This window comes from Magnolia sinica, chromosome 5 (assembly GCF_029962835.1).
Source record: "Magnolia sinica isolate HGM2019 chromosome 5, MsV1, whole genome shotgun sequence".
NCBI lineage: Eukaryota > Viridiplantae > Streptophyta > Magnoliopsida > Magnoliales > Magnoliaceae > Magnolia > Magnolia sinica.
This window is the reverse complement of record NC_080577.1, coordinates 26633806-26705894: the sequence shown is the minus strand read 5'-3', so window position 1 is coordinate 26705894 and position 72089 is coordinate 26633806. Positions and strand designations below refer to the sequence as shown.

At 41.1% G+C, this 72089-nt stretch overlaps 1 protein-coding gene and 3 non-coding genes across 4 annotated transcripts; all 4 read left to right on the top strand.

Annotated features, from left to right (window-relative positions):
- Nucleotides 1–1154: 1154 nt before the first annotated feature.
- Nucleotides 1155–4386, top strand: LOC131247268 (cell number regulator 7-like). The gene is made up of 4 exons (XM_058247667.1): nt 1155–1246; nt 2015–2086; nt 3301–3510; nt 4282–4386. Exons 1-4 carry the CDS (start codon nt 1174–1176, stop codon nt 4335–4337), a joined length of 411 nt encoding a protein of 136 aa, XP_058103650.1. The 5' UTR covers nt 1155–1173; the 3' UTR covers nt 4338–4386.
- Nucleotides 4387–36821: 32435 nt separating this feature from the next.
- LOC131247514 (small nucleolar RNA R71) lies at nt 36822–36928 on the top strand. The gene has a single exon (XR_009171800.1). It is a non-coding gene; the product is annotated as a small nucleolar RNA R71 (small nucleolar RNA).
- An 8614-nt stretch (nt 36929–45542) lies between these two features.
- Nucleotides 45543–45649, top strand: LOC131247684 (small nucleolar RNA R71). The gene has a single exon (XR_009171957.1). It is a non-coding gene; the product is annotated as a small nucleolar RNA R71 (small nucleolar RNA).
- Nucleotides 45650–54950: 9301 nt separating this feature from the next.
- On the top strand, nt 54951–55057 carry LOC131247683 (small nucleolar RNA R71). The gene has a single exon (XR_009171956.1). It is a non-coding gene; the product is annotated as a small nucleolar RNA R71 (small nucleolar RNA).
- The last annotated feature ends 17032 nt before the right edge of the window (nt 55058–72089 follow it).

Here is a 72089-nt window from a genome sequence, read left to right as displayed (position 1 = left end):
GTTGTCTACTTGAGCCTTTTATCTGCTCCTTTTTGGGGTCATCACCTAAAATGATCTTTCAAAATGAATGGACGGTTTGGATTAAAAAATACATCATGGTGGACCCCACAGAGGCCCTTCCAGGACCCTCAGTCTCTAGTTAGGTAATGGTGGGGCAGTAGTACCCAATCCTCGTCCTCGGTCGAGTCTCCAGGGTCCTGCTATTCATCGCCTCTAGAAGCCGGCCAGCACATAAATAATATCGAGTTATTTGGTACTCTGGTAAGTGTGACGCTAGATACTCATGCACTCAGAAAGTACACACGTGGCATGCGTTAACACAAATGAACCCAACCAAAACTGTGGAACCCACTTTATCTAAGTACAGATCCCACAATCAGATCGGTTGAACTATTCTAAATCTCTGATACATGGACACTTGTTTATTTAAACAGGACCATCCAATAAATCCGATGGTCAGATAATCAAGTGATCATAATTTTTGGTTCTTTATACATGTAAACTAAAACCCATAATTTGGACAGTTTAATTAATTTATTTGTACGGCATGTTTACAATTTCTAAGTGCCTGTGTATCATCAATCACACTACCAGAGTATCATTGTTTTTCAAATTCCGCGCGTCCTAATCTAAAATAATTACAATGGAAGCTTCCTCTTGTAAAATATATTAAGTCGACCATGGCTATTATCGTGTAAGCTTATAGATGCGGAGAAGGTCTCAAGTCCGACACGTTGGACCACAAATTACCGTCCATCCAATGAATAATTTGCAATCTGTCATCTATGTTCTACATCTAATCTGTTCAATATATTTTACTCACCACGACGCTCAACTTATCCAAAAATCATCCACACCCACTCAATAGGTAGACCGTACTTTAATTTTCTTATTATCACTGGGTAGATATTGTTTTCAATGATGTGTCCCACATGATGATTTTATTAGACATATTTTTAAGATGTTGATTCTTAATGGTAGGCCCAACCTATTAGACGGGTTGGATTTGTCATGCACGTGAAAGGTTGAAAGTGATCCGTTGGGTGGAAAGTATCTCATGGTACAACCGGTTGGACATGAGACATCCCCAGAGATGTGTGCGTCTATATATATCGGACGTAGATCTTAGGTTGGTATACTTGAAATATAACAAACTTCGTGTGATTATCAACCATGAATATTGCTACGAACCGTCAGCAATCAAAGTGGTCTGTGGGCCTTTGTGGGAGCGGAGAAGGGAGTACTTGTAAGATCTTTGTTTTTTCATGTTTCGCCCACTTCAGTTTCTAGTACAAGTGGGTCCCATGGTTCAGCGATCTAAAACGTTGATCTCATGGGACTTCGGTGGTTGGCCCACCCCAAAAAATCCCAAGATTTCAGGAGCTTAGATTTGTATTTTATTGGTTGAATGGGAACCGTTGCCGCATTTTCTCTGTTAGCACCAACGTAGACCTACGGTGGTACTGGGCAGATGGGGACCCCACTTGACGTGTGAACACCATCCAATCCGTCCATTGGATGCGTCACCTGAAGTTACATAAAGGGCCCATAAATCAGCCCGGTACAAAGATCAGGTTTGCCACAGAAAGGGTAATGGGTACGTGGTAACGCCCATCTATTTTCGTTGAGACCCACCTGAATTAAGAAACCATTTGATTTTGGTCTGACCCTTAATCCGTTCAAGATGAAGAGACTGAACGGCCTGGATTATAACATTTTTTTTGGAACATGTTTTTCCTTTACTTCCAGTTGAAAGGTTTGGGACATTTACATCTGGGAGATATTTGGTGCCTGGTCCATTGGGCCTAACTATTTTCTTTCTTAGCCGTCTATTGGGTGGACACCAATTGAACGGTCATGGTAGACCGTCCACACCATCGTCCATCATACAGCGTAGTATGGATCACCTAACCATGGGCCCGACCCGTAAAGACTTAAACCGGATGAACTTGTACATATTCGACATTCAATTGTATAATACTGTTTTTGGTGCGTAACGTTGGATGGATTGCAGGTTGCATTGCATGCATTCTCCCGTGTGTCACTTTCGGACAGATAGCAGAAGTGGTAGATGAAGGGCGGAGTTGTAAGTATGCCATTTTTATTTTTATTTTAAAAGAAGTATATAATCCTTGAACAACATGGTTTGGGTCTGTTTGGATGCAAAATCAGATTGAATTGCAACTTCAATATCCTGATTTATTGCAATATGAAACACTATAACTATAGTGTTGAGTTTGCATTTTTTTTTTTGGAAAGACTTGAACCGTTTATAAATGATAGTTTTACCATTGGATGGGGTATGTTAAAAGAAAAAAAAAAAACCGCTTGAATTGAATATTTCAACATTTCGATTACAAGTGCAATATCCTAGCGACCCACTAAATGGGTCTAACCATGTAGATGTTCTCACCCAAAAATAAAGCTGGTCTACCTAGCAAATCTACTATGATTTCAAATACAAGGGAATAGGGTAAAACCTTTAATTTTTATTTTATTTTTTACAATTGTACATTTATTTTGTAAATTATGGCCCACCTGACTAATGGATTGAATTGATTATTGGGCTGTCAGGGCATCTACATAGTGGTACCCCTTATGGATGATTTAGGTCATGCCCCTATATGTTATTATAGTACATGGTGGTGGCATGCTCCCCTTAAGTTTGTCATTTTTTCTTCATTAAACTGAACGTTCGCAATTCAATTTTATTGTGCATCCAAACACATTATCTATAACTTAGGGTCCATTTGGGTAGAAGATCTTAGATGGGCCTTACCCTTTACATAAGATTAACTTCACTAAAGTAGCATTTTCCTATCACAAGCTTAATTAGCAGCATTTGTGTGGAGAGTATGGGCCTGCCAAATGAGGATTAGACTTAATACCAACCGTATATGATCCCCTACCTGAATGGAACCTTACATATTTGTTACATTTATGAAGGGCTTATGAACTGGAACATATCCAGTTTAGTTATCAATCACTCCCCATTCATCTGTTGGGCTCTACTGAGGATGGGCCATACCCCAAAAACCAAGAAGGTCAGATGATCCTAGTGAACTTTTGCCAATTGAATGTTGACCGTGGGTTGAACTTTCTTTCTCCTGACCAACCATCTTGGTAACAATCCAACCTTTGGCTAGGATCATTTGGGGTGTTGCCAATTTTGGAGTAGACCCCATCTGCAGTAGGGCTCACGGGATGAACGGTCTGGATCTGGTGCATAAAAGCCACATGAAGAAGGATGGCTTGATGGATAACTAACTTTAATACTAATGCCTAGAGCTTGTATTTCAGCTTGCATCGGACAAGGTATTGTGTATGGGTTCTTGATGTTGTTTCAATGTCACTGGCTGTACGGATGCGTGTATAGAGAGAAACTGAGGGAAAAATACGGTTTACCACCTGAGCCTTGTAATGACTGTTGCGTTCATTGCTGCTGCGGACCTTGTGCCTTGTGTCAAGAGCATGACGAGCTCACTGCCAGGGGCTTGGACCCTTCTAAAGGTCATGAGCTACTCATTTGGGTTTTTTCATATATTCTTTTTAAATTTCCTCACACATAAATCAGGTTGGTCTACTCAGCATGTGGACCACAATATTAGAAAGAAGCAGAGGAATTAGAAAACTATATATGGCTGTCTTTGTCAGCCATATATGTTTTTTTTTTTTTTTGGCCTACCTGATTAGTGGACCAACCTGATTCTTGGACCAGGTCCTCTAACATATGATGGCATTTGCATGAGCCTTGCTCAGCAAAATTCCCAAGCCATTGTTAGTTAAATGTATTATAAGATTATTTGTTATGAACTAAGGCCTTAGTAAGGCCCAGATGAAGAGCGGTCCAGATGTGTCCCCAGCTAAGCTGGGTAGCTGATTGCAATTGGTAGCATTCCTCTGCTAACTATGAATTTTGGCCCTCTACCTTTTTCATATTGATAGGTCCATTTTCATTTTTGCGTTTTAAAATTGTAACAAAATGAAAAGGTGGGTGCAAATATCAATTCTGCAAAGAAATAAAATATTTATGGTACCACTAACAATAATTTCATAGCAATCTAGCCACTTGTGCCGACTCGTCTAGTATCAAGTTGAGTCATGACTCACCCAAGTCCGGGCTTGAATGGCCTATGTGACTCAAGGTTTACGCACAGTGTCAAACTAGATTGGTTGGACTGAATCTGATTCGACTCAGATGAGTCACATCTGACAACTTTCCGAATGCTCATTCCATGGTGGTACATGATAACTGATGTTTAATTTATGTGCAAAAACCAGGTTGGATTGGTCCTCCGAACGCTCCTCCTCAAATGCCTCCTTCCATGCATAGATAAGACCTTATCGTTACATCTGATCCAGTTCGCAGGCTTGGCCCACTCTAAGCTATCACAGAGAAGACAAATAGATGAAGGGATATTATTATTTCATGTTTCCTTTGTATTACTTATTATTGTTATTTACATTTGTGAAGCACTTTCTTCTATTAGTTTCCGCCGGCCTCACGAGAATATTATTGAGTTTGAAAATGAGGCAGAAAGCTTTGTGTATTTAGCTTAATGTACAAAATGCATTTAACTCGGTTTTAAGTGTCTAAGTTCATGGAAGTGCTATGTACTTAGGCTAGGGGAGGCAATGGAGTGGACCGAGGTAGCTCAAGGCCGGCCAAACACTCAAGGTCCAAGGCCTGAGTTTAACATGGGTACTAGCTCAATATGCTTAAGCTTGAGGCTAAAAATATTTGGTTGGGCCTGAGCCTGACCTGCCAAGCCAAGTCCTATCTAACGCAATGAAAAGCTCGGGCCAGTCCAAAGCTAAGTGGGGCTTGTAAATTGGCTGGTAAGTTGCCTTGGCAAGGGCCTACAAGAATCTTCGTGTCTATCATATGCCGCCATGCCATGTGTGCTGGTAAGAATATTTGCTTTTTATAGAAGGGCTTGTATCTGATAAGTGCACATGACGCTTTTCATTAGCCATATCAAATAGGAGTATTAATTAATAAGTTAAGTTCGAGCCAAGTAAACAATACCTATATACATTTTCATACATATGTCGAACCTGAAATGGGCATTCATATGTGTAACCTCTAGGGTGTTGGTGTACCCACGGGGACATTAGATGCACACTTATGATTACATTATCCTCATCTAACCCTTATCCTAACTAATTGAAGTCAACTATTTAAATTCATTTCCCTATTTCACTCTATTAAAGGCTATAACTTCATTTAAACCATAGCTCATCGAATATTTTTGTTACTTCCTCCACCCATATTCTTTTAAGCCTTCCCCTTGGCCTTATAAAGCCCTTTTGATACATATAAAATCTTATGTTCACATAGCATAAGTGGTGTAAGCTAAGTGAATGCATATAGTGTTGCGCAGCATGCCAACAACGCAGTAAACCAAGATCCAATCTCCGGTCTCACCCACAAACGATAAACAACAAGAAATATAATCTAGAAGAAGAACCAAAGCATTCCAAACAAACCACAAGATAAGATATACGTAGAAAAATCGCAACAAGGGTAAAAAACCACGGATGCAAACTTCCACTATGAAGAAAAACGAAGATTACAAGCAATATACTAACCTCTTGATACTCCCATGCACAAAGATAACCCTTAGCCTAGCTTAGAAAACCCTTTCTCATTTCCTAGAATAGACTTAGGAACCCCTATTTATAGTTTAGGTCCTATTTATAGTTTAGGTAACTTCCCTTCCGCACCCTTGTGAAATCGCCTAAAAAATATGCAGTCCGTGCAAAATCAGTAAACGAATCTACATAACCTCGACTGGTCGAGCATGGGCCTCGACCGCTCGAGCACCTCGGACCAAAAATCAATTTTGTTTGCTGGACTTTGAGTTAAGCGAACCCTCGACTAGTCGAGCAAGCTCCTCGACCGTTCGAGCGGTTCTGTCCAGATGTGGCTCCGCATCTCAAAAATCTTCCACTTGGATATACATCACTATAAACTTTCGTCTTCTATATCCGAAGTGCACCACCTCCCCTTCTTCAAGCCTGAAGACCAATCAAAGCTGAACATAGCTTCAGCTTCTCTTGTGTGACTGCCTTAGTTAGCATATATACAGGATTCTCACTTGTATGAATCTTCTCCAGAGCAATCGATCCATCTTCCAATAATGAACGTATGAAGTGATATCTGATGTCATTATGCTTAGTCCTTAAATGAAAGGTTGAATTCTTAGCTAAGTGTATTGCACTCTAACTGTCACTATACAGCTTACAATCTGCTTGCTTCTTACCCAACTCTTTCATGAAACCTTGCATCCATACCGTCTCATTGCACGCTTCTGTAGTTGGAACATATTCTGCTTCTGTTGTACTGATAGATACTATCTTCTATAACTGAGAGACCCAACTGACTGCAGCATTACCTAGAGTAAAGACATATCCTATAGTACTTCTTCTCCCGTCGATATATCCTGCCAAATCTGAATCTACATAACCTTGTAGCTTGATTTTTGATCCACCATAACATAGCCCTATATCCTTAGTACCTACCAGGTATCTAAGGATCTACTTCACAGCTTCCCAATGTTCCTTCCCAGGGTTGTTCATAAACCTATTAACAACTCTCACTACTTAAGTAATATCTAGCCTCGTGCTCACCATAGCATACATGAGACTCACAATAGCTGACGTGTATGGGACTTTAGACATGTTGTCTCATTCCTCCTACGTCTTCACACCTTGCTCCTTAGAAATCTTGAAGTGATTGGCTAATAGAGTGCTAACCGGCTTAGCACCTCTCATACTGAATCGATCAAGTACCTTAGCTATGTACTCAACCTATGACAAAACTAGTTTCTTGTTTTTCCTGTCACACTTTATCCTTATGCTTAGGACTTGTTTTATAGCTCTTAAATCCTTCATGACAAATTCTCTAGACAGTTGTCTTTTGAGATCTGAGATGTCCTTCATGCTTGATTCGGCCATAAGCATATCATCAACGTCCAGAAGAAAAATGATGTACGACGTATCAAACTTCTTCAAAAAACAACAGTGGTCTGCATGACATCTCCTAAAACCATTTCTCGACATGAAACTGTCAAACTTTTTGTACCACTGCCTCGGGACTTGCTTCAGGCCATATAGACTATTCTTCAGTCTACACACCTTGTTTTTCTTTCCTGGTACCACGTATCCTATCGGCTGATGCATGTATATCTCTTCTTCAAGGTCCCTATGAAGAAAAGATGTCTTAACATCTAGCTACTCTAGATATAAGTTCTCTGTGGCTACTATACTCAAGACCATGCAAATCGTAGACATTTTCACCATTGGTGAAAATATTTCAGTGAAGTCGATACTTGCCTTTTGTTGGAACTCTTTCACAATCAATCTAGTCTTGTACCATTTCGAACCATCATGCTCCTCTTTCAGTCTGTAAACCCACTTGTTATGAAGAGCTTTCTTACTCTTAAGTAAAGTAAATAGGTCTCATGTACGATTAGACTCAAGAAAGTCCATCTTATCATCCATGGCTTGCTCCCACTTAATCTGTGTATCTAACTGTAATGCCTCTTCAAAACACTCTGGTTCATCATTATCTATCAGCAGTAGATAATGTAAGGAGGGTGAGTATCAGACCGTAGGTCTCCTCTCCTAAGTAGACCTCCTCACAATCGGTGTCTGTGGCTTTACCTCATAATGCTCCTATACATGATCATCCTGTGGCACTGTTACACCCGTGTCCAGTAACTCTTCCAACTCTACGAATTCTTTCGCATTGGCCTTAATTTGCTGCACATTGCATGTCCTTATGTATCACCTTTTCATTGAAGACTACATCTTTACTTCTAATGATTTTCATGTTTTCTGTATCCCAAAAACGGTAGTCAAAATCATGCTGCTCGTAGCCTATAAACGTACACCTCTTGGACTTCGCATACAACTTGTTTACTTGCTCTGCATCAATGTGAACATATGAAGTGCAACCGAACACTTTGAGATATGTTAATGTTCACTAGTTTCTCAGTCCACGTTTCTTCTGGTAGCCCACCATCTAATGGTGCTGAGGGACTTCTATTAATGAGATATGTGGCAGTATTCACAGTATCTGCCCAAAATGTCTACGACAACTCTGCATGTAACCTCATGCTCCTGGCGCGCTCAAAGATAGTCCTATTAATGCGCTCAACTACACCATTCTACTGCGGTGTCCCGGGAATCGTTTTCTAATGTTTGATTTCATTTTATCAAACCTCTTATCATAGTACTCTCCCCCATTATCATATCTAAGACATTTTACTGTTTTACCTGTCTCATTTTCTGTCATTATTTTTCACTTCTTAAATACATCAAATACATCAGATTTGTACTTTAAGAAATAAACCTATAGTTTTCTACTAGCACCATCAATAAAGGAAACAAAATAACGTGAACCACCAAGAGATGATACCGTGTCGGTCCCCACACATCAGTGTGTACAAACTCTAACAAATGCTTCTTTAGAGCGTGTCTTGTTTTCTTGAAACTTACCCTCTTCTATTTGTCATACACGCAGTTCTCACAGAATTCCAAGTCAATAGACTTCAGCCCTGGTAGCTTCCCTTTTGACAATAGTACTTTTATCCATTTCTTACTCATATGTCCCAACCTCTGATGCCATAACTATTCATTCACTTCAGTTGATGCGACTGTGAGAGAACTATACGATCCTAAAGTCACGTACAAAGTACCTTCCTTCTTGCCACGAGATATCACCAAAACACCTTTTGTAATCTTTTAGGAATCACTAGTGAATGTCGTTACATATCCAGTATTGACCAACTGCCCCACTGAGATTAAATTTCGCTTTAAACTCGGTACATGTCTGACATCCTTCAATTTCAAAGTCGTTCCGTCTTTCTGACTTATATAAACGTCTCCCTTTTCAACAATACTACACGGATCATCATCACCCAAGTAAATTCTCCCGAAGTCACCTGACATATAATCACGCAGAACTTCCTTACACGAAGTGACATGAAATGAAGCACCCGAGTCTATGACCCAAGACTTATTCCTCACATCAAGAGACAAGATCAACGCCTCTGTGTCACTCTCTTCAGATAGATTCATTGAATCCCTTGAGAGCTTCCTTCTTGTTTCTTAAGTGCCCTGCAATCACGTTTCATGTGCCCCTTCTTCCAGCAATGACAACACCTGTCTTTGTCTTTCGGTCCGTTGGAATTCTTCCTCGACTTAGAATGTTCATATTTATTGCCTTCTTTGTTCAGTAATTTTCCTCTTCCTTCAATGTTTAGAGCATTCCCTGAATCCCCTAAAACTCCCGATGCCTTTCTTTTAGATTATTCGCCGAGAATTAGACCAGCCACATCATCTAATTTCAGCTTTGTCTACCCTGAAGAATTGCTCATAGCAATCACCAAACCATCCCAGCTGTCTAGAAAATTGGACAAGATCAATAACGCTCTGACCTCATCTTCAAAAGCAATGCCAACGGATTCCAATTGGCTCGTGACTGTATTGAACTCGTTTAGATGTTCAGTCAGGCTCCCACCATCTGACATCTTCATGTTGAATAGCTGTTTCATAAGATAAACCTTGTTGGACGCTGAGGGTTTTTCATACATCGTAGATAGAGCTTCCATTAATTCTTTTGTGGTCTTCACCTTAAATATATTGAAAGCGACGCTCTTAGACAAAGAGAGTCGGATCGTTCCTAAAACCTTTCGATTCAATAAAAACCATTCATCATCTATTATCTTCTCTGGTTTCTTCTCTTTTCTTCCTAGAGGAATATAGAGGTCCTTCTGATACAGATAATCCTCCATCTGCATCTTCCAGAAAGTAAAGTTTGAACCATCAAATTTTTCAATTCTAGTCCTCCCTTCTTCCTTCATCACTCACAATTGAACTAAACCAATAGCTCTGATACAAGTTGTTGCGCAGCACGCCAACAACACAGTGAACCGAGATCCAATCTCCGATCTCACCCACAAATGATAAATAAGAAGAAATATAATCTAGAAGAATAATCAAAGTATTCCAAACAAACCACAAGACAAGATATACATGGAAAACCTCCAATAAGGGTAAAAAATCACGGATGCAATCTTCCACTTCGAAGAAAAACAAAGATTACAAGCAATATACTAACCTCTTAATGCTCACATGCACAAAGATAACCTTAGCCTAGCTTAGAAAACCCTTTTCTCATTTCCTAGAATAGACCTAGAAACCCCTATTTATAGTTTAGGTAACTTCCCTTCCGCGCCCTTGCGAAATCGCCTCAAAAATACGCAGTCCGTGTAAAATCCACAAACAAATCTGCGTAACCTTGACTGGTCGAGCAAGCTCCTCAACTGGTCGAGCGGACCCTCGACTAGTCTAGCGGCCCTGTCCAGATGTGGCTCCACATCTCAACACATAGCTATGAATGTTTTCTTACATGGAAAGCGCTCTTAGACCACGAGATACCATCCACTGAATGAATGACTTCCAACTTGTCAAATGCGTGCCACGCCCAATCTGTCACATCCGCTCAATAGGTGGATTGCACTTTAATTTTGTTATTTATCAGTGGTTAGACATTTTATTCTATGGTGTAGCCAATGTGATGTGTATTAAGCTTATTTTCGTAATAGGTGATGAGGCCAACCAATTAGACGGATTGGATGTTTCATGCACATGAAAGATTGTATGTTATGTAAGAATCCTATAAGGTGGGCCTTATTGGTCAACGGTCTAGATTAACGTAAAGGTTGATTGGGTGCATTAGTGGGCCCCACTAAGTTGTGATACATCCACAAATTCATAAGGAATGGTGTGCTACCACTTTAATAAGCACACGGTATCACTAGGGAACTAGGATTCCCAATTTCGTGGGGAGCCTTTTAGGAAGAAGTGTTTTAATGGGTTTCAAACTCCTCTGCCTTGTCGAATATAAATAAGAGCTGAGTCCCCAATCCCACCACCAATAGAAGCTCAGTCTCATCATAACTTTTCTAGCTAAAGGGTGTAAGAAAAGGAAGACATCGGCATTCCCATGTTGATCTCCATATCCAATGCACAGGTCCTATTAGCATTCCGCAAATCAGCACTAATAGGTTATCCATAGGGCGGAAGGTCCTATTAGCATTCCGCAAATCAGCACTAATAGGTTATCCATAGGGCGGAAGGTAATTTATGGTACAACTTGTTAGACTTAAAGACCGACTCATAGATGTATTTGTTGCACATGGACAACAATTGTGAATCGAGGGACACCATTATACAAAAGAATCAAGGAGCCAAAACACAGACCTAACAACCCAGTTAAATTAATAAACCACATAAAAAGAAAGACGAGCCATTTCACTTGATTTTATGATTATAATGGTATACATACGCATGCAATCTCGAGCAAGCACACAAACAAGCTCTTTTTTATTTATCTTCGTGACAATGCGCACATACGATGTATACACACGTGTACGCATCGTATGCACACCTTCCTTTCTCCTTCCTTTTATTTTTTCTCCTCTCTCAGATCTCTCTCTTCTTTCTCTCTCCTCTCCTCTCTCTTTTTCTCCGCCTTGTTTCTGATGTACATTACCTCACACACCTCTCGTGTCTGAAAATAGAGAAAAGGACGACAGACTGCAGATCACAAGCCGTGAAGGCTGTCAGTTTTACTTCTGGCACGTGGTAAGTGGGGTCCACTAGGGGTTGCCCTAACAACACGTGTTTAACATGTATGTGTAGAGAATGCATGTGTCACACGTGTCGAACAAGATGTGTGAGTCTATATATATTAGATGTAGATGTTAAGTTGGTATATATACTTGAATGATAACAAACTCGTGTGAAAATCAACCATGAATATTGCTACGCAGGGTCAGAAATCAAAGTGGTCTGCGGACCTTTGTGGGTGCGGAGGAGAATGTAGTACTTGTAAGATCTTTGCTTTTCCTGTCATGCCTTCTTCAGTTAATTTCTACAATTGGGTCACATGGTTCACGGATCTAAAACGTTGGTATTATAGGACTCGCGGTGGATGGATGGCCCATCACGAAAAAAAAAAAAAGCAGATTTGCTATAGGAAGGGAATAGGGAGGAGGTAACACACCCACCCTTTATTTTCACTGAGGCCCACCTGAGTTTAGAAATCGTGACCCTTCATCTAGTCAAGATGAAGAGCCTGAACGGTTTGGGACATTTACATCTGGGAGATATGTGGTGCCTAGGCCATTCACAGTGTGGCCCGTACTATCAACAGTTCCGCAGTCTCTTTCGTAGATGGGTTTTGCACTATCTTCAAATATTGGAACATTGTAGCCGTCAACCATGTGTTCTTTCTGGAAGTCTTTGCTGAAGAGTGAGCCCTCAAGATCTACATCCGATGGTCTACACGATATGGAACCTCTGTAAAGTTGAGGATGAACAGTATAGATCTAGTAATCCACCTAACCACTATTAGAACGGATGGGTCTAATCACCCCTTTGATCTATAGTATAGATGGCCTGGGATTGCAATATATGGTTTAAATCATTCAAAGGAAAAGGTAGATGGGCAAATATCAATATCTCAATAATTTCTTTTTAATCCTCATGTGACCTACCCAATAGTGATTACCCACAAGTGGGCCCCAGTTTCCAATGTCCAAAACTTTCTTCAATTGAATACTTGACAATGACTCTATTTTCTTTCTTAGTAGTATTTTTCATGGTCACCAATCGAGTGGTGATAGACCATCTAGGTTATTTTAACTTTATGGGCCATCCACAGCATGGATGGCCCATCATTTAACCAGTTTGGATGACTGCACCATGGACCCCACCGATACAGACTTAAACAAGGCGAACCTGTACATATATTCAACATCCGATCGAGGGTTGTGTAATACCTTTTTTCGTGTGTTAACGTTGGATGGATTGCAGGTTTCATTACATACTGCTTCCCATGTATCACTTTTGGACGGATAGCAGAAGTGTTGGATGAAGGGCGGAGTTGTAAGTATGCCGTTTCTTTTTCTTTTTGTTTTTTAATAAGAAAGATATAATCGTTGAACAACATGATTTGGGTATGTTTGGATGCAAAATCAGGTTGAATTGTAATCCTAATTTATTACAATAAGACACGCCAGAAATCAAGTGTTGAATTTGCTTCTGTATTTTTTATTATTATTATTTTTTTTTTTTCAAGATAGTTTAATTTATAGGGTTTGCCCCTAGATGGGAGATGCCCAGGAAAAATTCTTGGATCGAATATTTCAACCTTTTGATTATACAAAGGTTACAATGACTGGTAAAAGAGCATAATTATAAAAAGGTTAAAACAATTCATTCGGGATCTTCCGGTTGTTGAGTTTCCAACAATCAAAGCGATAGCAACATACAAACGGCTTAAGGGGACTTAGCAAAAGTCCCTGTGTAGACTCGGCATAGCTGGAGTGTAACCTAGATTCAAAGGCTAAAGTCCTGATACATCATACTACAAGATATCAGGATGTATATTCGAGCAAGCCTCAAATAAAATTACGTTGCTTAAAAAGTTAGGGACCTGAAAGGTTTGTAGTTGCCAGTTGCTGCCTGCGTTGTTATTTCAACCTAAATTGGTAGGCATACTGCATGTACCATGTGAATCTCGATCCTTTGTTTGGGACTGCTTGTTGCAATGATTGGGCCATATCATCAGAGACTGCATTTAATGCAGCAATGCTGATAACGGCAGTAAGGATGTGGACTATCAATGATGCAGAAAACAAGAAATTCTGCTTATCATCACAGACTGCATTTAATGCAGCAATGCTGATAACGGTAGTGAGGATGTGGACTATCAATGGTGCAGAAAGGAAGAAATTCTGTTTGTGACAAGTGGAGGATCCAGATTGGTACCACATATGCCAGCATGGCAGGAAAGTGCAATATCCTAGCAATATATTAGGTGGTTCTGACCGTGCTAGACATTCTCACCCAAAAAAAACTCAGCTGATGCAAGGAAGAGAATGAAATGTGTTTTTTTTTTCCTTTAAGATCAATGTCTTTTTCAAGTAGTAAATAACTTAAATTCATGAGGAAATAAAAAAAAAAAAGGAAGAAAGAAGAAAGAAACTCAACTATTTTTAGTAAATAATAATTTAAGATTGCTCGATTACATCATTTATACGGAAGACTCAAAATCCTAATTTGAAATTATCCAAAACAACAAAAAAAAAAAAAAAAAAAAAATCTTTTCAAAAATTATATTTGTTAAAAATAAAAACATCAAATAAACATTACCAGAACGTTCCCATCATTATTACGAGCAACTTTTAAAAATATATAATAATAAAAATAAATAAATAATCAAACTATAAAAATAAGGTGATATGATGAAAATAAAAATTTTCAAAAAATAAGTAAATTTTTTCTAATATTTTGATTTTGACTCTCAAAACAAGCGTTTCTCACGAAACAGACGTTTGTGACTAGCTACACAAGTCGTTTAACCCCATAAGCACTGTTACATAAAGATTGATAGGTCGTGCGTTTCGTAACAGTGCCCAAATTAAAAGTTATGGCTGTTTTATAGTCAACGCTTTAAATAACAATTTCTCAATATTTGGAATGAATCTCTTCGAACTGGACACGCTTAGGGCCCAGTTGCGTTATGCCTTACGTATGACTAAGCCCAATTTTGACAAATTACTTTCATTTGCATTCGGGCTTCTTTTGATCCAATTGTGCTAAGAATGAATATACGACGTGTTTTACATCAATCTCCACTTGTAAAGAACACATCCACAAGTTATTCAATGGACTTGATTCATGATACTCATACAGATCTACTACATTGAAAGTCTGTGAGATTTCTAAGCCCTTGGAAAGATCAATAACATATGCATTATCATTGATTTTATTGAGTATCGAAACAGGGCCTATCTTTTTATTCCCCGGGCTTATAATATATTATAGTTGAAAACTTCTTCTTGCACAAGTGAACTAGCACATTATCACATACTCCAAATATCTTTTATCACTAATGTTTATCAATTGTGTCCTTATACTTGGCATTAAATTCTTGTAAATTCTTTAAAATGTTTGTGGGTTCTTCTTTTTCCTCTTTACGATCAATGCATAGATCTCTCCCACCTCCTTAGATTCTTTAACGAAGTCTTATATGGTTAGGAGAGATCGCTCATCAACTTTAGAAGCCTTAGATTGATTTTCTGTTCTCGTAAGGATGAGGATAATCTTTCTACCATCTTTAACAAAAATGAATATATTATCACAACCTCTATGTGTGGTGGACTAAGTAACATGCGACAAGCCTCCATATCAACTATGTTATACATTACTTCATCTTTATAATATTTAGCAATGGAGATGGGAATACGATATTGTTCAGTTACCTTTATTTCACCGGCCTTCTTGATCCACATTAAGGAAGAGTCGTGCGCCGTTACTAACAGGGCACTCGTGCTACTCTAACTCGTTTCTCTTTTCAAGTATAAGGAGGGGTAGGGGTGTACATGAACCGAGTTAGCTTGGTTAGCTCGCTCGACTCGACTCGAAAAAGCTCAATTCGACTCAGTTAGAAACTAAGTTCGAGCCGAGTCAAGCTAACTTTTTGAGCTCAAAAAATTTTTTAGCCGAGTTCGAGCTTGCCCGAGCTCAACTCGACTCAGATCAAACCCTAACTTGAATCGAATCGAACCAGCTCAATGACTCGATTATTTTGAATCTTTGATATTGATGTTGCTCAGCAAGTGTTTGATGAAATGACTCGATGAAGTGTTAGCTGGTGGCGAGGAAGGTATGGATATGAAACAAATACCCTCGTATCTTGATTTTTATGTTGCATGCTAAGTATTTGATGAAATACCTTTAAACCAAAGTTGTTGCTTTACATTTCGTGAGAAATTGAAAGTGCACTCATTTGAGAAAACGCTGCAAAGGCTCAATCTTGGCTCGAACTGGCCCGAGCTGCTAACCGAACTGAGTCGAGCTGGCCAGTCAGGCTCGAGGACCAAGTCGAGCCGAGTTTGAGCTGGGGTCAACTAGTGGCTGAGCCGAGTTGAGCTGTGCTAAGCTATACTCGTGTACACCCCTAGGGAGGGGGGCTTCTCTGCCTTCAATTGTAACTTTTCCATCATGGTCTTAGGCACGATATTCTCATTTTTCTTGCCATCAATGATCAAAACACGAATCTTTTGGTTCACAGTGCACTTTATTTGAAAAATGTTGTGTCGTTGTGAATCTATTTCTTTTTTAGCATGTACAATAACTTCCTCACGATCAGAGACTTGTTGTGATCTTCGTTAGTCCATTTGTCCTCTTCATAATCATCCTCGGCATGTTCAACATCTTCGACTTTCAGATTGTCCTCTCCATCTTTTGCCTCCCCATCATTAATGGCCAGATTAGTCATCCGCCTCTGATGACACATATTGGATCGGTGACTAGGTTGACCACATCAATAGTACTCATTTAGTTGAGATGAAGCATAGGGGTTAAGGTTTTTATTTGAACCAATAACATTGGTTGTTTCCCTTTAAGGTCTAACTTAGCCACACTTTGAATCTCAATTTGCGGCTAAGGAGGTCAAGGACGCCCCCACAGGATCCTTTCCCATGACTATGTTGCAACGCATGAAGGTTTAATAATAGTCACCCTTTTTACAACATAGTCTCATACATTGGGATGCTCAATTATATCTCTACTCAAGTGGTCAACTTGACGGCCTTCTTCATAATCAAGATGGGTTGCATTTGGAGTCGATCTTGAATCGTCATACGAAAACCATCAGTGAATCCGGAAACATTCTGCAACTCAGTCTTGACCAAATCGTTTCTTATAGACATTCACTAGAATTCCTTTGTATAATCTCTCACTGATTGGCAACCTTGCCGACAATTGTGGCATTGTGGGAATAATACATGGTCATAATCAATTGACAAAAATCGTGTCCGCATCAATTGCTTCATTCGCTACCGTGTTGGGATCACCACTTTCATCTGCCTAATATGTCAATTTTCGAGTGATTCCCACCAAGTCGAGGCTCCGCACTTCAGCTTGTAGGCCATGAGTTTGACATTTTTCTCCTCAGAAACCTCTATATAGTCAAAAAATCGATCCACTTCAAGAAACCAATCATGGAAGTCCTCTATTTTAAGTTGACCAATGAGGCTAGGTGTCACGCCCTAAACTCGAAAACTGGGCTAACAAAATTCCCGATTGCCGAATCCAGTGCCAACAACTTCTGTAGTACCCCATTCTCGGCTCTCGGCGTCCATATGCCAGATTCCGATCCTGGGATCGAACAATGAGGATTTTCCAATGTATATTTTACTCGTAAGAAGTATAACCACAATTATACCCAAATCACAAAGGCAACATCATCATCACATATCCACTAATATAAACATTTGAATACATTACTGAAAGGAAAATACATATATCAAAAATAAAAGCTCCAGAAGACGGCTGCACACTCCAAGCTTGACGCTGCTGCAACCATATGCCACCTGCACGCATCTATCATGCATAAGCTTATAGAAAGCTTAGAGGGTGGTGAAAGTCTATGCACAAGGTAAGTGCCAAGTATATACAATGTTATAAATCATATAATATCAGGGTAAGCGAAAATACTAGCAATCCATAAATCGTACAATAACAGAGTAATGCAGAAACATACTAGTAAGTCCACGAATGCTATCAGTCATATCATGGATATGCAATGTAAAAACATAATAAGCCAGTATGATATACTGAGGAGAGTCATAAAGAGTTATATATCAGATGTCAAGGATTCAATGCAATATGCAATTCCTGATGAGTTCACAAATATCGTCAGTCGTATTTAGGCCATACAGAAACATAGTAACCCAAAATGCTATATGCCACGGATGTAATGCAATATGCGGTGCGAATGAAATAACCATGCTAGAGTGTGAAGTCGGGATGATAGTACGTAGTATCGCAGGCTACGGGATCTACCAAAAGGGACTTCTATCCAAACTAGTCTCATACCTAAATTTGTATAGTCAGACTCAATGTGGTAAATTGCTGATCTCAGGTTAATCGCAAGGCCCAACAGAAATCTTGACCATTGCGAAGGTACACGTAACAAATAGTCGCGCACCACCAACTCGAGTGGATAGTGAATGAATGAGTATGCAACTCCTACTCAATAGGTCCACGTATCAGTACTGTACATCTCTAGGATCATCACCAGGGTCTAATACAGTCTACGTCAGCTTACCGCCCCATCAAGCGCACAATACAACTGGGTAAGTGGAAGAGACCTCACTACCCGCCTATCAATATCAGCCCAGCTCGTCGATAGCGGACCCATTTAAGAGCTGGTTAGACTCAACCCAGCTATACTTACTCCCTCAAGCGGGTAAGGCCACACTCCCTCCTAACCGACCATGACACAGTGGGAGACGCGACCTACTGGTATACGGCCCTCACGCGCTCTTATATATCCACTCGGCCTCGACGTTGGGGCATCCTCTAGTACCAAGAGGGTTTGGGAATTTTCACCCAGAGCCATCTATGGCAGCCTGATGCTAATAACAGATTTTCGGTGTCCCATTTAGCCATTCACGACATGAATGTGGAGGTTATGGCCCTGATGTCGCTAGGGCGTACAGTAATCACCATCACACAATGCGAGATGCAGGAATCATGTAGTCCAATCATGCATCAATCCTACGCATACCATGCGCTCATGTGGGATAACTCCACCTATCAGGGAGTCTCATAAACCACCTGCACTATGGCATATGTAATGGTCAATCACATCTCAAAACAAACATGCAGATGATGCGTATGGGCATGTATCATGATGCTATGCTGTCACATACTCATATTCGGTATCAATAACCGGCCTCGATAATGTGCATTGATGATCGACCTTGACAATGTGGACATTTAACCAACATTGCCCCAAGGAGTGGCCCACATAGAGCCTAACGTATAGTGGACCCATGGCCTCACAAAGGACCTAATATACAACACCATGGGCCCCACTCAAGGGCTTAATACACATCACAATAGGCCTCTCCCATGGGCCTAATATACATCACAATGGACTCCATCGCCTGGCCCTCAAATGCATCGCAATGGGCCTCATCACATAGGCCTAATATACATTACAATGGGCCTTTAACACGGGCTTGAATACACATCACAATGGGCCTCAAATACAGGCTGCATATACATCACATTAGGTCTCGTCAATTGGCCTTGGCAATCAGAATCGGCCTTAGTGGTCGGCCTCGACAGTCGGAATCGGCCTCGATAATCGGAATCGGCCTCGACAATTAGAATCGGACTCGATAATCAGAATCAACCTCGATAATCGGAATCAGCCTCGATAATAGGCCTCAACAATCAAAATCGGTCTCGATAATCAGAATTGGCTTCGATAATTAGAATCAACCTCGATAATCACAATCGACCTCGATGATAGGTCTCAACAATCAGAATCGCCCTCGATAATTATAATCGGCCTTAATGATAGGTCTCAAAAATTGAAATCGGCCTCGATAATCAGAATCGGTCTCGATAATCAGAATTGGCCTCGACAATTGGAATCAGTAACCAGCCTCTACGCAAGGCAGGATCCATGGATGGACAGTCAATGATGGACCAAGCAATATCAATGGGGCCCAATCGTTTGGGGTAACCCACTAGAGAATGACAAGAATGGGCCTAACCAGGCCTAAGGGAAGGTCACAATGTGGACGTTTAACCATCATTACCCATTAATGTGGACCTTTAACCAACATTGCTCCCAAGGAGTGGCCCACATAGGGCCAGACATATAGTGGGCCCATGGCCTCACACAAGGGCCTAACACACATCGCGATGGGTCACATCCATGGGCCTTATACATTAGGTGGGCCGCATCCTATGGGCCACATATACATCATAATGGGCCTCTGGCACAAGCCTTCTATACAACACTAAGGGCCACATCCCATGGGTCTCAAATATATCACAATGGGCATCTACCCATGGGCTCCAAATACATCACAATGGGCCTTAACCCATGGGCCCCAAATACATCACAATGGGCTTCAACAAGGGTCTCATATACATCATAAAGGGGGCCTCTCATATGGGTCCAACATACATCACATCAAGGTGGGGCCCACACATCAATTAGAGGTCATTATAGACCATTTCCCAAAAAAATAAATCCCATCAAAGATCGTTTGGACCATACCACAAATAACAATGGAGATGATGATTTTCACCGTTAGAACACACAGGGCCCACCACAGAAAATCGTGGGAGCAGCCACACTCACTATTTTCAATGGTGGGGTTCGCTTGAACTTTAAATCTATCTGATTTTCTTTGTGACGCCATAAAATGATCTCTAACAATGGTTGGACAGGATAGGTACAACACATGCATCATGTGGGCCACACATATCCAGATGGATAGTGTGGAATATAAAACATATCACGGTAGGGTTCTACAGATGGATGGATGGCATGATAAACACAAACATCAAGGTGGATACCCAAGGCTCCTGTCCATCCCAGCCAAACGGGATGGACGGTTTAGATAAAACCATACATCACAGCGGTCTCCACATGGCACCGTCCAGATTGGACGGTGTGAGTACAACACTACATCATGGTGGCATTCCACCGTCCAGCTGGACGGTGGGGACACAACACAGACATCATGGTGGGATCCACACATGCCACAAGGCAGGCCCCACCTCTAGCTGACGTTAATAGAACAGCTATTTAGTTGGTGCGTGGTAGCCCAGCCAATCCATCTCCACCGTATGTGGGTCCCACGTGGGGCCCGCCATAACGTTTATTTCCATCCAATCTATTCATAAGGTCACAAAGACCTGAGTTAAGAGGCAAAACAAATTTCATATAGATCCAAAACTTCTAAGACCCAAAAAGAATTTCAATGGTAGGTGTTCAATCTCTTACTATTAGTGGTGTAGACCACCTGAATGCCAAGAACGGCTGATTTTTGGGATGTCCCGATAATTAAAGGAGACCCACCAAGTGCATGGTGTTGATATTCAACATACATCATGATGGGGCCCGTGGTAGGGGCCACAGTCCCACCTTCACACAAGCAGCAAGGACGTTGCTTGACGCTGACAGCAACAGCGTCCTTCATATATAAATATATATATGATTTCTCGTGATTTTTCATAGGTGGGCCCCACATCATGATGATCCAGTCCGCCTGCTAGGTTCTATGGCCCAGGACGCATCTAACAAGCCCAATATTCAGCATGTTTTGATGCATAGAAACATCACAGCAGGCCCTAACAGATTTAACAATATGATTGACTATTTTCTATGATATGGCCCGGCAGAGATTCGGATTGGCTTCATTTTTTGGGCTAAACGCCTAAAATGAGCTGGGAAATAAGGTGGACTGTGTGGATACATTACATATATCAAGGTGGGGTCCACAAGAGTATGACCCATCCACTTTGAGTCAAAGCTGATATCCATGTTTTTCCCTCCAGCAACGTCTTGTGCTAGATGGTGAATAACAACACATGCTATGTGGACTCCACCGTCCCTTACCGATGGACAGCATGGGTGAAACACATATATCATGGTGTGACCCGTCAAACGGACGGCCTGGACCATACATCATGCGGGTCCACAATGCTTAAAAAAAGGGAGAGAGAGAGAGAGAGAGAGAGAGAGAGAGAGAGAGATGAGATGGAGGGACCCCGCCACTATGGGCCCCTCAAGATTACAACACATACATCAAAATGGGTCTCACATACAACTGGGCCCTCAAATGGAAATCAACGGTAGATCACCCACCTATCGGCCTTCTTCTTTAGCTCCTTGGACTCCTATGCTCCTTGCCTTCAATTTTGATGGAGGTTGATGGAGATTGGAAGGTTGAGATGGGAGATGAAAGAGTGGGAAAGTGGGCCACACTTGGCTTTGGGGGAATTTGGAGAGCTTGGACGTTGGGTGCTTCTCTTGGGAGTTTGGAGAGTTGTTGTTTATAGAATGAGAGAGAGAAGAGTGATGGATGAAAAGAGATGGCTATAATGGGTGTTGTAAGGAATGGAGATGGAAAGGTATGAGTTTGGTTGAAATTGAGTAAAGAAGGAATGGGTGGGGAGAGAGAGAGTTGACTTGGAGGAAAATAGGGAATGGATGCTTGTACTTGTGATAGGGTGAGGTATCATGGGATATGGATGATGTACTTGACTTGATTGATGTGACAAATCATAGAGATTCTCTCAGAATTCGCAACGCACGGCATTGTTCGAAATGAACGCGGGCCCACATCTCCTGGCCTGGGTATCGCATCGGCGCGTGAGACGCGGTGTTGGAACTGTGGCGATGACGTGGTCGCTAGGGTACAAGTTTTGGGTCGAGTCGACTCCGGTTTGTAGGACTCAACTTAGGATCACGCGCAAACGTCGGACATATGTCGAGGGTTGCTGAAATTCGACCGGGAGGACCACGGAAGCTTATGAAACGGTATGATCTAAGATACAGGCCTTACAACTCTCTTCTCCTAATAAAAATTTTATCCTCAAAATTTACTAATGTCACAAATAGACATAACTCATAAAAGAGGAAAAATTGTTTCACTATGAAAAATCAGAAACATAACATACGAGTGCAGTCAAACAATAAGGAGATGGGGATAACACTCGCAAATCTCAGTCTCTTGCTTCCAGGATGTCTCTTCCACGAGCAATCTAGCAAGACGATGCATGGGCCAAGTTGCACAAATCATCGACGACTCCTCCTGATGCCTGAGGATCCTACTGCTTTTGTTGCCGCTGTTGGGGTCTCGGCAGCGGATATTGTCATCGTTATTGCTGCTGTTGAGGACGGGGGCACTCGCTCTTACGATGTCCTATCCCACCACATCCAAAGCAAGTACCTGTGAACTGACAGAGAGGAGGTGTTGGAGGTACTACTGGTGCCCTCAGCTGATGCTACTGCAGTCGGGGGCACTCCTACCTACAGTGTCTTATCCCACCTTATCCATAACAAGCACCGGAAAGTTACCTCAAAGGTGGTGCCAAAGGTCCTACTGGTACTCTGGCGGCTTGGTAGGTTGCGCGTCTCCGCTGCTATCGACGTTGTCTGGAGCTAACGGAGGGCGCCCGCCTCTTCCGGCCTTCTCTCTGAAAAATGGCATTTATTGCTTACAATATCAACTGCAGCTGGTCCGCACTCACAGACACGATCGGTGCTGTGAGAAACTCGAACAAGGGTGTAGAAGTCTCGGGTGGGGGAACAGGAATCTCAGGCAGAGAAGCGGAAGTCGCTCGAGTTACTTGCTTGGGTGTCATATCCTACAAGAAGGAACAAGGGCCTATTACCCTTAGGCACTCTCGAATACATACACGATGGGGAGCTATATCAGGAAGTTTCTAAGTTATTCGAACTCGGGGATCTAATCATTCTAAGTTCTTAACAATCATAGAGTGCAGGGTAACTATCAGCAGATACGTGATGTTATCCTCAGGTATTCTCAAGTTATGCTTTGATACCAACTTTTGTCACGTCCCAAACTCGGAAACCAGGCTCACAAAATTTTCGATTGCCGAATCCAGTGCCGACAACCTCCGTATTATCCCATTCTCGGCTCGTCCACATGCCAGATTTTGATCCTGGGATCCTACAAGGAGGATTTTCCAATATACATTTTACTCGTAAGAAGCATAACCACAATTATACCCAAATCAAAAAGGCAACATCATCATCACATATCTACTAATATAAACATTTGAATACAGTGCTGGGAAATACATATATAAAAAATAAAAGCTCCAGAAGACGGCTGCACGCTCCAAGCTCAACGCTGCTGCAACCCTATGCCACCTGCACGCATATATCGTGCATAAGCTTATAGAAAGCTTAGAGGGTGGTGAAAGTGTGTGCACAAGGTAAGTGTCAAGTATGTAATACAATGCCATAAATCATACGATATCAGGGTAAGCGGAAATACTGGCAATCCATAAATCGTACAATAACAGAGTAATGTGGAAACATACTGGAAGTCCATGAATGCTATCAGTCATATCAAGGATATGTGATGCAAAAATATAATAAGCCGGTATGATATACTGAGGAAGCAATGTAGATCAGCTATGCAAATGAGGAGTCATAAAGAACCATATATCAGATGTCAAGGATTCAATACAATATGCAATTCCTGATGAGTTCACGAATATCGTCAGTCGTATCTAGGCCATACAAAAACATAGTAACCCAAAATGCTATATGCCACGGATGTAATGTAATATGCGGTGCGAATGAAATGACCATGCTGGAGTGTGAAATCAGGATGATAGTACGTAGTGTCGCAGGCTACAGGATCTACCACAAGGGACTTCTATCTAAACCAGTCTCATACCTAAATTTGGATAATCAGACTCAATATGGTAAACTTCTGATCTCAGGTTAGTCGCGCGCCCCAACTGAAATCCTGACTATTGCGAAGGTACACGTAACAAATAGTTGCGCACTACCAACCCGAGTGGATAGTTAATGAATGAGCATGCAACTTCTGCTCAATAAGTCCATGTATCAGTACTGTACATCTATGGGGTGATCATCGGGGTTTAGTATACTCTATGCCAGCTTGTAACCCCATCAAGCGCATAATACAACTGGAAAAGTGGAAGAGACCTCACTACCCACCTACCAATATCGGCCCAGTTCATCGATAGCGGACCCATTTAAGAGCTGGTCAGACTCAGCCTATCTATGCATACTCCCTCGGGCGGGTAAGGCTACACCCCCTCCTAACCGACCACGATATAGTGGAAGATACGGCATACTAGTATACGGCCCCCATTCGCTCATATATATCCACTCGGTCTCGACGTTGGAGTGTCCTCTGGTACCAAGAGAGTTTACGAATTTTCATCCAGGGCCATCTATAGCGGCCTGATGGTAGTAACAAATTTACGGTGTCCCATCTGGCCATCCACGACATGAATGTGGAGGCTATGGCCCTGATGTCGCTAGGTCATACAGTACAGTAATCACTATCACACAATGCGAGATGCATGAGTCACGCGGTCCAATCATGCATCAATCCTAAGCATATCGTGCGCTCATGTGGGATAACTCCGCCTATCAGGGAGTCCCATAAACCACTTGCACTATGGCATATACAATGGTCAATCACATCTTTTAACAAACATACAGATGATGCGTATGGGCATATATCATGATGCTATGCTGCCACATACTCATAATTGGTATCAATAACCGGCCTCGATAATTGGCATCGATGATCAGCCTCGACAATATGGACATTTAACCAATATTGCCCCAAGGAGTGGCCCACAGAGCCTAACGTATAGTGGACCCATGGCCTCACAAATGGCCTAATATACAACACCATGGGCCCCACTCAAGGGCTTAATACACATCACAATAGGCCTCTCCCATGGGCCTAATATACATCACAATGGACTCCATCGCCTGGCCCTCAAATGCATCGCAATGGGCCTCATCATATAGGCCTAATATACATCACAATGGGCCTTCAACATGAGCTTGAATACACATCACAATAGGCCTCAAATACGGGCTGCATATATATCACATTAAGTTTCGTCAATCGGCCTCGGCAATTAGAATCGGCCTTGGTCGCCGGCCTCTACATTCGGAATCGGCCTCGACAATCAAAATCGGCCTCAATGATCGGCCTCAACAATCAGAATTGGCCTCGACAATCGGAATCATCCTCAATAATCAAAAACAGCCTCAATAATCAGAATTGGCTTCGATAATCAGATTTGACCTTGATAATCATAATCGGCCTCGATGATAGGCCTCAACAATTGGAATCGGTCTCGATAATCAGAATCGGCCTCAATAATTAGAATCGACCTCGGTAATCATAATTGACCTTGATGATAGGTCTCAACAATCAGAATTGGCCTCGATAATTATAATCGGCCTCAATGATAGGTCTCAACAATCGAAATCGGCCTCGATAATTATAATCAACCTCGATAATCAGAATCGGCCTTGACAATTAGAATCGGTAACTTGCCTCTACGCAAGGCAGGATCCATGGATGGACAGCCGATGATGGACCAAGTAATATCATTAGGGCCCAATCATTTGGGGTAACCCACTAGAGAATCACGAGAATGGGCCTAACCAGGCCTAAGGGAAGGTCATAATGTGGACGTTTAACCATCATTACCCATTAATGTGAACCTTTAACCAACATTGCTCCCAAGGAGTGGCCCACATAGCACCGAACATATAGTGGGCCCATGGCCTCACACAAGGGCCTAACACACATCGCGATGGGTCACATCCATGGGTCTCTCATACATTAGGTGGGCCGCATCATATAGGCCACATATACATCACAATGGGCCTCAAGCACGGGCCTACTATACATCACAAAGGGCCATATCTCATGGGTCTCAAATATATCACAATGTGCCTCTACCCATGGGCTCCAAATACATCACAATGGGCCTTAACCCATGGGCCCCAAATACATCACAATGGGCCTCAACAAGGGTCTTATATACATCATAAAGGGGGCCTCAACAAGGGTCTTATATACATCATAAAGGGGGCCTCTCATATGGGCCCAACATACATCACATCAAGGTGGGGCCCACACATCAATTAGAGGTCATTATAGACCATTTCCCAAAAAAAAATCCCATCAAAAGATCATTTGGACCATACCACAAATAACAGTGGAGATAATGATTTTCACCGTTAGAATGCACAGGGCCCACCACGGAAAATTGTGGGAGCAGCCACACTCACTATTTTCAATGGTAGGGTCCACTTGAACTTTAAATCTATCTGATTTTCTTTGTGATGCCATAAAATGATCTCTAACAACGGTTGGACGGTATAGGTACAACACATGCATCATGTGGGCCACACATATCCAGATGGACGACGTGGAATACAAAACATATCACGGTAGAGTTCTACAGATGGATGGATGGCATGATAAACACAAACATCAAGGTGGATACCTAAGGCTCCTGTCCATCCCAGCCAAACGGGATGGACGGTTTAGATAAAACCATACATCACAGTGGTCTCCACATGGCACCGTCTAGATTGGACGGTGTGAGTACAACACTACATCATGGTGGCATTCCACCGTTACAACACAGACATCATGGTGGTGTCCACACATGCCATCAAGGCAGGCCCCACCTCTAGTTGACGTCAATAGAACAACTATATAGCTGGTGCGTGGTAGCCTAGCCAATCCATCTCCACCGTAAGTGGGTTCCACGTGGGGCCCACCATAACGTTTATTTCCATCTAATCTTTTCATAAGGTCACAAAGATCTGAGTTAAGAGGCAAAACAAATTTCATATAGATCTGAAACTTCTGAGACCCAAAAAGAATTTCAATGGTAGGCTTTCAATCTCTTACTGTTAGTGGTGTGGACCACCTAAATGCTATGAACAGTTGATTTTTGGGATGTCCCAATAATTAAAGGGGACCCATCAAGTGCATGGTGTTAATATTCAACATACATCATGGTGGGGCCCGTGGTGGGGATCACCGGCAGCAAGGACGCTGCTAACAGCGTCCTTCATATTTATATTTTTTTATTTCTTGTGGTTTTTCATAGGTGGGCCTCACATCATGATGATCTAGTCCACCTACTGGGTTCTATGGCCCGGGATGCATCTAACAAGCCCAATATTCAGCATGTTTTGATGCACAGAAATGTCACAACGGACCCTAACAGATTTAACAATATGACACACTATTTTCTATGATATGGCCCACCAAAGATTCAGGTTGGCTTCATTTTTTGGGCTCAACGCCTAAAATGAGCTGGGAAATAAGGTGGACGGTGTGGATACATTACATATATCAAGGTGGGGTCCACATGAGTGTGACCCATCCGCTTTGAGTCAAAGCTGATATCCATGTTTTTCCCTCTAGCAACGTCTTGTGCTGGACGGTGAATAATAACACATATGCTATGTGGACTCTACCATCCCTTACCGGTGGACAGCATGGGTGAAACACATATATCATGGTGTGGCCCGTCAAACGGACGGCCTGGACCATACATCACGCGGGTCCACAATGCTTAAAAAAGGGGGAGAGAGAGAGAGAGAGAGAGAGAGAGAGAGACGAGATGAAGGGACCCTGCCACTATGGGCCCCTCAAGATTCCAACACATACATCAAAATAGGTCCCACATATAAGTGGGCCCTCAAATAGAAATCAACGGTAGATCACCCACCTATTGGCCTTCTTCTTTAGCTCCTTGGACTCATATGCTCCTTGCCTTCAATTTTGATGGAGGTTGATGGAGATTGGAAGGTTGAGATGGGAAATGAGAGAGTGGGAGAGTGGGCCACACTTGGCTTTTGAAGAACTTGGAGAGCTTGGAAGTTGGGTGCTTCTCTTGGTAGTTTGGAGAGTTGTTGTTTAGAGAATGAGAGAGAGAGGAGTGATGGATGAAAAGAGATGGATGGAATGGGTGTTGTAAGGAATGGGGATGGAAAGGTATGAGTTTGGTTGAAATTGAGTAAAGGAGGAATGGGTGGGGAGAGAGAGAGTTGACTTGGGGGAAAATAGGGAATGAGTGCTTGTACTTGTGATAGGGTAAGGTGTGTTCACTCCCCAAGTATAGGGTTGTGATGTAGTAATAAACTCGGTAAGACCGAGGTCGAATCCACAGGGACTGATACCTGTACGTTATCTGAAACCAAGTAGAACTAGAACTAGACTAAGGTGTGATCTAAACCAAATAGAATTTAAGGAATAATTATGGAATAATTATCTAAAACTTAAATAATTCAGAGAAGGGAAACTAGGGATTCAGAGGATCCACTTGTAGGGATCAGGGAGATCTTTTGCCTGCATCAGGAATCATGGAAATCAAACTGAACTTACTTGATCTGGTTTTCAAGAGATGAAAGGTATATGAATTAGAATGGATTCCATCATCTAACCATGCCCATGAGACAAAGCAAATAATAGGATTAAACTAATTACCAACCAATCAAAAGTACGCGAAAGTTAGGAAGGGTACGATCATCCAACCATGCCCAGGAGACGATGGTGAACAACAGGCTTCCTGACTTCATAAACATAAAAAGGGAAGGAAATACTCAAAGCCATTGCAGATCTATTGTAATTTCAGTCACAACACACCATTAAAAACTGAAAGTATTCCTTTAATTAAACGAAAATCAAATTCAGTTCATGAATTAAAATCAAATTAAAGGCAATGAATAAAATCCCCCATCTCACTACAAGCTTCACCTCTTAGCCCTAGCTAAGAGGTTTAGCCACTCATGATTGGCCTAAACCCAAAACAAATAGAAAGAAAAAACAAAATGAAAAAGAGAAGAAAAATAAAGAAAAATTTCTTATCTTTTCTCTCTCATCTTCTCTCTCTGTCTTCTTTTCTTCCGTCCTTCCTCCAATCAGCCGCACAACCTCTCTCACGTGCCAGCCACGTTCCAATCCTCTGCCGATGTCCAGCACGAACACTTCTTCTTTCTCTCTCTCTCTCTCTCTTGCTGCCAGTCCCACGGTCCAGCAACCTTGCTCAAACAGAACTCCACCCAAAACTCTTCCCAGCTGTGCACTCCCCCCTTTCAATCCTTTTTCTCCCCAAAAAAAAACCTCCCTGACCTTCTTCCGCATTCTCTTTTTATCTTCGAGGTATGAAGAGAGTCCCATTCGTGGCCGGAACCCGGACGGTTTACACAGCCAGCTACTCAAATCGCGTTCGTGGAAACGCAAACCGACTTGCGTTTGGAATGTGATTGCACGACCGTAATCAACTTGAGTGAAAATTTCTCCATGGCTAGCGTCAATCCTGGCTTGGGCCGGACGGTTTGGATCACCAATCCGATCCGCAGTGGCTCAAATCGGCGAAAATTCCGGATTTCCGGATCGCGTGAAGGAGGCGCGCACGTCCAGCTATCGTTGGTGGTCCCACTTCACGCGATTCGAGGAATCCACGGCGTCCAATCGTATTCTACTCACAAAATCGTTCGGATATGGTCGGTTTTGGATCGGCCCACCTGATTTTTCATATCACCGTTCAACCTGAGTTTCGACGGTCAAATCCGCTACACGCTGCTTTCTAGAAAAATTCCACCTAGGTGAGGTTAATAACCCTCCTCTGTACATAATGGACGGTCAGATTGACGATTTGGATGATGAATGGGCCCCACTGAGAGGAACCGTTACGCTGTTGCGTAATTGAAGAAATTTGAGTTTGAGTGGTCGGACCCCCATCTTATTATTTTTTTATGTGTCGGGCACTTGTGCACCTTCGCACGTGTCTCTGCATGTGTGGGTCCCATGGTGATGTTTGTAAGAAATCGCTCCATCCATCTGTTTTGACATGTAGTTTGAGGCGTTGAGGCCAAAATTGGAGTATATCCAGATATCGGGGCCCACATAATGATTAAAGGGGCTGATCTGTCCATTGGACCACTTCCACGAAGATCTAGGAGCTGAAATTTTACGTGTACGGTTTATTTATGGTCCTCGTGCCACGTATGAAGTTTCGAATCGATCGGATGGTGGGAACCCTATGATCTTGCATTCGGGACCAATTTCGTGCCACTTGAGCTTCAATTCCTTGATTTTCTTGGGTCCCTGATGTGTAATTCTTTGATCTTGGGTCTCTGGAGTCCGTCCCACGCTTTGGTGTCATCGGAGCGTTAAGTCCATGCTTTAAGCACCCATTTCGGTCCAGGCTCGTACATACACTCTGCATTATAAACACGATTAATCAGGCCTATTAAACGGTATCATGCTTGTAAATCCATGCAATAAATGGGTCCGATATGCAATATTTGACCCTCAACACAACCCCCAACCAGCATTTTGCTAGTCCCGAGCAAAGTATGCGAAAAATGAGTTGAGAATTACAGAACAATTTATAAACTCGAGTGATTTTTGCAGAGTAATCCAGATACTAGAAGTTTAAGATTCATGAATGTTGGATATTACTTTCTCCTAGACTCCAGTACATGGTAAACTTCATAATCAAGTTCAAAGTATTATTCCATTAATTAGAAAAATTCTAACCATTGAGATCCATGAATGTATAATCTAATCTCGACTTATCAACATTAAGATTCACCTTGATATTTAAGGATATCATTGGTAACAATGAGAGAATTCACGATAACTCTTCTTGGCTTACACATTATCTTTTTATTCTTTGAATTTTATTTTTTTTAATTTTTTTGATTTTTTTCATTATAACGCCAAGAAGAGGGATCAGATCCTCACCTATAGGGAGCAAACCTAAGGTAAAGTCTATACACCCAACTTTTTCACATATCATTCATGGGAATTAAATCTACACCTATGGGGAGCAAACCTAAGGTAAAGACCATTTGCCCAATCCTTTCAATTTTCCAAGTTGGTTCCTTTCATGTTTAGTGATTACCAAGTTAATCCTTTAATATCGAATGAAACCTTAATGTGTAAGCGAGATGTGTCCTGCGAATTCATGACTCAACCAATGTGTACAAATTCTAATAATGGATTAACAATTCAAACTTAGCTGTGAAATTCAATAGATAACTGAATCCAAGAGTCATAAAGTACCAACATCACGCATCTTGTAGTTCTAAATCCAAGATGGCCGTCAAAATCGCTTCGAATTCATCAAAATGTCAGAAAATTTTTAAAATTTTCACAACTTTTGTACAAGACCAAGAAAATGCTGATTAGGTGACCTAATCTCCCACCCCCAACCTAAAATCTACATTGTCCTCAATGTAAAAGAAATAAGCATGCGATGCTCATGGGACAAAAAGTAAATGAGAAGTGATGGAAAGATAATACCTGGATGAAAGAATCAAGAGGCTTTCCAAAGATTTCTACGTAGGAGCGGTCAGCACAAGAGAGAAACCAACGGAAGTAAAATAAAATAACAAGAATACAATCCTACCTATACCACTGTGGGAGGTGCGCGCGATTACAGTTAGCGGATGCAGCAAGCCTTTAAACCCCTAGGGTACCCTTAGTGGACGAGGTGTGGTCTCGGGCGGGTTTGCAGTCATGTTGCCCACCAACATTGAACTAATTAATGATAAAAGCGAAATGAAATGAAGAGCTGGGCTGCCTCCCAGGAGCGCTAAGTTTACCTTCTTCAGCCAGACAAATAAAGCAACTACCCTAGTCCTAAGAAAGCAAGGAAAAACTACTGAATCAAGCTACAAGGTTCCTCCTGGTAAACAGGATCGATCGGAGGCATGGACATGTCCTCGAATCAAATTTCTCGACAAATGGTTTCAATCGATGTCCATTGACTTTAAACTCCTTGCCATTGTTGGGATCTCTTATCTCAACGGCCCCATGCGGAAAAACAGTGACAACAATGTAAGGGCCGGTCCAACGAGATCGAAGCTTACCCGGAAAGAGATGTAATCGAGAATTGTACAAAAGGACCTTCTGACCAGGCGTGAATGATTTTCGCAAAATGTGTTGGTCATGAAATGCTTTCATCTTGTCCTTGTAAATTCTCGAATTATCATACGCATCATTCCGGATTTCTTCAAGTTCATTCAATTGAAGTTTGCGTAGCAAGCCAGCATTGTCTAGATTGAAATTAAGATTTTTGATTACCCAGTACGCTTTATGTTCCAGCTCCACAGGCAAGTGACAAGCCTTCCCATAGACAAGTCTAAAGGGAGACATTCCAATAGGAGTTTTAAATGCAGTACGGTATGCCCATAAGGCATCGGTCAATCGGATTGACCAATCCTTACGATCTGGGTTAACCGTTTTCTCCAGAATGTGTTTGATCTCCCTATTGGAAATCTCAGCTTGTCCACTTGTCTGAGGATGGTATGGGGTGCTCACCTTATGAGAGATACCGTATTTCTTCATTAAGCTCTCAAATGGTTTATTACAGAAGTGTGAGCCCCCATCACTAATGATGGCTCGAGGCGTTCCGAATCGAGAAAGGATGTTTTCTTTTAGGAATTTAATGACCGTGCGATGGTCATTCTTTCGACACGGAATCACTTCGACCCATTTAGTGACATAATCTACGGCGAGCAAAATATCCAGAATTCCCAAACGATTGGGGAATGGTCCCATGAAATCGATGCCCCAAGAATCAAATGCTTGATGATAAGAATGGGATTCAAAGGCATCATATTTTGACGGGACAATGCTCCCAATTTCGACAACGCTCACAAGCTTTGCAAAACTTATGAGTGTCCCTAAACATAGTGGGCAAGTAAAAGCACACTGGAGAATCTTGGCCGTGGTCTTTTTAGCGAAAAAGTGACCACCACAGGCCTGTGAGTGCAGAAGGAGATGACACTTTGATGTTCATTTTTTCGTACACATCTCCTTAGAATTTGGTCAGGCAATATTTAAATAAATAAGGATCATCCAGAAAAAGTTGTCCACCTCGGTGAAAAATTTCTTCTTATCTTTCGCAGATCCATTGTGTCGGTATGGCACCTGTAGCAAGATAATTAGCAATATCGTGAACCAAGGTGAATGGGAGACTACAAACAATTGTTCATCGGGGAACATGTCATTGATATGGGTCGCCTCAAGGGAATCGGAGGTATTAAGGCGAGAAAGGTGATCGGCCACTCGTTCTCTACTCCCTTTTTATCTTTAATTTTCAAATCAAATTCTTGGAGTAGAAGGATCCATCTTATCAGCGGGGCTTAGAATCATTCTTAGAAGAAGATACTTAGTGCCGCATGATCTGTGTAATAATGATCTTGGATCCGATCAGTAGGACCTAAATGTCCCAGGCGAACACTACGGCTAAGAGTTCCTTTTCCGTAGTCGAGTAGTTCACTTGGGCGAGATTTAAAGTCTACTTGCGTAATGAATGACGTGGGGCTTTTTATCTTTTTCTCCGGCCTAGGACCGCCCCAAGAGCATAATCGAAGCGTCGCACATAAGCTCAAAGGAAGGCTCCAATGGGTGGACGCATGATAGGTGCGGTGGTTAATATGCCTTTAAGCTTGGTGAAAGCTTCCTGGCATTGCTCGATCCACTCGTATGAGGCATCCTTTTGAAGAAGATTACATAATGGGCGAGAGAGGAGACTAAAGTCCTTTATGAATCGCCAAATCCTGCGTGTTCTAAGAAGGATCGCACGTCTCTGATGTTCTTGGGTGGAGGTAGGTTAGAGATAAGATCGATTTTTGCCTTATCTACCTCGATTCCTTTGGGCGAGATGATATGTCCAAGACAATTTCCTTTCCTTTTGAACCATGAAATGGCACTTCTCCCAATTAAGTACCAGTTCTTTTCTTCACATCTTTTGACACACATTTAAGACTTTCCAAGCATTTGTTGAAAGATGGACCAAACAGAGAAATCGTCCACGAAGACCTCTAGATATTGCCCCACCATGTCGGAAAAATACTATGCATACATCGAAAGGTGGCGGGGGCATTACATAGTCCGAATGGCATCCTTCGATAGGCAAAGGTGCCGTAGGGACATGTAAATGTGGTCTTTTCCGGGCTTCGAGGGGCTATCTCTATCTGGTTGTAGCGAATACCCGTCGAGGAAACTATAATAGGAATGACCAGCTAACCTTTCGAATCCGATCAATGAATGGTAAAGGAAAGTGGTCTTTCCTCGTGGCGGTATTCAACTTTTACGTAGTCAATGCACATTCTCAACCGGTAGTGACTCTAGTTGGCACGAGTTCATTATTGGCATTGGCTACGATGGTGATTAGGGACTCTTAAGGACCACTTGAGTTGGACTCACCCATTGACTATCGGATATAGGGTATATAATACCCACATCCAATAGTTTAAGAACCTCGGCTTTAATCACTTCTTTCATGTTTAAATTTAGTCTACGCTGTGATTACCGAGAAGTCTTCGCATTATCCTCAAGATAAATGCGGTGAGTACAAATTGAAAGGTCAATTCCCTTGAGGTCAGCTATCGTCCATCCCAGGGCTCCTTTATGCTCAATGAGAGTAGATATAAGCATACTCTCTTGTTCTTTCTCCGGGTGGGGAGAGATCACCACCGGGTATGTCTCATCTTGACCCAAATATGCATATTTCAAATCGGAGGGCAAAGGTTTTAGGTCAAGCTTCGGCGGCTTGAGGTTAGGCGGTAGAGGCACTTACATCGGTTTGTGGTAATTCTTCAAATTGTGGCCTCCATCGGTTAACTTCAAGTACCGGTGGCAATATCAAGCAAGGCGCACGTCTCCCTAATCATGTCATCATCAAAATCATGGGAGTGGGCCGGGCACATCTCTAGATGGTCGGAGGATAAGGTCAGAGGTGTCGTATCTTCCACGAAAGAGTCAATCATGTTAATGTCGTGGAAATCGCCATCATCCTCTGAGTTGCTGTTATTGAAAAAGATGTTTGACTCCAATGTCAAATTTCCAAAAGACATAGTCATGATACCATTCCTGCATTGATAATTGCATTTGATGTGGTAAGGAATGGGCGACCAAGAATGACGGGAATCGAGTGCTCATGTTATTGATGGGTTCGGTGTCCGGGATGATAAAATCTACAGGTAGTAAAATCTATCAACGGACTAACACATCCTCAATTATCCCTCTTGGTACACGAACGACGGCAAGTTGTAGTGTGGTTAGGGTGGGTTTTAATTCACCCAAACCTAATTGTTTGTATACCGAGTAGGGAATCAAATTGACGCTCGCTCCTAAGTCGAAGTGCGTGATCAATTCGATGGTTCCCGATTACACATGATATGGTTGGGCTACAGGATCCTTGAATTTCTGCGCACGTCTTGCTTGAGGATGGCACTCACTTTCTCGGCGAAGATTTTCTTTTGAATAATTTTTCGTCCCTTGGTCGTGGATAAGTCTTTTAGGAATTTGGCATATGAAGGAATCTGTTTCACGACATCAAGTAGAGGAATGTTGACTTTCACTTGTTTCAACACCTCTAGAATATCCTGAGAGTTAGAGAGAGGTTTTGGTGAAACCAACCGTTGGGGGAATGGAGCAACTGGCTTTTCTAGAAGTTCCGGTTCTACTTTTTGTGGGGCATCACTGGATTCATCATTGTTGTCCTCTTCTGGTTCTTGAGGCTTTTCGGGCCTAACAGGAAGAGTTTTATCAATGATCTTCCCACTCCTAAGAGTGATGGTGGATTTAGCATGCCCCATCTGATTTGAAGAGCTGGGATCATTACTCTCGTACTGCGGTTTAGGATTGGGGAGAGGTTGTGCAAGAAGCATCCCCTTTTCTATAACCGTCATACGAGAATCTATCTTTTGCATAAAATCTGTAATTCCCCGCATTGCCTGAGCTAGCTCTTGTATGGGATTTTGAACCGATTCCTCTTGAGGTTTCACTTGATTTGGATTTTGATTAAAGAAACCTGGAGGATTAGTTGTCTGTCCATTCTTCCAACTAAAGTTTGGATGATTTTTCCAGCCAGGGTTGTATGTATTGGAGTTAGGTCCAGTAAAAGGTCTTTGATAATTATTTACGGCATTGGCTTGTTCATTCAACACCCCTCGAAAGGCAGGTATTGTAGGACAGTTTTTAGTTGTGTGAATGTTGCAATCACAAATGCCGCAAATATTTTCATTGACCTTATCCTTCTTTCCTTCCATGGCCTCAACTTTCCTTATGAGCGTAGTCACTTTACACTTGAGATCATCCTCTTCTTTCAAGAGATATAATCCACCTTTCTCCTTTAATTGAGTCGGCCTAGACGTGGTGTTTGACTTTGGGTAATAGTCCCAAGATTGTGTTTTTTCAGCCAAACTGTCGAGGTAGTCCCATACCTCGTCGACATCTTTATTAATGAACTCTCCATTACACATTGTCTCGACCATTTGGCGCATAGAAGATGTCAGTCCATCATAGAAAAAATTTGTAATGCGCCACGTTTCAAATCCGTGTTGTGGGCATGAACTGACCAAATCTTTGAACCTTTCCCAACATTGGAAGAATGTTTCATCTTCCTTTTGGGCAAAGTTCATGATTGCTTTTCAGAGGGTAATCGTTTTATGATGTGGGAAGAATTTTTTTATGAATTTCCTCTGCATATCGTTCCATGTGCCAATGGATCTAGGACGCAGTGAATGTAACCACGTCTTAGCTTTCTCTTTTAAGGAAAAAGGAAAGAGTTTCAGCCTAATTGTATCCTCAGATACATTAGGAAAACATAATGTAGCTATAATCTAATCGAACTCTTTCAAATGTAAATATGGACTTTCTGATTCAAGTCCATGGAATTTGGGAAGGAGTTGGATAACTCCTGGCTTGATGTCCATTTGTCCTGTGTTTTCAGGAAAAATCATGCATGAGGGCGTACTCCCGCCGGTTGTAGATAATCTCGTAAAGTACGAGGCGGGGGTGCTTGTTGCACCTCATTCTCATCTTGGGTATCCTCCACCCTGGGTGGAAGTGGAGGAGGTTGGTCTTCAGCCATAACCTCAGTTAACTCCGGGGATTTCGAGCGGTGTCTAGTCTGCGATGGATAGTCAACCCCTCAACCAATCCTCCTTGGCCAAGAGACGTCGAGTGTTGTCACGGGCCCACTTGGGCAGGAAAACAAGGAATAGAAAATCTAGAAAGAAAGAGAGTTGGAAAGAAATAACCAAATTGGAGTCTGAGTTAAAACACAAAAAATAAAATAAAATAAGTTAGATTAAAAGAGAAGAACAATTCTTTAAAAGAAAGATAGAAGTGAACTAGCTTCTAAAAGAGAGAATTCCTAAAAGAAAGTGAAAATTTCTAAAATAAGTTAAGAGAGTCCTAAACTAGAAAGTAGATTAAAAAGAGAATTGAAAAATAGAAAGTAGGGAAGGAGTGTACCGAATTAGAGATTTCTATCTTAAAGGCCTACAAAATAGGAAGGTTAGTTTCTAAAGAATTCTAAAAATAAATTAGGAAACAAAATTAGTTTTTAAAAGTGTTAGAATTAGAAAGTTACTAAAATAAAACAAAAATAGAAAGTTAATTTCTAAGAAGGGAAAGAAATAACCTAAATTCTAAAAATAAACTATTTCCTACTAAAAGTGCTAGAATTAGAAAATTTCTAAAATTTAAACCCTAATTCTAAAAATATGAAAAAGTAAAGAGATTAGGAAGGAATTACCAATTGAGAAACTTATGTCCAGATCCTAAAATAGGAAAACAAGTTAGTTAAAAAAATCAAATAGAAATAAAAATCTAAAACTAAAGTTAATAAAATCTTAATCTCAACTATTTTAAAACTAATTAATTTCAAAGAATAGGAAATGACGCAAAAAACTTGTTCACTAAGTATAGGGTTGTGATGTAGTAATAAACTCGGTAAGGCAGAGGTCGAATCCACGAGGGTGATACATGTACGTTATACGAAAGTAGTAACTAGAACTAGACTAAGGTGTGATCTAAACCAAATAAAATTTAAGGAATAATTATGGAATAATTATCTAAAACTTAAATAATTCGAGAAAGGGAAACTAGGGATTAAGAGGATCCACTTGTAGGGATCAGATCTTTTGCTGTATCGGGAATCATGAAAATCAACGAACTTACTTGATACGGTTTCAAGAGATGAAAGGTATATGAATTAGAATGGATTCCATCATCTAACCATACCCATGAGACAAAGCAAATAATAGGATTAAACTAATTACCAATGTTCACTCCCCAGTGTAGGGTTGTGATGTAATAAACTCGGTAAGACCGAGGTCGAATCCAGGGACTAATCTTATATGAAAATAACCAGATCTAGAACTAGGCTAAGATGAAATTTAAACCAATTGTGATTTGAGAAATAATGGTGAAATATTAATCTAAACTTAAAGAATTCAGAGAAAGGGAACTAGGGATTCAGAGGATCCACTTGTAGAGATCAGGGAGATCTTATGCCCACTTCATGGATATTATACTGAACTTACTTGATATAGTTTTCAAGAGATGAAAGGTATAAGAATTAGGTATGATTTCATCGCAAATCCATGCCTAAGAGACAAGGTAAACAACAGAACTTAGACCAATCCATAACCAACTAAAAGATGTATGAGTGTTAGGAAGGATTCCATCATCCAACCATGTCTATGAGACGATGGCGAACAACAGGGTTTCCGAACATCAAAATAAAAGGAAAAGAATTATTCAAGCCATCACAGATCTATTGTAATTTAAATCACAACAAATCATTAATGACTAAAAGAATTTCTTAAATCAAAACATAGTCAATCAGTTCAGTTCAATCAAACCTGTAGAAACTCCCATCATGCCACAAGCTTCACCTCTTAGCCCTAGCTAAGAGATTTAGCCTAACATAATCATAGAAAAAAGAAGAAAAATAAAGAAAAAATACATAAAAATTCTAAACACTTCTCTCACCGCCTCTCTCTCTCTATCTCGTCCCCTATTCAAGCATACCCCCTTCTCCACGTTTGGAACTCTTTTATATCTTTTGGAGTGGTGGAAATTTTTTCCCCTTTGGGTTTTTCAAACTTGAAATTTGGGCTTGAAGGTTGTTTGTGTATGACCCAATTAAACCTTCTTAGAATTCCCTTTAAACCGTTTTAGGTTTCCCAATTGGGATGAAGGCCTTGATTGGAGGGTGGATCTATCCACTTGAAGGTTAGGTTTTCCAGGATGTTTTTCCAGATCCTTTCCAGCTTTTGGTGGGCGTTACGATTGCTCCTTTAAAATTTAAGGCGTATTCGGCGGTTTGGTTATAATGGTTGACGAGTCTTTCCCATTCCTTAGCGTATTTGGTTATTCTAGGCCTGTATCCCTTGAGATTTGCTTTTGATTTTTTCAATTTTAGGTATTTATTTGGTTAACCAGAGAGCAGTGTTCCTACCACCAATTCATGTCAGTTTTGTTTGATTACAAACTAATCCTACAAGGAATCCTTATCCTAAACAAATAGTTGGGTTTGAAATTCCAAATCCAATGTCAAACTCCTAATTAAAATTCAATGTCGGGGAATTAACCTTATCATAAGAAAAATTTGAAAACCCATTAAAATTTTTCTAATGCAAGCGAAACGTCAAGAGTTCCAAATTTTGTTTTTCCAAATAACAATTTTGACATGCAGCTTATGAAACTCTTTAATTCTGCACAATGAATTTCAAACGTTAAAAACTTTAAAGAATAATCTAGAAAAGGAAGAATTTACTCCGAATTTTTATGATACTAGGATTTCGATTAACCCAAAATTTTAAGGGTTTGTCAGGATTTCTCCAATTGATGAAATAGAAGTAATTTAAATCTCGAAAAGGGATTGATTTCAAATACCTTACAATGAGGGAGAATACCCTTACTAATCTAAGTAACTCGAGTTGCGGATTAGTCTCTACAGGCCTTTAAATGCCAAGCTCTCCATTCGAGGTTTAAAACCTATTGGTGGACATCGAACCCCACATCTTGAACCAACCTAGGTTTAAAGAGGTTGAAAGCCATAATTCCATTAAGGGAAATAAACCACAAGGAGTTTAAGAATATTTAAGCCTAAATTTAAAAAAAAAATAGTAAAAAGGGGTCGTATGGACTCATCTAAATTTTTTCAATAAATCACGAGAATTTATCACAAATACTCAAGGTAACGTAAACTTTGTGGTACTGCATCATATATCCCATTAACGTCCATTCTTTAGATGACATCAGAACCATGGAAAGGTAGGTCCCACTATGAAGATGATCATTCATAATAAAGAACATAGAAGCAACCAAAGAAATATCTGCAAGCATGCATGGATACGAAATCCTGTGGAATTGGGTAGATTTTAGCCCACACGGAATTGAGTAGATTTGAAATCATACCTTTGCCGTAGAAGTTCAATTTCGAGTTTTAGATTCCTCTCAAATCCAGATCCTTCTAATTCCTTGTTACCAAATAACCAAAAAACAGCAAATCCAAAATAAATTAAAAATTTAAAAATTGTAAGAAGGTGATTTCCATACGTTTAGTGTTAACATGCTGTTTCATATGTATTTTGTTAATGATTTAAAATTAAAAAAAAATTCGACCAATTAAATTCAAGATCATGGCGGAACAACCATCATAAAATCATGACTTGAATAGTTTGGTAAGTAAAGGATATTCCACCATGCCAGACAAGGAATTTGACCAACAAAATAAGATAAAGGAATTCTAATCACTCAATTTCATACTCAAACTGAATCAAATCCAACAAAGTTTCAAATCCAGTCACGATCTAAACAAATCAAAGAAAAAATAAAGAAACATAACTAAAATTTAACCCATACATCCAAACCCTAAGAACCCTACTAAATTTCTCTAATCTTGGGGTGATTCTATTCCACGCTCAAGCCCCCTTCATTGGCCTATCATGCTTTTATACTTGGAATTCGAAACCACTTGCGGAAGGTTTGGTTGGCCTACCGATCACCTTAATTTTTCAAATTCCCATTTTGAAATGGGCGGCCGGACCGTTGATCCCACGAGGATCGGTGGGCCAAATAAGGTCCATCGCCCTGGTACCCATTGGGCGGCCCAATGTTTCGGCCATCCGTCCTTTGTGCCTCAAATGTTAAGAAACCCCTAGATTGCCAATTGAACAGGTTTCAGTAGATGGCCAAATCACATTGGCGTTCGGGCTCCACTTGGCCTTCATATCGGCAGGATGATGGGATTCCAAAAGTCACTGGTTATAATTTGTGGCCTCTCGGGCCATTGGATTATGCAGCCTGGGGGGCCCAACGCGTCGCGGACATTTGTCCTATCAGTTAATCGGATTGCCATTTAATAAGAGATCGGACCCCTGGTTATCCTACGGCCGGTGGACATTGGTCCCATGTCACTTTGGTTATACGGGGCATTGAAGTATTCCATCCAAGCTTCCTTTATTTCCCTACAATTAACGTTGAACCTGGCAAATATAGTTTGGCTTCCATTGGCTTTTGGATCGTGAAATTTGGATCTTAATTAGTGGGCCGATTGGTTTTGGATGGACCCAACCATGATAAGCATTGCAAACTTGCAAAAATAATTGATTCTGGCCTTAAGGCATCCTCGCTTGGTAACCACGAGGTCCCTACTTTTTCACACCAAATTTAAGCACCTTTTTAGCTTAAATCACTTGACAAAATAACATCATTAAACTAAAAAGGGAAAATCTTGAAACCTCAAAAACCAAACAAAATTAAAACATCAAAACGGAAAGTTTTTAAAGCACAGGTTCCGTTAAAAATAAAGGAAAAATTAGTTTAGAAGTGAGATACAAGGGTCCAAACCCAATTAAAAACAAAAAAAAATAAAGAAAAACAAAAAAAAAAAAAATAAACAAATATATTTTCTCTCATATCCTTCTCTCTTGCTTCTCAAAGTTCCAATCAGCAACCCTCTTCAAGCACCCTTTTCCCCCTCCGTCCCCATTTTCCAACAAACTCCCTCGTCCTTCTTCCTCCTCCCCACTTCCAAGGAACCTTCTTCCAATCCTCCCAACCTTCTTCTTCCTTCCCCCTTCCCCCCTTCCCAAATACCCACCGTTTCCACTGACTCCCTTAATCCTTTTTCCCAAACCTTCCGATTTTCACCTTTTTCTTTGAGGTTGAAAGTCCCATCTGGCCAACCGGCTCCTGCCTTCAAATGCGTTTGGAAACGCAACCACTTGCGGTTTGGAATGGTTTGACGACCGTAATCATTTGCAAACCCCAAGGCAAATGCGGCGTCCACTAAGGTTTAAAAAACCGTTGTATGATGGGTGCACTAGTCAATGTGCCCTTAAGCTTGGTGAAAGCTTCCTAATATGGCTCGGTCCACTCATATGGTGCATCCTTTTGAAGTAGATTACATAGAAGACGAGAGATGAGACCAAAGTCCTTTATGAATCTTCTATAAAATTCGGCGTATCCTAAGAATGATCGCACGTCCCATATGTTCTTAGGTAGAGGTAGGTTAGAGATAAGATTGATTTTATCCTTATACACCTCGATTCCTTTGGACGAGATGATATGTCCAAGGACAATTTCCTTATGAATCATGAAATGACACTTCTCCTAATTAAGTACCAAGTTCTTTTCTTCACATCTTTTCAGCACACATTTAAGACTTTCTAAACACTCGCTGAAAGATAGACCGAAGACAGAGAAATTGTCCATGAAGACCTTTAGATATTGCCCCACCATGTTAGAAAAAATACTCATCATACATCGCTGAAAGGTGGCAGGGGCATTACATAGTCCGAATGGCATCTTCGATAAACAAAGGTGTCGTAAGGATATGTAAACGTAGTCTTTTCTTGATCTTCGGGGGCTATCCTATCTGGTTGTAGCCGAATACCCGTCAAGGAAATAGTAATAGGAATGACCAACTAGCCTTTCCAAGATTCGATCAATGAAGGGCAAAGGAAAGTGGTCTTTCCTCGTGACGGAATTCAATTTTCTGTAGTCAATGCACATCCTCCAACCAAGAGTGACTCTAGTGGCACGAGTTCATTATTGGCATTGGCTACGATGGTGATCCGGACTTCTTAGGAACCACGAGTTGGGCTCACCCATTGACTATCGATATAGGGTATATGATACCCACATCCAATAGTTTAAGAACCTCGGCCTTAACCACTTCCTTCATGTTTGGATTTAGTCTACGTTGTGGTTGCCGAGCGGTCTTCGCATCATCCTCAAGATATATGCGGTGAGTACAAATCGAGGGGTCGATTCCCTTGAGGTCCGCGATTGTCCATCCAAGGGCTCCCTTATGTTCCAGGAGAGTAGATATGAGCATACTCTCTTGTTCTTTCTCAAGGTGGGCAGAAATCACCACCGGGTATGTCTCATCTTGACCTAAGTATGCATATTTTAAATCAGAGGGCAAAGGTTTTAGGTCAAGCTTCGGTGGCTTAAGGTTAGACGGTAGAGGCACTTCATCGGTTTGGGGTAACCCTTCAAATTGTGGGTTAACTTCAAGTATCGGTACCGCATCAAGCATGGCACACGTCTCCCTAATTATGTCATCATCAAACTCATGGGAGTGGGCCAGGCACGTCTCTAGAGGATCAGAGGATAAAGTAAGGGGTGTCCTGTTATCCACAAAAGTATCGATCATGTTAATATCGTAGATATCGTCATCCTCCTCTATCCGTCGGGCCGTGTTGAAAAAGATATTCATTTCTAATGTCATATTCCCAAAAGACATACTCATGACACCATTCCGCAATTGATAATTGCGTTTGAAGTGGCAAGGAATGGGCGACCAAGAATGACGGGAATCTGAGTGCATGTGTTACCGATGGGTTCGGTATCCAGGATGATGACATCAACTGGGTAGTAAAATCGATCAACCTGGACCAACACATCCTCAATTATCTCTCTTGGTATACGAATAGAGCGATCAGCAAGTTGTAGTGTGGTTAAGGTGGGTTTTATAAGCCCAACTGTTTATATACCGAGTAAGGGATAAGATTAACGCTCGCTCCTAAGTCAAGAAGTGCGTGATCAATTCGATGGTCCCCAATTACACATGATATGGTTGGGCTACCGGGATCCTTGCATTTCTACGGCACATCTTGCTTTAGGATGGCACTCACTTTCTCAGTCAAGAATTTTTTTGTGAATATTTTCTCGTCTTTTGGTCGTACATAAGTCTTTCAAGAATTTGGCATATGATGGTATTTGTTTCACGACATCAAGTAAAGGAATGTTGACCTTCACTTGTTTTAATACCTCTAGAATATCCTGAGAGTTAGAGAGCGATTTTGGTGCAACCAACCGTTGGGGAAATGGAGCAACCGGCTTTCCTTGAGGTTCCGGTTCTAACTCTGGTGGGGTATGACTAGATCCATCTTCTTTATCCACTTCCGGGTCCTTAGGCTTTTCAGCCCTAACTAGAATGGTTTTGTCAATGATCTTTCCACTCCTAAGAGTAGTGATGGATTTAGCTTGCTCCATCTGATTTGAAGAGCTTGGGTCGCTAACTTCATATTGCGGTTTAGGATTGGGAAGAGGTTGAGCTGGGAAGCTCCCTTGTTCCCAATCGTATTTTCAGCCTTAAGTCCTTGTATTGCTTTTGTTAGGTCTTGGAAGGCCTGTAGCATACCCCGATTGAACAGCTCTCGCTTTTGACAATGTTTCAGAACCGAATCCTCTTGAGGTTTCTCTTGAGTTGGATTTTGATTTAGGTAACCATGAGGTGTAGAGGTTAGTCCAGTCCTCCAATTGAAGTTGGGATGATTTCTCCAGCCAGGATTGTATGTGTTAGAGGTGGGCCCACTGAAAGGTCTTTGGTAATTACTTACAGCATTGGATTGCTCATTTAATACCTCTTGAAAGGCGGAGATAGTTGGACAGTTTTCAGTATGAATGTTGCAACCACCGATGCTACAAACAATTTCCTTAGCCTTATCCTTCTTAAATTCTATGGCCTCGAGTTTCCTAGTGAGATTAGCTACCTTAGCATTAATATCATCATCTTCTCTCAGGAGATACATTCCACCCCTTTCCTTGGAGTGAGTCGGCCTAGACGTACTAGGTCTAGGAGAGATATCCCATGTTTGTGTGTTCTCAGCAAGTTTATCAAAGTAATCCCACACTTCATCAACTCCTTTATTCATAAACTCTCCATTACACATCGTCTCGACTAATTGGCGCATGGGAGATGTCAGTCCATCATAGAAAAAGTGTGTAATGCGCCATGTTTCAAAACCATGTTGTGGGCATGAATCGACAAGATCCTTGAACCGCTCCCAACATTGGAAGAATGTTTCATCTTCCCTTTGGGCGAAGTTCATGATCGACTTTCTTAGGGTGTTCGTCTTATGGTATGGGAAAAACTTCTTAATGAACTCCCTTGTCATGTCATTCCATCTGCCAATTGATCGAGGACGTAGTGAATGTAACCACGTCTTAGCTTTCTCTTTCAAAGAAAAGGGAAAGAGTATCAACCTGACCGTGTCATCATAAACTGTAAGAAAGTATAAGGTATCTATGATATCTTCAAATTATTTTAAATGTAAGTAAGGATTCTCAGAATCAAGCACATGAAATTTAGGGAGGAGTTGTATCACCCCTGGCTTGATATCCATGTGTCCTGCATTCTCAAGAAAAACTATGCATGAGGGCCACCCCCGCCGGTTGTAAGTAATCTCGTAAGGTACGAGGCGGGGTGCTTGATGCACCTCATTCTCATCCTGGAGATCTTCTACCCTGGGTTGAGGTAGAAGAGGTTGATTTCCAGCCATATCCTCAATTAACTCAGGGGATTTCGAGCGGTGTCTAGTCGTACGATGGACAGTTAACACCTAAACTAATCATCCGTCAGTCAAGAGACGTCGTGTTGTCACGAGCCCACTTGGGCATGAATCACTCGCAGCCCTCAATCAAATTCTAAACCTAATCCTAAGAAGGGAAATAAAAATCTAAACAGAAAAAGAGGGTTGGAAGGAAGTTACCAATTTGGAGTCCCTAAATTGAAACCTGCAAAATAGAACAAAACAAGTTAGTTTCTAAGAATGGCAAGCCTATAAAATTCCTAAGAAGAGAAATATAGAAATAAAAAGAAACAAGGAAGAATTCCTAAATTAGAAAGTAGCAATTTAGAAAGAGCGTACCAAATTTAGAAATTTCTAATAAGCCTACAAAACAGAAAAGTTAGTTTCTAAACAGAAAGTCTTAAAATAGAAAATTTCTAAAAATAAAATAGGAAACAAAATTAGATTCTAAAAAAGTTAGAATTAGAAACTCATTAAAAAGGAATCCTAATCTAGAAATAGTAAGGAAGAGAGAAATTACCAATTTAGAAACCTATCTCAAAATCCTACAAAATAAGAAAGTTTGGTTAGTTTCTAAAAAAGGAAAACTATCTAAAAATAGAAAGTTATTTAAATAGAAGATTTCTAAAAATTAAAGGAAAACATGGAATTAGAAAATTCTAAAATAAATCCTAAAAATCAGAAAAGTCCTAATCCTAAAACCAGTTATCTTCAGGAAACGTAGCCGTCAATCCCCGGCAACGGCGCCAAAAACTTGTTCACACCCCAAGTGCAGGGTTGTGATGTAGTAACGATAAGACCGAGGTCGAATCCACAGGGACTGAAACCTGTACGTTATCTGAAAATAACCAGATCTAGAACTAGGCTAAGATGAAATTTAAACCAATTGTGATTTGAGGAATATGGTGAAATATTAATTTAAACTTAAAGAATTCAGAGAAAGTGAACTAGGGATTCAGAGGATCCACTTGTAGAGATCAGGGAGATCTTATACCTGCTTCATGGATATTATACTGAACTTACTTGATATAGTTTCAAGAGATGAAAGGTATAAGAATTAGGTATGATTCCATCACAAATCCATGCCTAAGAGACAAGGTAAACAACAGAACTTAGACCAATCCATAACCAATCAAAAGATGTATGAGTGCTAGGAAGGATCCCATCATCCACCCATGTCTATGAGACGATGGCGAACAACAGGGTTTCTGAACATCAAAATAAAAGGAAAGGAATTATTCAAGCCATCACAGATCTACTGTAATTTAAATCACAACAAATCATTAATGACTAAAAGAATTTCTTAAATCAAACAAAGTCAATCAGTTCAGTTCAATCAAACCTGTAGAAGCTCCCATCACACCACAAGCTTCACCTCTTAGCCCTAGCTAAGGGATTTAGCCTAACATAATCATAGGAAAAAGAAGAAAAATAAAGAAAAAATACATAAAAATTCCAAACACTTCTCTCTCCGCCTCCCTCTCTCTATCTGACGTCCCCTATTCAAGCATACCCCCTTCTCCACGTTTGGAACTCTTTTTATATCTTTTGGAGTGGTGGAAATCGGATTTGGGAAGCTATCGTACGCGTAGCGAAAGCCTTTTCGCAGCCAAGTTTAGGGCTTCATAACTCTCGCGTTCCTTACATTATTTCTGTAAAATCAGCGTCTCTTGGAAGTGTTTTGGCTGGCCTACACGATGGACGGTTCAGATCTGCCATATGATCAAAGATGGTGGGCCACAACTGCCTGGAAAGTCCTATTTCGCGGACGTGCGTAGCCTTTCGCACGTCCGGCGCTGACGTGATCGGTGGGCCCCACAGAGGTGTTTTCAAGGAAATCCACCCCGTCCATTAGATTGCCCTCGAAATTTCGGTAAGAAATGGATGGTTTTTCATGTTTATTGACTAAGAATCAGAGAAGAAATCATCCAAACATCAATTTTAACGTTGCAGGGCAGTCCACTTATGGCCTCTGTATCGCGCACGTGTGATTGCATGGGTCCAAAAGCTCAGCATGGGTTCGATGAATTCGTGGCCCTCTACACGATGGACGGATTGGATTATCCGTACAGGCCATGGGTGGGGCCCACTTGCGTCCGCAAAAACGGACAGTTTTCGTCCGTCATACAGCTTTAATGCGGCAATTGCCATTTTAATGAAGAAGATACGGGTCAGCCGCGCTGACCCGTTATACACGGTACGGTGCGGCTCGGCACATGTGTACCTCATGTACACACTTTGGTTATACGGGGCCCACTGTAATGTATATGCAAGATCCGATCCATCCATTTGTTTCCTCATCTAATTTAAACCGTCGAGACCAAAGTTGAGACAGTTCCAGATATCAGGTGGGCCCAGAATCAACGGTTTATGGGCTGATCTGTCAGTTGGGGCACTTCCATAGTGATCCAAGGGCTGAAATTTGATATGTACGGTTAATTTATGGCCCTCAGGCCATGTATGAAGTTTTGAGCCAATCAGATGGCGAGAACTATATGATCTTGCATTTTTCACCAATTTCGGGCCTCTTTAACGTGAATAACTTGATTTCCTCGGATCCCTAGTGTGTAATTCCATCGATCTTGGTCCCCTGGAGTCTGTCCCTTGCCTTGGGTGTCATCAGAGCGTCAAATCCATGGCTTAAGCACCCTTTTGATTCATGCTTGTAAATACACTCGCATCACAAATACAATTAAATCGGCTATTAAACGGCATCATGCTTGTAAATTCATGCAATAAATGGGTCCGATATGCAATATTTGACCCTAAACACAACCCCCAACCAGAATTTTGCTAGTCCCGAGCAAAATATGCGAAAAGTAAGTTGAGAATTACAGAACAATTTCTATAAACTCGCGTGATTTTTGTAGAATAATCCAGATATGAGAATTCCCAGATTCATGAATGTTGGATATTACTTCCTCCTAGACTCAAGTGCATGGTAAATTTCATGGTCAAGTTCAAAGTATTAATCTATCAATTAGAAAAATTCTAAACATTGAATTCCATGGGTGTACAGTGTAATCTTAGCTTATCATCATTAAAATTCACTTCTCTCTATTTTAGGATATCATTGGTAACCAATAAAAAGATTCATGATAACCCAAAACTTGCCTCACGGATCATCTTTTCATTCCTCCAGCTTTTGATTTTTTCATTAAAAGTAACGCCAAGAAGGGGAATCAAATCCTCACCTACAAGGAGCAAACCTATGATGAAGACCATTGCCCACCCCTTTCCGCCGGCTACTTTGGGAAGTTGAACCTTCACCTATAGGGACCAAACCTATGGTGAAGATTATTCACCCAATCTTTTCAATTTTCTCAGGCCGGTTCCTTTCATGCTTAGTGAGTACTAAGTAAATCTTTTAATATCAAAATGAAACCTTAATGTGAAAGCGAGATGTGACATGTGAGATCATAACTCAATCAATGTTTACAACTTCTAATCAGAGATTAACACTTCAAACTTAACTGTGAAATCTAATATAATAAATAACTGAATCTAAGAGTCATAAATTACCAACATCACTCATCTTGTAATTCCAAGTGCCCTAGATGGCCGTCAAAATCACTTTGAATTCATACGAAATTCCATAAAAATTTAAAATTTTCACAATTTTTGCTCAAGACCAAGAAAACACAGATTAGGAAACCTAATCTCCCACCCCCAACCTAAAATCTACATTGTCCTCAATGTAAAAGAAATAAGCATGCAATGCACATGGGACAACAAAAATATAAGAGGAGTGATGGAAAGATAGTACCTGGACGAAAGAATCAAAAGGCTTTCCAAAGATATCTACGTAAGACCGGGTCATTATCCAGAAACCAAGAAAATAAAAATAAAATCACAAAAATGAAATCCTACCTATACCACTTTTGTAGGTGCTCTCGATTGCATTTAGCATATGCAACAAGCCTTTAAACCCCTAGGTTGCCCCTAGTGGACGAGTTGTAGTCTCGTGAGGGTTTGCAGCAATGTTATCCACAAATATTGAACTAACTAACTAGGAAAATGAAACACAAAGAAAAGCTGGGTTGGCTCCCAAGAGTGCGAAGTTCACCGTCTATCCTAAAACAGAATAAAGGAAACTATCCTATTCCTATGAAAACAGGAACCTACCTATACATCCATCAGACTAGGAGATCAATCCTGGTAAATAGGATCAGTCAGAGGTATGGACATGTCCTCTGAATCAAATTTCTCGACCAATGGCTTTAAGCGATGTCCATTTACTTTAAACTCCTTGCCATTGTCGGGGTCTCTTATCTTGACGGCCCCATGAGAGTAAGCAGTGATAACAGTAAAAGGGCCGGTCCAACGAGATCGAAGCTTATCCGGAAAGAGATGTAATCGAGAGTTATACAAGAGGACTTTCTGGCCTGGCGTGAATGATTTTCGTAAAATATGTTGGTCATGAAACGCCTTCATCTTGTCCTTGTAAATTCTCGAGTTCTCATAAGCGTCGTTCCGGATTTCTTCGAGTTCATTTAACTGAAGTTTACGTAGCGAGCCAGCGTTGTCCAAATTGAAATTCAAACTTTTGATCGCCCAGTAAGCTCTATGTTCCAACTCCACAGGCAAGTGGCAAGCTTTCCCATAGACAAGTCTAAAGGGAGACATTCCAATAGGGGTTTTAAAAGCAGTAAGGTACGCCCATAAGGCATCGGTCAATCGAATTGACCAACCCTTACGGTCAGGGTTAACCGCTTTTTCCAAAATGTGTTTGATCTCCCTATTGGAAATCTCAACTTGCCCGCTGGTCTGTGGGTGGTATGGGGTGCTCACCTTATGAGAGATACCGTATTTCTTCATTAAACTCTCAAATGGTCTATTACAAAAGTGTGAGCCCCCATCACTAATGATAGCTCGAGGCGTTCCAAATCGGGAAAGGATGTTTTCTTTCAGGAATTTAATGACCGTGCGATGGTCATTAGTTCGACATGGAATCGCTTCGACCCATTTAGAGACATAGTCTACGGCAAGCAAAATATATAAATTCCCAAAAGATTGGGGGAATGGCCCCATGAAATCGATGCCCCAGCAATCAAATGCCTCAATGATAAGAATGGGATTCAAAGGCATCATATTTCGATGGGACAACGCTCCCAATTTTTGACAACGCTCATAAGCTTTGCAAAACTCGTGAGTGTCCCTGAACATATTGGGCCAATAAAAGCCACATTGCAAAATCTTGGCCGTGGTCTTTTTAGCAGAAAAGTGACCACCACAGGCCTGTGAGTGACAAAATGAGATGATACTTTGATGCTCATCGTCTAGCACACATCTCCTCAGGATTTGGTCTGGGCAATATTTAAACAAATACGGATCATCCGAAAAGATACGGACCTTGGTGAAAAATTTCTTCTTATCTTGCGCTCAATGTGTCGGTATGGAACCGTGGCAAGATAATTAGCAATATCAAAACCAAGGTGAATGGGAGACTCGAACAATTGTTCATCGGGAACATGTCATTGATATGTGTTGTTTCAAGGGAATCGAGGGATTAAGGAGAGAAAGATGGTCACCACTACGTTCTCTACTCCCTTTTTATCTTTTATCTCTAGGTCAAATTCTGGAGTAGGAGGATCCATCGTATCGCGGGGCTTAGCATCATTCTTAGACAGAGATACTTAAGCGCTGCGTGATCAGTGTAAATAATGATCTTGGATCCAATCAAGTATGACCTAAATTTGTCCAAGGCGAACACTACGGCTAAGAGTTCCTTTTCCGTAGTCGAGTAGTTCACTTGGGCAGGATTTAGAGTCTTACTTGCGTAATGAATAACGTAGGGTTTCTTATCTTTTCTCTGGCCTAGAACTGCCCCAAGAGCATAATCAGACGCGTCGCACATAAGTTCAAAAGGAATGCTCCAGTCAGGTGGCTGTATGATGGGTGCACTAGTCAATATGTTAAGCTTAGTGAAAGCTTCCTGACATGGTTCAGTCCACTCGTATGGTGCATCCTTTTGAAGTAGATTACATAGAGGACGAAAGATGAGACTAAAGTCCTTTATGAATCTTTTGTAAAACCCGGCGTGTCCTAAGAAGGATCGCACGTCCCTTATGTTCTTGGGTGGAGGTAGGTTAGAAATAAGATCGATCTTTGCCTTATCCACCTCGATTCCTTTGGATGAAATAATGTGTCCAAGGACAATTCCCTTCGAACCATGAAATGGCACTTCTCCCAATTAAGTACCAAGTTCTTTTCTTCACATCTCTTCAACACGCATTTAAGATTTTCCAAGCACTCGCCGAAAGATGGACCGAAGACAGAGAAATCGTCCATGAAGACCTCTAAATATTGCCCCACCATGTCGAAAAATATGCTCATCATACATCGTTGAAGGTGGCGGGAGCATTACATAGTCCAAACGGCATCCTTCTAAGCAAAGGTACCGTAGGGACATGTAAATGTAGTCTTTTCTTGATCTTGGGGCGATCTCTATCTGGTTGTAGCCGAATACCCGTCAAGGAAACGTAATAGGAATGACCAGCTATTTCCAAGATTTGATCAATAAAGGGCAAAGGAAAGTGGTCCTTCCTCGGACGGTATTCAACTTCCTGTAGTCAATGCACATTGTCTAACCAGTAGTGACTCTAGTTGGCACGAGTTCATTGTTTGCATTGGATAAGATAGTGATCCTGGACTTCTTAGGAACCACATGATTTGGACTCACTCATTGACTATCGGATATAGCGTATATGATACCCACACCCAATAGTTTAAGAAACTCGACTTTAACCACTTCCTTCATGTTTGGAGTTAGTCTACGTTATGATTGTCAAGAGGTCTTCGCATTATCCTTGAGATAAATGCGGTGAGTACAAATCGAAGGCTCAATTCCCTTGAGGTCCACAATCGTTCATCCAAGGGCTCCCTTATGCTCCAGGAGAGTAGATATGAGTATACTCTCTTGTTCTTTCCCAAGGTGGGCAGAAATCACCACCGGGTATGTCTCATCTTGACCTAAGTATACATATTTTAAATCAGAGGGCAAGGGTTTTAGGTCAAGCTTCGGTGGCTTAAGGTTAGACGGTAGAGGCACTTCATCGGTTTGGGGTAACCCTTCAAATTGTTAACTTCAAGTACCGGTACCGCATCAAGCATGGCACACGTCTCCCTAATTATGTCATCATCAAACTCATGGGAGTGGGCCAGGCACGTCTCTAGAGGATCAGAGGATAAAGTAAGGGGTGTCCTGTTATCCACAAAAGTATCGATCATGTTAATATCGTAGATATCGTCATCCTCCTCTATCCGTCTGGCCGTGTTGAAAAAGATATTCATTTCTAATGTCATATTCTCAAAAGACATACTCATGACACCATTCCTGCAATTGATAATTGCGTTTGAAGTGGCAAGGAATGGGCGACCAAGAATGACAGGAATCTGAGTGCTTGTGTTACCGATGGGTTCGGTATCCAGGATGATGAAATCAACTGGGTAGTAAAATCGATCAACCTGGACCAACACATCCTCAATTATCCCTCTTGGTATACGAACAGAGCGATCAGCAAGTTGTAGTGTGGTTAAGGTGGGTTTTAATTCACCTAAGCCCAACTGTTTATATACCGAGTAAGGGATAAGATTAACGCTCGCTCCTAAGTCAAGAAGTGCGTGATCAATTCGATGGTCCCCAATTACACATGATATGGTTGGGCTACCGGGGTCTTTGAATTTTTGCGGCACATCTTGCTTTAGGATGGCACTCACTTTCTCAGTCAGGAAGATTTTCTTTTGAATATTTTGCCGTCTTTTGGTCGTACATAAGTCTTTCAGGAATTTGGCATATGAAGGTATTTGTTTCACGGCATCAAGTAGTGGAATGTTGACCTTCACTTGTTTCAACATCTCTAGAATATCCTGAGAGTTAGAGAGCGATTTTGGTGCAACCAACCGTTGGGGAAATGGAGCAACCGGCTTTCCTTAAGGTTCCGGTTCTAACTCTAGTGGGGTATGGCTAGATCCATCTTCTTTATCCACTTCCGGGTCCTTAGGCTTTTCAGCCCTAACCGGAATGGTTTTGTTAATGATCTTTCCACTCCTAAGAGTGGTGATGGATTTAGCTTGCTCCATCTGATTTGAAAAGCTTGGGTCGCTAACTTCATATTGCGGTTTAGGATTGGGAAGAGGTTGAGCTAGGAAGCTCCCCTTGTTCCCAATCGTATTTTCAGCCTTAAGTCATTGTATTGCTTTTGTTAGGTCTTGGAAGGCCTGTAGCATACCCTGATTGAAAAGCTCTTGCTTTTGAAAATGTTTCAGAACCGAATCCTCTTGAGGTTTCTCTTGAGTTGGATTTTGATTTAGGTAACCTTGAGGTGTAGCGGTTTGTCCATTCCTCTAACTAAAGTTGGGATGATTTCTCCAGCCAGGATTGTATGTGTTAAAGGTGGGCCCACTGAGAGGTCTTTGGTAATTGCTTACAGCATTGGATTGCTCATTTAATACCTCTTGAAAGGTAGAGATAGTTAGACAGTTTTCAGTAGTATGAATGTTGCAACCACAGATGTTACAAACAATTTCCTTAGCCTTATCCTTCTTATATTCCATGGCCTCGAGTTTTTTAGTGAGATTAGCTACCTTAGCATTAATATTATCGTCTTCTCTCAGGAGATACATTCCACCCCTTTCCTTGGAGTGAGTCGGCCTAGACGCAGTACTAGGTCTAGGAGAGATATCCCATGTTTGTGTGTTCTCAGCAAGTTTATCAAAGTAATCCCACACTTCATCAACTCCTTTATTCATAAACTCTCCATTACACATCGTCTCGACTAATTGGCGCATGGGAGATGTCAGTCCATCATAGAAAAAGTGTGTAATGCGCCATGTTTCAAAACCATGTTGTGGGCATGAATCGACAAGATCCTTGAACCGCTCCCAACATTGGAAGAATGTTTCATCTTCCCTTTGGGCGAAGTTCATGATCGACTTTCTTAGGGTGTTCGTCTTATGGTATGGGAAAAACTTCTTAATGAACTCCCTTGTCATGTCATTCCATCTGCCAATTGATCGAGGACGTAGTGAATGTAACCACGTCTTGGCTTTCTCTTTCAAAGAAAAGGGAAAGAGTTTCAACCTGACCGTGTCATCAGATACGTTAAGAAAGTATAAGGTAGCTATGATCTCGTCAAATTCTTTTAAATGTAAGTAAAGATTCTCTGACTCAAGCCCATGAAATTTAGGGAGGAGTTGGATCACCCCTGGCTTGATATCCATGTGTCCTGCATTCTCAAGAAAAACTATGCATGAGGGCCACCCCCGCCGGTTGTAAGTAATCTCGTAAGGTACGAGGCGGGGTGCTTGATGCACCTCATTCTCATCGGAGATCTTCTACCCTAGGTTGGGGTAGAAGAGGTTGATTTCCAGCCATATCCTCCATTAACTCGGGGGATTTCGAGCGGTGTCTAGTCCTACGATGAACAGTTAACCCCTCAACTAATTCCTTCAGTCAAGAGACGTCGAGTGTTGTCACGAGCCCACTTGGGCATGAATCACTCGCAGCCCTCAATCAAATTCTAAACCTAATCCTAAGAAGGGAAATAAAAATCTAAACAAAGAAAGAGGGTTGGAAGGAAGTTACCAATTTGGAGTCCCTAAATTGAAACCTGCAAAATAGAACAAAACAAGTTAGTTTCTAAGAATGGCAAGCCTATAAAATTCCTAAGAAGAGAAATATAGAAATAAAAAGAAACAAGGAAGAATTCCTAAATTAGAAAGTAGCAATTTAGAAAGAGCGTACCAAATTTAGAAATTTCTAATAAGCCTACAAAACAAAAAGTTAGTTTCTAAACAGAAAGTCTTAAAATAGAAATTTTCTAAAAATAAAATAGGAAACAAAATTAGATTTCTAAAAAAGTTAGAATTAGAAACTCATTAAAAAGGAATCCTAATCTAGAAATAGTAAGGAAGAGAGAAATTACCAATTTAGAAACCTATCTCAGAATCCTACAAAATAAGAAAGTTGGGTTAGTTTCTAAAAAAGGAAAACTATCTAAAAATAGAAAGTTATTTAAATAGAAGATTTCTAAAAATTAAAGGAAAACATGGAATAAGAAAATTATAAAATAAATCATAAAAATAAGAAAAGTCCTAATCCTAAAACCAGTTATCTTCAGGAAACTAACCGTCAGTCCCCGGCAACGGCGCCAAAAACTTGTTCACTCCCCAAGTGCGGGGTTGTGATGTAGTAATAAACTCGGTAAGACCGAGGTCGAATCCACAGGGACTGAAAGTACGTTATCTGAAAATAACCAGATCTAGAACTAGGCTAAGATGAAATTTAAACCAATTGTGATTTGAGGAATATGGTGAAATATTAATTTAAACTTAAAGAATTCAGAGAAAGTGAACTAGGGATTCAGAGGATCCACTTGTAGAGATCAGGGAGATCTTATACCTGCTTCATGGATATTATACTGAACTTACTTGATATAGTTTCAAGAGATGAAAGGTATAAGAATTAGGTATGATTCCATCACAAATCCATGCCTAAGAGACAAGGTAAACAACAGAACTTAGACCAATCCATAACCAATCAAAAGATGTATGAGTGCTAGGAAGGATCCCATCATCCACCCATGTCTATGAGACGATGGCGAACAACAGGGTTTCTGAACATCAAAATAAAAGGAAAGGAATTATTCAAGCCATCACAGATCTACTGTAATTTAAATCACAACAAATCATTAATGACTAAAAGAATTTCTTAAATCAAACAAAGTCAATCAGTTCAGTTCAATCAAACCTGTAGAAGCTCCCATCACACCACAAGCTTCACCTCTTAGCCCTAGCTAAGGGATTTAGCCTAACATAATCATAGGAAAAAGAAGAAAAATAAAGAAAAAATACATAAAAATTCCAAACACTTCTCTCTCCGCCTCTCTCTCTCTATCTGACGTCCCCTATTCAAGCATACCCCCTTCTCCACGTTTGGAACTCTTTTTATATCTTTTGGAGTGGTGGAAATCGGATTTGGGAAGCTATCGTACGCGTAGCGAAAGCCTTTTCGCAGCCAAGTTTAGGGCTTCATAACTCTCGCGTTCCTTACATTATTTCTGTAAAATCAGCGTCTCTTGGAAGTGTTTTGGCTGGCCTACACGATGGATGGTTCAGATCTACCATATGATCAAAGATGGTGGGCCGCAACTGCCTAGAAAATCAGATTTTGCGGACGTGCGTAGCCTTTTGCACGTCCGACGCTGACGTGATTGGTGGGCTCCACAGAGGTGTTTTCAAGGAAATCCATCCCGTCCATTAGATTGCCCTCGAAATTTCGGTAAGAAATGGATGGTTTTTCATGTTTATTGACTAAGAATCAGAGAAGAAATCATCCAAACATCAATTTGAACGTTGCAGGGCAGTCCACTTATGGCCTCTGTATCGCGCACGTGTGATTGCATGGGTCCAAAAGCTCAGCATGGGTTCGATGAATTCGTGGCCCTCTACACGATGGACGGATTGGATTATCCGTACAGGCCATGGGTGGGGCCCACTTGCGTCCGCAAAAACGGACAGTTTCCGTCCGTTATACAGCTTTAATGCGGCAAGTGCCATTTTAATGAAGAAGATACGGGTCAGCCGCGCTGACCCGTTATACACGGTACGGTGCGGCTCGGCACATGTGTACCTCATGTACACACTTTGGTTATACGGGGCCCACTGTAATGTATATGCAAGATCCGATCCATCCATTTGTTTCCTCATCTAATTTAAACCGCTGAGACCAAAGTTGAGACAGTTCCAGATATCAGGTGGGCCCGAATCAACGGTTTATGGGCTGATCTGTCTGTTGGGGCACTTCCATAGTGATCCAAGGGCTGTAATTTGATATGTACGGTTAATTTATGGCCCTCGGGCCATGTATGAAGTTTTGAGCCAATCAGGATGGCGAGAACTATATGATCTTGCATTTTTCACCATTTTCGGGCCTCTTTAACGTGAATAACTTGATTTCCTCGGATCCCTAGTGTGTAATTCCATCGATCTTGGTCCCGGAGTCCGTCCCTTGCCTTGGGTGTCATCGGAGCGTCAAATCCATGGTTTAAGCACCCTTTTTATTCATGCTTGTAAATACACTCTGCATCACAAATACAATTAAATCGGCTATTAAACGGCATCATGCTTGTAAATTCATGCAATAAATGGGTCCGATATGCAATATTTGACCCTCAACAACCAACCAACCAAAAGTACGCGAAAGTTAGGAAGGGTACGATCATCCAACCATGCCGGAGACGATGGTGAACAACAGGCTTCCCGACTTCATAAACATAAAAAGGGAAGGAAATACTCAAAGCCATGCAGATCTATTGTAATTTCACTCACAACAAACCATTAAAAACTGAAAGTATTCCTTTAATTAAACGAAAATCAAATTCAGTTCATGAATTAAAATCAAATTAAAGGCAATGAATAAAATCCCCCATCTCACTACAAGCTTCACCTCTTAGCCCTAGCTAAGAGGTTTAGCCACTCATGATTGGCCTAAACCCAAAACAAATAGAAAGAAAAAACAAAATGAAAAAGAGAAGAAAAATAAAGAAAAATTTCTTATCTTTTCTCTCTCATCTTCTCTCTCTGTCTTCTTTTCTTCCGTCCTTCCTCCAATCAGCCGCACAACCTCTCTCACGTGCCAGCCACGTTCCAATCCTCTGCCGATGTCCAGCACGAACACTTCTTCTTTCTCTCTCTCTCTCTCTCTTGCTGCCAGTCCCACGGTCCAGCAACCTTGCTCAAACAGAACTCCACCCAAAACTCTTCCCAGCCGTGCACTCCCCCCTTTCAATCCTTTTTCTCCCCAAAAAAACCTCCCTGACCTTCTTCCGATTCTCTTTTTTTTCTTCGAGGTATGAAGAGAGTCCCATTCGTGGCCGGAACCCGGACGGTTTACACAGCCAGCTACTCAAATCGCGTTCGTGGAAACGCAAACCGACTTGCGTTTGGAATGTGATTGCACGACCGTAATCGTCCTTGGAGTGAAAATTTCTCCATGGCTAGCGTCAATCCTGGCTTGGGCATCATCTGGACGGTTTGGATCACCAATCCGATCACAGACAGTGGCCCACAATCGGCCGAAAATTCCGAATTTCCCGGATCGCGTGAACAGAGGCGCGCACGTCCGAGCGCTGTACTGTTGGTGGGGCCCACTTCACTGCTGATTCGAGGAATCCACGACGTCCACTGTATTCTACTCACAAAACCGTTCGGATATGGTCGGTTTTGGATCGACGCTGAAGCGGCCCACCTGATTTTTCATATCACCGTTCAACCTGAGTTTCGACGGTCAAAATCCGCTGTATGCTGCTTCCTAGAAAAATTCCACCTAGGTGAGGTTAATAACCCTCCTCTGTACATAATGGACGGTCCAGATTGACGATTTGGATGATGAATGGGCCCCACAGAGAGGAACCGGCGGTCGGCAGCGTTACGCTGTTGCGTAATTGAAGAAATTTGAGTTTGAGTCGGTCAGCGCCTGCTGACCGACTTATTATTTTTTTTATGTTCGTCCGGTGCACTTGTGCACCTTGCACGTGCACTGCATGTGTGGGTCCCATGGTGATGTTTGTAAGAAATCTGCTCCATCCATCTGTTTTGACATGTAGTTTGAGGCGTTGAGGCCAAAATTGGAGTATATCCAGATATCAGGCGGGGCCCACATAATGATTAAAGGGGCTGATCTGTCCGTTGGGCCACTTCCACAGTGATCCAAGAGCTGAAATTTTACGTGTACGGTTTATTTATGGTCCTCAGGCCACGTATGAAGTTTCGAACTGATCAGATGGTGGGAACCCTATGATCTTGCATTCTGGACACTTTTCAGGCCACTTGAGCTTCAATTCCTTGATTTTCTTGGGTCCCTGATGTGTAATTCTGTTGATCTTGGGTCTCTGGAGTCCGTCCCACGCTTTGGTGTCATCAGAGCGTTAAGTCCATGCTTTAAGCACCCATTTCGGTCCAGGCTCGTACATACACTCTGCATTATAAACACGATTAATCAGGCCATTAAGCAGTATCATGCGTGTAAATCTATGCAATAAATGGGTCTGATATGCAATATTTGACCCTCAACAAGGTGGCATGGGGTATGGATGATGTACTTGACTTGATTAATGTGACGGATCGTAGAGATTTTCTTAAAATTCATAACACGCAGCGTTTCTTCAGAATGAACGTGGGTCCACATCTCCTAGCCTGGGTAACGCATCGGCGCGCGAGACGTGGCGTTGGAACTGCGGCGATGACACGGTCAATGGGGTACAAGTTTTGGGTCGAGTTGATTCCGGTTTGCAGGACTCAGCTTAAGATCGCGTGCAAATGTCGGACATAGGTTGAGGGTTGCCAGAATTCGACCAGGTGTACTACGGAAGCCTACGAAACAGTACGGTCTAAGATACGGGCCTTACAGCTCTCCCTTCCTAATAAAAATTTCATCCTCAAAATTTACTAATGTCACAAATAGACATAACTCATAAAAGAGGGGAAATTGTTTCACTATGAAAAATCAGAAATATAACATACAAGTGCAATCAAACAACAAGGAGACGAGGATAACACTCGGGAATCTCAGTCTCTTGCTTCCAGGACGTCTCTTCCACGAGTAATCTAGAACACAGATGCCCACTTCATGAATGTTCATTGAGATTAGTCATTCCTTAATGGCTTGCACATTTTCATCATGCACACAGATACCCGTGGATGTCATAACAAATCATAAGAACAACAGGCTGCCCATTAAAAAAACTGCACTTCTTCAAGTTTAGGTATAACTTGTTAACTGTTAGGACCTTTAGCACCTGACTGAGATGTTTCATGTGCTCCGTCTCATCCTGGCTATATATCAGGATGTTATCAAAATATACTACCATAAACCGGCTAATGAATGGCTTCAATACTTGATTCATCACACGCATAAAAGTGCTCGGTACATTCGATAGACCGAAGGGCATGACCAACCACTCATATAACCATTCTTTGATTTTGAATATCGTTTTCTACTCATTACCTAGCCGGATATGAATCTGATAGTACCCACTTCTCAGATATAGTTTAGAGAACACGTTGGCACCTTCTAGCATATCGAGCATGTCGTCTAACCGCGGTATTGGGAACCAATATTTAATGATAATCTTGATAATTGTCTGGCTGTCAACACACATGCGCCAACTCTCATCTTTCTTAGGTATTAACAACGTTGGCATGACACATGGGCTCATGCTCTCTCTCAGAAGACCTTACGGATCAATTCCCCCACCTGCTCCCAAAATATCTCACACTCTTTTGGACTCATCTGATAGTGAGGGTGGTTCGGCAAGCTAGCCTCAAGGATGCTGTCTATGTAATATTGGATGTCCTGCATGGGAGGAAATCCATCGGGTAACTCTTCAGGCCAGATTTCTTTGAATTCGTTCAACAATGGCTTTAAACTTGGAGGAATGTTTAAGGACTTTGATTCCTCGCCCTTTACTACCACGGTGTACACCTCGTCGGTTTCCTTTGTAACGCCCCGAACATTTCAATACCCAAGTATTGAAAGTTCTCAAGCATTACCAAGAAATTAACGTATATGTACAAGTGTAGGATACAAATCTCTAACTACCCTAACCTTACATCTATCCCCTGACACGAATCTAACCATTGGAAATGATATCCATTCATAAATCAAGTCATCTAACTGTTGATTTTAAAGACTAGATTATCCATCATGAGACTTGACTTGTGTACCTCCCTTAATTAAATTAACGAATCTAACCCTTGAGAATAGCTGCCATCTATAAATCAGGTCATCCGACCGTTAATCAAGTGGATTAATACTGGTACATTCCCTTGAACTAAATCAATGTATGATCCTTCATTCATAAGGATTTGGACATAAGTTCTTTAATAAGAATTACTTAGAAACATGTCCCCAACCAAGTAGAACCGTTAGATTTCGCAAAACGCTTAGATTAACAATAATTACGAAAATGCCATTGACTTATTCACTAAATTCTAGATCACATAGCTCCCTCTATCCATTTAATAGAAAACCTTATATCATGCCTAATTATCCTAAATTAATCATACACGTCAAATTTCAACCCTTATATCATGGTAGAAATGACTCAATGGACAGATCATCCATTAACCATCGATTTTGGGGCCACCTAATCGTTGGATATACTTCAACTTTGACATCAACTCCTCAAATTAGATGGGAAAACGAATGGACGGTGTAGATTTCTCATGCAGATAGCACTGTGGGCCCGCACGATTTCTGTACATGCACCACAGTGGTGCACCCGCTGTGCACCGAATTGAAGTCGGATCAAACATGGTTTGACCCGACGGAATTTGAATTTGAGAGGGAGTCTCTCTCCCCTCCCTCATTTCCGCCAAGGAAACCGACCGCTGTGATGAGCTGTGGCCCACCATCATCATCCTTATGGATGATCCAAACCGTTCATTGCGATCAGAACGCCAAAAATACCGAATCCTAGTTCTCTACACGAGATCCCAGGCAGTCACGTGTACGGAGGTTGGACACAAGAAGCCGGACTGCAAACGGACGACCGATGATGGAACCAAACTGGGCCCCACTTCAGCCATATGAAAAGGGATCTGAACCGTCCATCTTAATATGGTGGAGAATCAGACCTAATCCTCGATATATCACACCCCATCCGATCAACTATACCTCCATAGCGAAATCCTACTGCAAAGACACCAAGAAACCAACACTGCCCGACTCGTTCCGCGTAGCAAACCCACATAAGACTTCTTAGAATTGATCTTGACCGTTCGAAGTCAAAGAATAAAGGTTCCGATCCCACCCAAGAAAAACCGGAAAGGAATTAAGGAAAACAGGGAGTCGGTTCCGCTGCACCTTCCCTGCGTTAACCACGCCCACGCTCCGGCATTCATGTTCGCAGGTCCCCGAACATTGCGCTCGCAAGGTGCAACGTGATCTGATTGCAGAAACGGTGGGCCAAATATCAACGAATGATGATCTTGGACCGCTCAGAGAAAACAGATCTGCGGCAATGAGAGTTGAGAACCATCCTGCCATTCAAAAAAAAATAAGTAAATAAATAAAACAGAGACTGGCTGACTGATTGAATGCCAGGTAATGGGACCAGACAATCGACTGGTTGGAGGATGATCAGAAACGTCCAACTGATGTGCTTCATCAAGGAAAACCTTCCCAGATGTTTTGATCGGACCCAAAATGCAAATCGCGGTACAATTCTTGGTCTCCATGCAAGCCAACTACTAGTTCCTGCGCGCAACCAGCGTGCGAAGGACCAACGTCATCCAACCAGGACTCAATCCTCGCTGAGAACCGAGAACTATAAAGGCCAACGTCCATACATGGAGAAGAAATCCAAGCCTCAATAATAGGAAGGAAGAAAGAAGAAGAAGAGAAAGGAAGAGCTAGCCGAGAAGAAGAAAGGAAACGTGATCTGCGATCCACCGAGTCGCTGAGTCACGATCAGCCCAAGGTAGACCGTCTCTAGCCCCTCCTATACCCTTCCTCATAGACTTCTTCTTTTTCTTTTCTTCCATCAGCTCAAGCCAAAGGACCTAGGACCGAGTCAAGGCGAGTCGACTCAATCAAGAAAATTCGAATAAAGGATTTAGGCTAAAGCTCCAAAGCCTCAACAACAACCTAAGCACAAGAGGGAACAAACATCAAGAGTGAGGGTTTTATCATTTAGGCTTACATTAATTTAAGTTGTTATATTTATTCTGCCTTTTACATGCCTTCATGTTATTTCATCTTACCTTTTACATGCTTTCATGTTATTTTATCTTACTTTTTACATGCCTTCAAATTCCTCTTAATCTTCCCTGCAATTATATGTTTTACCATCAATTATTTGCCTTTGAGATTATAGTATAATATTACTTACAAGTGATCTTTTTGAATTTATGTGGGGCCTTGCATACAAGCCTTACCATTACTTCTCCTCTTTATTAAGTTGGCCATTGTCATTCTCCTTATCAAAGAATTGGCCGTCGCTGCTCTTCTATTTATTGAGTTGGCCATGGCCACTCTCCTTATTATTGAATCGCCCGTTGCCGCTCTTCAAATTGTTATGTTGGTTATTGCCACTTTTTGAGTTGACCATTGTCACTCTTCTCTTTATTATATTGGCTTTGTGCTATTTATCTTTAAAGAGTTTGGGCATGTGTCTTGATATTCCAGAACCTTCATGATTCAGTTTGTATTCTCTGTAAGTGCAAGTACTATGTTAGGAGTCCCTCTTTTAGCGATTGAATAAATATCGTAGACGTAATGCGTTTTCAATAGCGGCCCCTGAGGTGACACGTAATTCCATGTTTCATGGGTAGTGGTGCACAAATTGATGTGTGTAAATCGCAAATGCAATGTCACATCACTTCCGAGATTATATGTCGCAAATAGTCACTCCATGAACAAATCGTGTCATGTAAATCATTCATTCATGTGTTGTGTTTGTCGTGGGGTAACCGCATAAATCCATGTTAAACGTGGAACACGCCAGCGAATATCCATATAGTGATGCGGGTCGAGTCGAATAACTCTAATCATATTCCACATTATGGCGATCGCTAAGTGTGATTAACCGCATATACTTTGCTAGGCATGCATCTCATATAGGTTATTTGTGCATGCTAATACCCTCGTAATTGTAGAGTATGGGACGTATCAAAACCTTTACATTATTTTTATGAATCTCTTAAATTACTGTTAATCTTAAAGGATAACCATCACCATGAGTAGGGCATTGACCTTCTCCCAACCGTACAAATGATGCAGGTGATGTACATATTCAAGATCTAGAGAACAATTTTCCTGTAGAAGACTATACTGAAAGAATACGAAGATAGTTTTATTATTTAGTTTTATACTTCCACTGCGAACTCTAATAATGTAATAAACTCCCATAGAGAGAAGGCACTTGATGTTTCATCGAATTCTTTTAATGATAGTGATAGTTGATTTTATTCTCGTGAAAGGTTACCTTTATAAGTGTAATTGGATGTGATCCAAATGAATATATATATATATATATATATAGTGCAATTTTTAAAGCATCCAAGTTTCACGTTATTAACACCTGGTTTTCTCGGGCACAAGTATATACTCTGGCCGTGAAAATTCAGGATGTTAGATCCTTGGATTCTTCCACGAAATTCTGAATGGTTAAGAGGGAGCTTCCCTCTACTTTAAAAGCTTTAGGGTGGTTCTCTGATTCCATAGGGGCAAGGATCATCTTTCGACCATACTTGACTAAGACGTAAACATTGTTTTATCCTTGGTGGGTCGCATCAGGGTCTGATTGTCATGGTCTACCAAGTAACATTTGACATGCTTTCATGTCGACCACGTCATAAATTACTTGATCCTTCATACCAATTGAAAATAAAACCATCCATTGTTTGGTTACCTTCATCTCGTTTACTTTTTTTTTAATCCAACCAATTAAGTAAGGGGAAGAATACTTTATTGTAGGTAGCTGCAACTTGTCCACCATCACCTTCGAGATGATGCTCTCGCTACTACCACTGTCTATAATTACATACAGACTTTGTTGTTGACGGTACACTACATACAAAATATATTGAACCTCTACGGGTGCACCTCCTTGGAGTGTACAATAATCACCTCATGACCGAGGATTCGCCATGATCCTCAATCAACCATTATTCGTCCTTCCTTAGAGGCTTGTTCATCTTCATCAAATCCAGGACTTTTTATTATTGCATCACCTTTAGTGCCCCTTCATTAAGAGCCAAGTGAGTTGAGGGTAGGTGCTTGATAAACGGCCCAGTTGGCCACAACGGTAATAATTGTTTAGTCTCGGTCGACCATAAGGATTTCGAATCCTACTCAAACTAGTTGTTGTGGGTGCAGCACGTTAAGGCCTGGATGAAACACTTCCCATGTCACGGTTTGCAGTTGTAGGAGGTTGAGGACGTCCTCCTACTGGTTCCTTTCATTTGCCTAGCGTTGAATCTTGTGTGGGACTTGTTATGAGGGGCCGAGTCAAAAGGATAAGGCCGAGTAGAGACTCTAGTAAGTTGCATTTTCACCCTACTTACTAACTGAACCGCTTCATCTATGGTCCCGACTGGGTGCATCTGAAATCAATCCTAAATTATCAATCATAAATCGCCTATAAACTGTTCTACCTTTTGTAATTCGGTCTCCAACAAGTCATTTTGAGTTGTCAACAGCTAGAATTCTTCAGTGCAATATGTGATGGTTCGATTCCCTTGTCAGCAATTTTGGTATTGCTATAACAATACAAGCTCGTAATCATTGGAGAGGAATCATGATCGAAGAAAGCGTTCTATCCATGGATATGATCAAATGGGTGCCTTGTTCTATCGGGCACGTGAGAGTTACAATTGCTCACACGATGCATAAGAACCAGATTTTAATTTGAATTCTACTAATTTCACTTTTGTTATGTTCTGGCACGTCCATGTAATTAAAATATCGTTCTACTTCGACTAACCAATCGAGGAAATGTTTTATATGCAATAAGTCATTAAAATTGGAAAGTTTGGCCTTACTTTAATAGTCTTTTTCATCACAATCTAGTCAATTGTCTCCATGTACCAGTCATCGGGCAACGCCGTTACCAATGTCCTCATCGCTAGAGCTTGACTCATCTAGGGTAGCCTTACGATTCACCTCCGGGAGTGCTCTATAGAAATTGGGGTTGTGTCGTACAGCGACCATGTGCGGTTGAGTGTCGCATTGGGCTCGGGGTGAAATTAGCGTATTCGTAATACAAGTGAGGGTTTCCTACAGCCCTTGTATGTTCAATTAACTCTCTTAGTGAAAAGCTTCCATTCTTCTCAATAAATAACAAATCCCCAAATAACCATCCATGGGATTTGTTCTATTCCATCATTAGTTGTCATCAATCCGATGGGAGTCCTCACTTTGATACCAATTGACGTAGGGAAGGACATTATGAGGTCGACCACCGTCTTCCTCTGGGATAAATACTCCAAATCCACGGAGCTTCTCTAGACTCCTCACAGAGATTCCTCATGAAAAAAAAATAATTTTTAATAATTTGAAATAAATTGATTGATGATTTTTAAAAAATGAAATTACAATACTTTAAATAGTGGACTCAAACCTAGGACAAAGTTTTAGAATCAAATTCCCTAAAAATGTGACTTACTATTTATAGACGATCATAATTCCTACTAGACTTCATAGTTTTCGGCCAAAAATAGTAAGTATCCAATTTAGCCTAATCATGTTATTCTCCTAATTTTTCTAAGCCCTTTTCATATTGGGCACAACTCTTAAAACTCAAAGGATCAAAAGTTATCGTCGAATTAAAACTTACTATTTATAGTCAAAACAAAAATAAAATGGACTTTCAACCGTGGATCTGATGGAATCTCGGAAATCCAATATTGGAAAACCTGCATAGCGGGATTAGATGGCTAAAGTAGATTCTCTTACCCCAAAATCATATATGATATGTCAAAAAACTCATTCTAGTTTGCGAGATATAACTGTCCTGATCACTTCCGCCTACAATCAGGCCTTCTCTAGTCCATCTTGGCCATGAAAGTATCTGTGACCCACTCTACATCAGATTGGGCCCAATTTTGATAAACTACTTTCGCTTTTATTGGGCTTCTTTAAGTCCAATTATGCTAAAAATGCATTTGTGACCCGCTCTACATCACTGACAAATCGACAATGAAATTAAATATAAGAAAATGTGTAAAAACTTGATGTTTTTCACAACCGTGGATTGAATTGAGTCTTGGGCTGCCAGGCAATGAATGATTTATTTCATGCCTCAATATGCCATTATGGCACATGGGTGGCATTCATGCATTGCTAACCTAAAATTTGTCATTTCCTCTTCATTAAATTGAATGTTAGCAATTCGATTTTGTTGTGCATCCAAACATAATATCTATAACTTTAGGGTCCATTTGGGTGGATCCTAGTCCACCCCTTGCCCTCCACATAAGAATAACTGCACTAAAGTGGCATTTTCCTCTTGATAAACATAACTAGCAGCATTTCCTGGGGTTTTTTAAGAACTTCCTTAATTGCATTTATACAGATAAAAGCACAGCTTTAGTGGGGAGAATCTTACATGGAGGGCATAGGGCCTTCAAAAATAAGGATTAGATCGACTTCATCCCAACCTTACAGGATCCCATACCCAAATCGAACCTTGCATATATTTCTTGTATTTTTGAAGGGCTTCTGATGAAGGATGAGTCTTAAGGCCTCTTTCTGCATTTATGGGAACATATCTAGTTTAGTCATCAATCATTGCCTCCATTCATCTATTGGGCCCTACTGAGGATGGGCCAATTGAATGTTGATCGTGGGTTGGACTTTCTTTCTCCTAACTAACCATTTTGGTAACAACCCAACCTTTGGCTAAGATCATTCAACCGTTGCCAATTTTGGAGTGGGGCTCAACAGACGAATGGTGTGGATGTGGTGCATAAAAGCCACATGAAGAGGGATGGAGGGATGGTTAACTAACTTTAATATACTAACGCCTGGAGCTTGTATTTTTGGGCCTGTGGACACAGCTTGCGTCGCACAAGGTTGTGTGTATGGAGCGTTCATGTGGGTTCGATGTCACTGGCTCTACTCATGCATGTATAGAAAGAAACTGAGGGAAAAATATGGTTTGCCACCTGAGCCTTGTAATGACTGTTGCGTTCATTTCTTTTGTGAGCCTTGTGCTTTGTGTCAAGAGCATGCCGAGCTCACTGCTAGGGGCTTGGACCCTTCTAAAGGTGAGCCACTTGTGTGTGTATGTGTGTGTTTTAAATGTCCTAAAAAAAATCAGGTTGGACTACTCATCAGGTAGGCCATAATATTAGAAAGAAGCTGGCATATTAGAGAATTTTGGCTATGTTTTCGTCAAACATACTGTTTTTTCCCCCATCAACTGTGGCCTACCTGATTAGCGGACTCGACCTGATTCTTGGACCAGGTCATACATATTGGAACCCGTATGTATGGGTTGGGTCTTGTCCCTATGTCCCATTTGAATCTGAATCCTCTGCCTACCATAAACAGGAAAATCCTATTTTCCTACATCATGACTGGTCCACATCATTACTAACGTTGTTAGCACCATTGTATTAAATGCAGAGTGTGATGATGTGGCCTAATTAGATTGCGACAAATAAAAATTTTCTGTTTGTGGCAAGCAAAGGATCTGGATTCTCCATTTTAGCATATAGTGTAGTATCTACATGAGTTGGGCTCAACAAAGCTCCAAAAGTTATTGTTGGGGCTTGTTTGGGAGCTTGTAAGTTCCTCTAGCTTGGATGATTGCAAGTAACTCTCTTTGCTGGAGATGTTAGAGGTATCTGCCATGTGAAAATTGTAAACACCTCACCTCTCGCTTGGATTATTACAAGTACCTCCCTTTGTTAGATAGAGTAGAGGAATCTATATGAAATGATGAAAATAGTTCATTTTGACTTCTTGTGAGGTCCACCTTTGTGAATAAATGGTTTCTAGCCGTCCATCATCAAGGCCTTTTTGCCCGAAAAATTTAAGCCAATGCAATCATTGGGTGGGCCACACTATAGAAAACATTAGAAAAACTCCCAAAAACCTTCAAATTCATGTGATGTGCCAACTAATGGTTACATCAACCTGATTTTGGCACGTCTCATTTTCATGTTGGAGTGACAATACTGAATGGGCTTCAATGACATATACGCACAATGGTAGGCCCACACGTCGTTGAAGATAAACAATGCAGGAAACCTGCAACTAATCTGTAAAATAGAGGGGAGGTGCTTGCAATAGTTGAAACCAAAGGGGAGTTATTTGTAATTGTCATCGAGTTAAGGGGAGGTGTTTATAATTATCCAAAAAGTATTTAGTAATTTGAGGTCATTAATTCTTAGATGATAAGTTAGAAGAGGGACTAAAACGTAAGAATGTCCATTCCATGGTTGTACGTGGGATAATTGATGTTTTTTTAGATGTTTTTTATATGCAAATATCAGGTTGGAGTGGTCCGCGGAATGCTTCTCCTCCAATGCCTCCTTCCATGCAGAGATGAGACCTTATTGTTACATCTGATCTAGTATGGTGGCCTGCCCCACTCTAAGCATATCACAGAGAAGATAAATAGATGAACGGACGATGTTATTTCATGTTTCCTTTGTATTATTTATTATTGTTATTTGCATTTATGATGCACTTTCTCTTCTATTGCTTTGTACCCATAAAAAGATTATTGAGTTTGAAATGGAGGCTAAGAGATTTGTGTGTTTAGTTTAACTAAGAGCTCTGTATGTTTAGCTTATTGTAGGAAATGCACTCAAGTCTATTCAAGTGTCTTAAGTTCATCTAAGTGCAATGTGCTTGGGCTTGGAAAGGCAATGGGTTGGGCTAGGGAAGCCCAGGCCCAGCTAGACGCCTAATGTCCGAGGCCTGAGCTTGGCATGGGTCTAGCACAATAGGCTCAAGCCCAAAGCTGAAATTTTTTTATCAGGTTTGGGCCCAACCTGCCTAGCCAATCCCTGTTTAACTCAAAGAAAAGCCTGAGACTAGTCCAAAGCTAGGTAGGGCTTGTTGGTTGGTGAGTTGTCTTGCCTGGAGGCTATAAGAATATTTGCGCCTGTCAGATGAGGGCCTTGCCACATGTGCCTTTCAAAATCTTTGCTTTTTATTGTAGGGCTCACATTTGATAGGCACACATGGTACTCTTACATTGGCTATGTCAAGTAGGGGTATTAAGGGGCCAAGTTTGGGCTACGTACCCATAATTATTCTCATACTCATGTCGGGCCTAAAATGGGCATTCATACCCATAACTTCTAAAATGTTGGTGTACCCAGTAGGACATTGGATGCCCATTTATGATTTTATCATTATCATCTAAGCCTTATCTCAACTAATTGGAGTTAAGAATCCTTTTCTGCCATTCTACTCTATGCAAGGGCCATAACTTCATTTGTACCACAGGTTGTTAAGTATTTTCTTGCTACCTAAGCCACGTCCTTTTAGGCTTTCATCTTGCCTTTTTAAAGCCATTCACTTGCATCAACTCATTTCTTCTAATTGGGCAGTTCCTTGTCTCCATTGCACGTGCCCAAATCATATAAGTCTACTTTCTCTAATCTTAGTACCTATTTGTGCTACTAAATTCCCTCGAATGCATTTATTTATAATTCTATTGTTCGTTGTTTTACCACTTATTAATCTCAACATCATTGTTTCAGCTACTCTCATTCTATGGACAGGTTGTTCTTTTACTGCCTAACATTCTATCCCATAAAGCATGAATTATCAACCTAAGATATTGAAAGTGATCATTTTAGGAAACTTCTTAGTCAGCAATCTTTACTAATTCTCCATTCCCAATCATATTGTTGCTAAAATCATACTGCATATACTCTATTTTAGCCTGATTAATTTTAGATCTTTTATTTTCTAAAGCACTTCTCCATAAATTTAGCTTTGTAAGTATGTCCTCTCTTGTCCTGTCAATCAAAGCTATATCATTTGAAAACAACATATATCATGGAACCTCTTCTTCCATATGCCTCATTAACTCGTCCATAACCAATGTGATGTAGGATGTGGCACTGGTGCAATCTTAGCATGGTTACTTCAAAAGAAGGACAAACGGAAGCATAAGTAATCCATCATATTCAAGCCTAATCTTATGTAGGACATGGCATAATTGGGCCTCTGGATTGAAAAAAAAATCAATCTGAATAGGGAGAAATTGTCGTTTGAAGTGTGAGTCGTAAATCGGCTATAACTTTTGATCTTGGTATTATAACAAGACGCACGACTTATCAATCTTTACCATAATGGGCCATTCAGGGTTAATTGATTTACAAAGTCAGTTGCATCCGTCCATTTCATGAGAAAATGCATGCTTACATCTTAAAAACATAATTTAAATCACAATTATTATAGAATCCATTTGCATTGGAATCCTCAATTGTGTTTAACACTGTGTAG

Bases quoted from the DNA above. Each gene is read 5' to 3' on its own strand.
- LOC131247268 (XM_058247667.1), top strand. From the start codon at position 1,174: ATGAATATTGCTACGAACCGTCAGCAATCAAAGTGGTCTGTGGGCCTT. The intron at 1,247-2,014 runs GTAAGATCTTTG...GATGGATTGCAG, and splicing joins GAGCGGAGAAGGGAGTACTT to GTTGCATTGCATGCATTCTC. The intron at 3,511-4,281 runs GTCATGAGCTAC...TGCAAAAACCAG, and splicing joins GGGCTTGGACCCTTCTAAAG to GTTGGATTGGTCCTCCGAAC.